Source organism: Humulus lupulus, chromosome 3 (assembly GCF_963169125.1).
Source record: "Humulus lupulus chromosome 3, drHumLupu1.1, whole genome shotgun sequence".
Classification (NCBI taxonomy): Eukaryota; Viridiplantae; Streptophyta; class Magnoliopsida; order Rosales; family Cannabaceae; genus Humulus; species Humulus lupulus.
Window position 1 is genome coordinate 25403361 of NC_084795.1, and position 72089 is coordinate 25475449.

General features: G+C 36.2%; 2 protein-coding genes and 1 pseudogene across 3 annotated transcripts; 2 read left to right on the top strand and 1 right to left on the bottom strand.

Annotated features, from left to right (window-relative positions):
* The first annotated feature begins 22877 nt into the window (after window positions 1-22877).
* On the top strand, window positions 22878-24725 carry LOC133822356 (AAA-ATPase At3g50940-like; annotated as a pseudogene).
* Window positions 24726-24901: 176 nt separating this feature from the next.
* LOC133822355 (U-box domain-containing protein 6-like) lies at window positions 24902-29879 on the bottom strand. 2 transcript variants are annotated; one of them, XM_062254653.1, is made up of 6 exons: window positions 29583-29879; window positions 28506-28600; window positions 28136-28321; window positions 27837-27944; window positions 26339-27513; window positions 24902-25909 (listed from the first exon to the last, which is right to left on the bottom strand). In XM_062254653.1, the coding sequence occupies exons 2-6, from the start codon at window positions 28554-28556 to the stop codon at window positions 25108-25110; spliced, it is 2322 nt and encodes a 773-aa protein (XP_062110637.1). In that variant the 5' UTR covers window positions 28557-28600; window positions 29583-29879; the 3' UTR covers window positions 24902-25107. The 2 variants fall into 2 exon arrangements, with proteins under 2 accessions (XP_062110637.1, XP_062110638.1); XM_062254654.1 differs by lacking the exon at window positions 29583-29879 and adding an exon at window positions 28808-29243.
* Window positions 29880-61519: 31640 nt separating this feature from the next.
* Window positions 61520-62227, top strand: LOC133823811 (uncharacterized). The gene has a single exon (XM_062256657.1). It carries the CDS (start codon window positions 61520-61522, stop codon window positions 62225-62227), a length of 708 nt encoding a protein of 235 aa, XP_062112641.1.
* Window positions 62228-72089: the final 9862 nt, after the last annotated feature.

The window sequence follows — 72089 nt, forward strand, 5'->3', positions numbered from 1 at the left end:
CTTCTCTCCCACGTTTTCTCTCTTACTTAGGATACAATAATCATAATTATCATTGACTATTTCTTTCTTTTCCCTATATTTTCCCTCTACCATCAGTTGTCAGCAGATCAGCGGATGATCATCGAGGTTGCCTACTTTTATATAATGTAATTTTCCTCCTCCATAAAATGGTGCTTTAAGGATTATCATTCTCCATGATGATATCAAATCAATGTATCATTCTTCAGGATATTGAATTTTCAGAGAGGATAGGTTGCATTAATTCGAAGCCACTTGCTTATGCATCCACAGTGAAAATGGTGGCTGCATGGAAGAGTATACAGCTCTGCTCGACATACAAAGACAAACAAATGGAACACTCCTTGTTGAAGCAACAAATTTGTCTTTCTATATTTGGAGGTATGAACCAACGGTAGATGATGCTCTGACACTATTTTGGTGATGAAGATCGCCTTTGACTCGTCGGGGATACCTGCAAGAAAGACACTCCGATGCCTAAGTCAGTATATTTTCGATCCCTTTATTCGAATAAGAATCTCATATTTATAGAGCAGAAATGTAAAATGGTTAGTTGGTTCAAGCAAACCCTTGATTGGTGGAGGAGAGATAACCGAATCTCCCTCCAAAACATGCTGATTTTAAATTATGTATTCGGAGGTCAGAGGCGCAGACAACCTCTAACCCGTGGCTTCTGCCTTTGGAGCTTCTGCATGCCAAAACGATCCATTTTGAATGTTCGGTAAATGAGGAAAGAACTTTGGGCCGAATATTTTGGGCCCAATAGATTCCCCCTGGCCCAAGCTTCGAACGGACGAGGCATGCTAAATTACTCGAATCTTCGGCCGACTCTTCAATGCCAAAAATTTCGCCCAAAGCCGTCATTCTCCACAGATCGAGGTGGTTCGTAGGTACACGATCATTCAATCCCTTGACAAGCTACATTTGAAATTTAATGCAAACATAATTACCGAGTGAAGCACTCGATTCAGAATCTTACTTCTCATTTAACTAGTTCTAATTCAAAATAATTCTCATTCAAATTTTTCAGACTATATTCTAAACTTTCCAGAAAAGAGCTCTGAGGGAAGAAACCCTAAAGATAACCATCCTTCTAATCTTACAAAGATCATCTCAATCTTCTCGATCATGTCTTCACGCTCATCTCCTGAATCTTTAGATCGCGAAGGATACAAGAATGCGTATGAACGCATACGCAAATCGTTCGATATTCCTAACAATGTCACGGTGCAGATGCTTTCGGATGTTGAACTTCGGGAATGGCGATTCAAGGATGTAGTCAAGCCCACCGAAATTGTCATGAGTCTGAGACACATTGAATGGCTCCGTTTCCCTATTCCTGATCTGTTGGTGCAAGTAATTTCGAACTCCGGAGCTCACATTTCTCAATTTCTTCCAAATGCTATTCAATCCATAGTCGGTGCTCAGATGATAAGGAGCCTTAGGAACGTCAACATTCAGTCAGATGACATTTATGCATGCTTTACCAAGTTAACGAACAAGGCGATAGAGGGAAAACCCTGGAAGACCTTCTATCTCTCTCCCAAAAAGGATCGGACGATTTTTACTGATTTTGACAGCTCCCATCGAAATTGGGATAAATAATTTTTTGCTGTTGGAGGAGCATGGTATCCTGAATTCCTACCTCAAGAAATTTTTCCTTTGGCCAGGGTGTTCATAAAAGGCGAGTTATGTTTTTATTTTGTTCCTTATTTCTTTTAGTGTGAGTTAATCATATCTGGATGATTACCTATTAATCAGACTCTAGGTATTATTGTTTTACTTCCTTGTATCAGATTTTTCTTGGCCTCAGGTTAACATGATTCCTGAACGGCAGAGCATGCTGACAGAGAAGGGGCTTCTGCATGAGTCTAAGGAGAATGCCATCAGTATCAGGGGCGTGATGAACCCCTACTATATGCAAATTATGACCCGGCTCTGCTTTATGGATCGAGTCGATCCTGGTGCCGTGCGAGTCAGATCCCATAAGGGTGACACGACCCTCGAGAAAATTACAGCTACATGTGCAAAGCAGCTGGGAGCTTTTTTGAACCCCTGCTTCTTCAACTCTATCTCTATCGAAGACCGAGTGTGAAAGAGCGTGCTCTGAGACCTTCGCCGCATGTGCCAAGCGCCTAGGGATCCCAGAAAATAAAAAGAAAGAGGGCTCTGGCTCAGCCACTACTGCAGAATCTTCTCCTGACAAGTCTGCCTTGTCACGCAGATCTTCCCGTATTCATGGGTGTCCACACCTTCTAATGTTCTCCAAATTCAGCCTCTTCAACAGGTTCCTCTGCCTAAGGATGCCTTAGGGAAGAGAAAGACGCGCGAGGAGTCCTCCGAAGATTCGGACGATGGGAAGTGTATTTCGTCCAAGCTTCAGATCCCAAAGGGATCTGTCTCTGCTGCTAAGGGTTCTCCCCTTGAAATCCCCAAGCTTACTCCAAGGAAGTTACCAATCGGCCAGGCTCTAACGTTGTGCAAGAAGCCTTGAGGGTCTGCCCCCGCTGGATCTTTACCTGGGTCGTCTTCTTCTTCACATGTAGTTGGGTCCTCCTCAAAGGCAGGTCCAGAAGAAGCGGCTCATGCTGTGGTTGTATCTCCTACACCAGCTAAACCATCAGAGATGGCGACTGGAGATGGTGTACAAGGTGGCCTACCAGTCGAGGCGAAGTCCCCTGGCGTCTGTATGAAGTTGTCAAAGGCATTACCCTCTACTTCTGCTTTGGCTGAGGGTTCTGACGCTGGCCGTAAGCATGGCTCAGAGGGGAGACACCCTTCTTCTGCCTCTCGTAAGAACCGGCTTCTAAAGGATGCTTTCGGAGGGGGTTTTGAGTCTGTGAACACTCCTCCCCAGCCAGTCGAGTCAGGCACGACCGTCATTTCTGAGACTCTCCCCGTATGTCAGGAATTGGGGGTTGTCGAAATAGCAAGTGTTCATACTCTTAATGTTGTTGTTCTGCATCACCAGCTGTGGCTTCTGAGTCCCATCCAGAAGAGGTTATCATTGTATCTCCAAAGGGTACAAGTACTTTCGAGTCTCCCAATGCTTTCCTGGAGCAACTAACGTCTTCTGACGTGCAGACGCCGGTGTACCTTCCAAGCGACTTGGGTGAAGACAATAGTTTACTTGTACACCCTTCCAAGACATATTTTTCTGGAGTGGGAACAATTGCATTGACATCTGACAATGTTATGGTGTCGACGTTAGCAGAAGGTGGGGAGTCGATTGCCCCCGTTGCTTCTACTGCTGCATTAGCAGGGGAGAAGCAAATGACAGAGCGGGGGCCGTGTCCGAATATGGTCCTTCTGCGTCTACGGAGGTGATGGAGGAGATGCTATGCATAAGCAGACCCCATCTTCCTGTAGAAGTTGTTGGATCGCTGAGTGGGCAAGGTGACTTGCTACAACAAGTGTCGGACCATATTTGGATGGTCAGTTGGTTAAGAACTAGCACCTTTTATTATTACAGGATAGAGCGAGTATCATGTGATACGTGTGTAATGTGATTTTTGATGAGTGTAATTGATGTGTGACAGAGTTATGTATGTGCTTCTGCTGCAAGGTGAGAGTATGCGGCGGCTGTACAGAATAGCTCTAAATTGGCAGAACAGGCGGTGAAGTTGGAAGAGGAGCGGGCGGGGAGAATGATGGCCTAAGTGAATCGAAATGTGCTTGTGGAAGCCATCAAGAAGTTAGAAACAGAGCTAGCAGAGGCTAAAAAGAAGGTGGCCGCCACAGAGGAGAAGCTAGTAGGCACTGTCGGACTCGAGGTGGAGCGAGACAAACTGAAAGTTGATCTGGTGGCAATGACCAATAAGTGGATGGAGAGAAACCAAGTCTGCGCTCAACACGAAGCCCGCATGGGGAAGCTCGACAGCATGATAAACGACCTTCATGAGGATATAGTGTCGTTGCAGACAGATAAAGAGATTTTGGAGAAAGAAAAGAAAGAACTGCAATGAAAGTCGGAGGTGCTGGAGATGAGCATAGTAGATGCCAGAAGCAGAAGCTGGAGGTGGAACTCCAGTTAGAGAAGAAGCTGACGGAAAAAGAAGAAGCGGTCACCAAAACCAATAAGCAGTTGAAGGAGATGGTTGAGGTATGTGTTATTTCTGTAGTCGTCAATGTATTGGCAAGATAGTGGGTCTATATGGCACGTGTGTTGATGAAATAATGGTTTTATTTTGCAGAGGGTAGAAGAGGCAGCAATGGAAGCCACGAGACAGCGCATCCGAGATCGTGAGATCACTGAACGAAAATTCGTGAGGATGGCTGAGGTGGATACTGCGAAGTACCTTGATCTGGCACTGCGCAATAAGAAGTAGACCCCAGAGGAGAAATGGGCGAAACTCGAGATGTATTGTAAAAGCATCGATGTGAAAACAGGAGAGTATAATGTTGACGAGTATCTGAATGAACTCGGGGATCTGCAGATCACCTATCCAGCGCATCATCTGGAGAAGCTGAAGTTGAAAGGCGATGCGTTGGGGTCGATTTATAATACCAACGGGGAAGCTGCAGAAGAAGGTGATGCGGCTGAGGCTTCTGATCAAAAGGTGACAGAACCTGCTCTAGTTGCAGAAGCCAGGCCAGATGGCAAAAGAGGTGTCGTAGAATGATCGACATACTATCTCTTCTGCTTAGTTTTGTTATTCTTTGTTTTGTATTGATGTCAGTATATGCATTATTTGGTCTTTTTGGCTGTTAATATGTAGACAATTGTATATGTAATGGTACAAATTATCAATACAAGTTGAGTTTTGTTTTATGTTGGTTGTCTGGTGTGTTATTGGATGTGATTTTCTCTGTTCAGTACTTAATTGAAGACATTGCATCAGGTGAGAGTCAGATGGTTTATTCGGATCAGAGGCTTCATAGACCCTTTAGGCCATTACGTGTGAGATACAGTAAAAAACCGTACAGATGGTGGGAGAGAATGTCCAATTAAGTGTTGTGTGAGCAATTCGGCTTAAGGTTGTAGTGATTGGTTGGGGCTGATGACATTGCTGTTGCAGATGAGCATCGTGAGTGGATGAAGGTGCCCTTTTTGAGGCAAATCTTCGATAACCCACAGTGGTTATACTCAACGTGGGCGCTGGATGCACTAATTAGAAGCGGCATTCCGTACTACATTTCGTGTGAGCGCTATGGGTTAGGCCATTCGAAGCTAGAGAGTGTGATGGCAGAGTACATGCGTCGTATTGAATGGGATTAAATATGACTAAGTATATAGTGGGTAAAGCAATATGCGATATGTAACGAATATTGTTATTAATGTAACATAATTTATAAATAACAGCTTCTGATTAATTGCCGATTTTGATTGTCTGTGCTCTTCTGATTGCGTGAACTGAAAATTTTTCCTCATTTTCATGCGTTGATTATTTAAAAGAGTCGATCATGAATGTATGGTCGTGCGTATCATCTGTCAAACTGGATTGTACTGAGAGTGTTGTACTCTATGAAGCCGACGTTATCGTTAAGTGTTAAACTTTCTTATGCTTGGAGAGTCGTGTTGATGCCTTATCGGAACGGGACCAGCCTCTAGGGTGTATGAAAGAGCATTGTTGATAGTCTACCATTTGCTAGAGGGTTTGGTACGGTTCAGGCCGGACGCAGGAAACAATATGCGGGGTTGGGCGTCGAGGCAGAGGCGGGGAGGTTAGGGCTATGAGGCAGAAGTCTTTCCAGTGCACCCATACCGAAGGGTATGTGTGAAGGCTTTCTTGGGTAGTCTTGTACTCCAACAGAGGTACTCGTTGTGTAGGATAGAGGTGCGACTGCGGGAAAAGCTCCTCCCAGCCTTGGATTGCCAAACCAGGTAATGTACACTGGTGTCGGACCCGAAGTGTGGCAGCTGATGGTTCTGCTGCAGTAGTCAGGGCAGAGTAAACTGCAGGGGGAGCTCCTCTTACTCAAGTAAAAGGACAGGGTAGGTAGTGTACCCTGGCTGGATGGCCAAATCGGCATAGTCAGGGCAGATTAGACTGCGAAATGGCTTGCCTTAGCTCCCCATAAGCTTAGTCAAGTCAGATTAGAATGCTTTCGGGCATAACATCGATCGAAATGGCAGAGGCAACAGAATTGTGTACACAAATTATGTGTAGTGGCCTTGCTACCTCGATCCATTGAGGTTCTGCCTTGTGCCGATGTGTGGGGCGAGATGCTGCATCTCACCATGCATTATTTTTTGTTTGTTGGGAAACATCTTCTTTGTGTTTAGGTGTGGAAAACGGTTGTATTGGGACCAAAGGCTTATGGTGTATTGTTATGGGAAATTGATAAACACAAGCGCTTAGATAGTCACTTATTTATAGTCAGAGTGGTAGGTGGTTTTAAGTGCACGTGAATAATGTTGTTTTTAATATGGGTAGATGGGGATATATTAAAGTTCATATTTGATAGCATCTTTCGAGTGAAGTGACAGTTGTCACATGTCTGACTTAGTGTGTTGTCATAGTGAGGAATCCTTATGCAAAATGATGTCAATAAAAATTTAACGTGCAAGATATATTCAAAAATGTGAAAAAGGAAAGTTGTTGTATTACTTTTGAATTGCACAGTACAATAATTAACAATAATATTGTTTCAAAGACATTGAATTCCAAGTACGAGGTACGATCATCCCACTACATACATTCTTAAGAGTATAGGACCCTCTGCCTAGTACTTCTATGATTTCAAAAGGCCCTTCCCAGTTTGGTTCTAGCTTCTTTTTGTTGTCGGTGACCTTGCGCAGAACCCAATCACATTTCTGAAATGTGCGTGAGTGGACTCTTTTGTTGTAGTAACGTTCTGTAGCCTTTTGATAATTTTCATGTCGTAATTGTGCCATCGTACGTACTTCTTCCAAAAGGTCTAGGTTGTGCACTAGTTGAATGTTGTTTGTGGTTTGATCAGAGGCGATCTCTGTTCGAAGTGTAGGCAGGCCCACTTCTATCGGGATGATAGCTTCTGTTCCATATACCATGGCATAGGGAGATTCACCCGTAGAGGACCTTTTTGTTGTCCTGTGCGCCCGTAACACCTTCGGTAGTTCTTCTGCCCATGCTCCTTTTTTATCTTCCAAGTTCTTCTTAATGTTGGCAAAAATAACTTTATTGGAAGCTTCTGCTTGACCATTGCCTTGCGGGTAAGTGACAGAGGCAAAACTCAACTTGATCTTGTATGTGTCACATAGTTCTTGTACTTTGGCATTTTGGAATGAGGTTCCGTTGTCAACGACTATCTCCCATGGTATCCCAAATTGACAGATGATGTGCTTCCATATGAAGGTCATGGTGTCTGTTTTGCTGACCGTGGCGTATGCTTCTGCCACAACCCACTTAGTGAAGTAATCAGTGGCTACCAGAGCATACCGTTTTCCTCCAACAGACTTAGGCAGTTCACCTACCACGTCCATACCCCATTTTGCGAAAGGCCAAGGTGCAACGATTGAGTGTAAAGTTTGAGCGGGTTGATGGATGGATGGTGCAAATCGTTGGCATTTGTCACATTTTTTGGCATAGTCTCGTGCTTCTGTCATCATGTACGGCCAGTAGTACCCCGATGTAAGTGCCTTGTGTGCCAGACTCCTACCCCCCGTGTGATTTCCACATACTCCTTCATGTATCTCTTCTAATAGATTTTTAGCTTCTGATGGACACAAACACCGAAGGTAGGGGCCATCGAAGGACTTGCGGTATAGCGTTCCATGGATCATGGAATAGTGTTGTGCTCGAAGGCGCAGAAGCTTTGTGTCTTTTGGATGAGGGGGTAGCTCAAAGGTGGACAAGTATCGAATGATTGGGTCCATCCAGCACTCGGGTTCTGATGAGGTTGAGTAAACTTCCAAAGCTTTGATTGATCGGCTTATAGATATGTAGGATTGGCATGTACAGTCTCCTCTAGAGGCTAATTTGGCGAGGGCATCGGCCTTCTGATTTTGCTCCCTTGGTACTTGTACGAGTTCGAACTGGTGGAAATTTTATCACAAGTCAGTAACTTCTGTAGTACGCTAGCCAGATGGGGTGCTTTAGTATCGAAATTCCTAGCCACTTGATCTATCATAAGCTGTGAATCTCCTCTGACATTCAGACGTTTAATGCCTATGTCTTGCGCTAGTTCTAAACCATAGATCAGAGCCTCATATTCCGCTTCATTATTCGTTGTGAACTATTCTAGACGAATGGCTTCCTCGATTTTGAGGCCTGAGGGAGCCTCTAACACGACGCCAATACCGGCTCCTTGGGAATTGGATGCCCCATCCATATGCATTGTCCACACCCATTCATCTTATGATTCTAACAATTCAGGCAGGGTGTCTGGGGTGAAAGATTGTATTTCGACCAAGAAGTCAGCAAGTACTTGTCCTTTTTTTGCTTTTTGTGGCGATAATTGTATATCATACGTCCCTAGCTCAATTTCCCATTTAGATAACCTTCCAAAGAGATCGGGTTTACTCAATACTTCCTTCAGTGGATAGTCCGTATATACAATGATGGTGTGACTTTCAAAATATTGGCGTAACTTCTTCTTTGCTGTGATGAGTGCGAGTGCCAATTTTTCCATCATACTGTAGCGAGTTTCAACGTCCAGAAGCATCTTGCTGAAATAAAACACTGGCCTTTGACGACTAGCCTCTTCTCGGAAGAGAACGGAACTCACAACAAAGTGTGAGACAGACAGATACAAGAATAGATCTTCATTGGCGATGGGGGAGCTCAATATAGGAGGAGAGCTCAAATAAGCTTTCAATTCTTCCAATGCTTTACTTTGTTTTGGTCCCCATGCAGTGTTGGTGGATTTCTTTATGCATTGCAAGAAGGGTTGGCAACGGTCGGACATGCGCGATATGAACCGGCTTAATGCCACAATTTTTCCTGTCAGAGCCTAGATGTCTCGGATGGTTCTGGGTTCTTTGACTTCTGAGAGGGATGCAATCTGTGTTGGGTTAGCCTCGATGCCCCTCTGGCTGACCACATATCCTAAGAACTGTCCAGAGGACATCCCAAAGGCGCACTTAGAGGGGTTCAATTTCATTTTATAAGTGTCGAGAATATCGAAGCACTCGGTCAAATCACCTACATGTGAATAGATTTGTTTAGATTTGACGACCATGTCGTCAATATAGACCTCCATGTTTCTCCCAAGAAGTGAGGAAAACAGCTTGTGCATCAACCTTTGGTACGTTGCCCCTGCATTCTTCAGTCCGAAGGGCATGACTTTGTAGCAATACAATCCACCTTCTGTTATGAAAGTTGTGTGGATCTGATCCTCTGGTTTCATTGGGATCTGATTGTATCTGGAGTAGGCATCTAGGAAGCTCATTCTTTCAAACCCTGCCGTAGCATCTATCATCTGATCGATTTTCGGTAGAGGGTATCTATCCTTTGAACATGCTTTATTTAGGTTGGTGTAGTCTATGCACACTCTCTTTTTCCCATTCTTCTTTGGGACCACGACAGGGTTGGCTATCCAACTGGGATAAAGGCATTCTTCAATTGCCCCCGTGCTTAGAAGCCATTGTACCTCCTCTTGGATGACTTGGTTTACTTCGGGAGCGAACCTTCTCTGCTTCTGTTTGACGGGCGGGAAGTTGTTGGATATATTAAGGCTGTGACTCATGATGGAGGAGTCTATTCCAGGTATGTCGTGTGGAGACCAGGCGAAAGTTCCAACTCTAGTTTTGAGAAATTGGACTAGGGTTTGTTTTTCGTTTTCAGAGAAATTGGTACTTACCATCACTATTTTAGATGGGTCAGCGTCGTCTAGACAGATTTTCTCTAGGTCATCGAGTGTGACTTGGGGTTTTTCTTGGTCTTCTTCTAGATCGATTCCTTTGAGGCATGCTAGTAGGTTGTGATGTGATTGCTATTTGTCAGGGTTGTCATCATGGGAGGAAGTGCCAAAATTGTTTATTTCTTTCAAGGTAAGGAAGCACTTTTTGGCCTGCTTCTGACATCCCTTGATGTCGATAGTGTAGCTCCTGTTAGACGAGAGGCATCACATCACCTGAAGCAAAGTTGAGACTACCCCTTGCATCCTGTGGATCCAATTTCTCCCCATGATGGCATTGTAGCTTGTGATGGAATCTATAATGAGGAAGTCGACTGGCAGGGTACGCTCCGCGGTGACCACGGTTAACCGTACGACGCCCTTCGGGACACTCTCTGGCTGTTAGATCCCAAAATGGGCGTAGTGGAGGTCCGGATCTGATTTTCCTCTAGCCCCATCTTCTGGAAGGCTTCCCAGAAGAGGATGTCAACCCCACTACCCCCGTCAACTAGAACTCTGCTCAACTGGCAATGGTCGACCTGTAGCGAAATGACGAGAGGATCGTCATGGGGTAGGTACACTCCTTACAAGTCATCATCGGTGAAGGTGATTGCAGAGGCTGGATAACTTCTATCCTCTGAAGTGACAAGATTGACCACGTGGCCTAATGATCTATAATGCTTCACCCGCTCCTCCATCCTCTTACGAATTTTGGTTGCATGCTCTTAGCTTTCAGTGAGCTCCACGATCCCATGTATCATGGGGACTTGCTTAAGAGGTTCTTGTGGGCTTGCAGAGGCTATACGCACGGGGTCTACTGCTTGTGGTGTTGGGGCAGAAGCAGGATTATGCTGCGAGGTGCCGGGTCTGCCTGCCTCCTTAATGTACTGGGTTAGCCTTCCACTTCTCATGAGGGCCTAAATCTGATTGTTCAAGTTGTGGCATTCTGCGATCGTATGACCGTCATCTTTATGGAAGAGGCTGTATCTGTTTTTATCCCTTCTTGCTGGAGGAGTGGTAATCTTATACGGCTCACGCCAAATAGGTCTGTCATTATTTTCTTCGTAAATTACCTCTTGTGGGACGGTGTATTCGAAGGAAGGGTACCGCGGTGAATCTAGGTTCTGTCTTGGCCTCTTCCTTTCCTTTGAGTGGTCTGTCTATTGCCTCTTCCTCTTATCATCTCTAGCAGGTGGTGGTGGGTTATTTGCTGGTGGAGCAGAGATAAGTGCGGATTTCTTCTGTGCACGCTCTCGAAATTCTAGGACCCTGAAGACGCCCTTGGCTCAGGTCTGGATCTCAGCCATGTCATAAGGCGGTGTCATGGTGAGATTTTTGTGCAAGAGAGATCCCACCTGCAAGCTTTTGACGAAGAGATTGGTCGCGGTAACCGGGTCGATGTCGTGGATTTGATGCACGAGGTTAATGAAACGTTGTAGATATGTCTTCGAATGTTCATTTTCTCCTTGCTCGATCCGATAGAGGTCGGCCATTGTTCTTGGTGCCTCACGGTTCGCACTGTATTGCTGGAGAAAAGTTCGTTGGAGGTCACTAAAACTATTGATGGATCCGGGCTTTAATTGTCGGAACCACAGCAGAACTGGCCCAGAGAAAGTCGTTGAAAAGACCTTGCATTGAATGGCTTCGTTGTTGGCTTCTAGTGCCATTTTCTGCTGAAATTGGAACAGGTGATTTAAGGGATCTCCCTTTCCATTAAACGCAGGCAGGGAAGGGATGACGAAGTCTCGGGGTTTAGGCTTATTCTGAATCCACTCTGAGAAGGGAGACTTCTTAGTGGTTCATGACACCAGATCCATATGCTCGGTTGCGTGAACGGACCATCCGTCTGAGAACTTCTGCATCATTTCCCTCATTATCTCTTCTTTCCAACTGTCTAAGAACCGGATCGAGGGAGCACGATCCTCAGCGGTGAGTCATGTGCGGCTCGCTGTGTGATTTTTTGGGGCCTGACTTCGGTGGTTGGCTGAGCTAACTGGGTGGGCTCTGCTCCGGTCTGCACATGTGTGTCACAGAGCGGGGCTCGTCGTTCTTTGGCCCCAAGACGAGGATGGGTTGGGGAGGGTGATGGGAGACCCTGGGATCCTTCACTACCAAGGTGCGTGGTTTGTTGAGGGGAACTGATGCGACTGATTGGAACTTCGGGTCTACCAGAGTCAAGATTGTTGTTGGCTTGGGTGCTGCGTGTGGCGTCGGCGGATTTGCGCAGCTCAGTGATCTCAGCTTCGAGCCTAGCCTGAGCTTCGGTCAAGGTTTTAATTGCTTCGTCGAATCTCTGCTGGCTGGCTTCCAGCAGGCTACACATCCTGTCGATCTGGTCGCTTACGTCCGCTGGTGGGACGACCTGGGTAACCGGACCCGACACTCCGTTGCCCTTTGGCGGCATGGCTGTAAGGTTTGAGAAGATCTTGGTCGCAAAAAAGAGAGTTCTTGATTTCTTGATTCGACAATGTGGCTAAGACCAAAACGTTCGGAGGTTCCCACAGACGGCGCCAATTTTTGAAGCAACAAATTTGTCTTTCTATATTTGGAGGTATGAACCAACGGTAGATGATGCTCTGACACTATTCCGGTGATGAAGATCACCTTTGACTCGTCGGGGATACCTGCAAGAAAGACACTCCGATGCCTAAGTCAGTGTATTTTCAATCCCTTTATTCGAATAAGAATCTCATATTTATAGAGCATAAATGTAAAATGGTTAGCTGGTTCAAGCAAACCCTTGATTGGTGGAAGAGAGATAACCGAATTTCCCTCCAAAACATGCTGATTTTAAATTATGTATTCGGAGGTCAGAGGCGCAGACCACCTCTGACCCGTGGCTTCTGCCTTCAGAGCTTCTGCAGACCAAAACGATCCGTTTTGAATGTTCGGTAAATGAAGAAAGAACTTTGGGCCAAATATTTTGGGCCCAACACTCCTAAACAAAAAAAATTCCAAGCGCAAGTAAGATTTCACGTGTACCACTTTTTCTTAGAGGTCTTGGAAACATAGAAATTTGAGTAAACATATATTGCGAGTATATATTTTTATGAGATACAAATTACTTATTTTTATATTTTATAATACAAAAGTTAAATAAGATCATCATAGAAGCATTATTGGTTGCAGCATAGTGTGTGCTGGTGTGTTGCACACACGAACGGAGGCTAAAAAAGTATTGAGAAAATTTAGTAAAAATTTTAATGTTATACTAGGGATTTTAATACTATTTTTTTTTAAAATCACAAAATAAAATTCAAAATTGAGGGAGCACAAATCAAGCAAGAAACTCCATATAAACAAGATAGTTTGTTCATTTTTTTAGCTTACAAGCAATCAAAAAATTGATGTTAATAAACATTTAATAAGTTCAAATGTTATCTATCATCCCTATTAATTCAAACATCAATACTAGTAGTAGTCATAATGGTTTCAATACTTATGGGAATGAATAAAAAATGGGATCTTTGTGGTTGTGATGATTTTAACTTAACAAGGTTTAGTTTTTTTATAAAATTGACCTTGAAACCATATTAAAGTAGAATATTTGCATGGAACATCCTTAAATATATTTATGTGCTCATTTGTATATTTAACAGAAGCAAATAAAAATAAATGGAAGGGATAACGAAACAAAATATGATAAGAATGGTACACATAGAATCTTTTGGGTTGAGTTCAAGCTCATTGATGTGGTTATTGTTGTTCGACTCTAACTCCACTCTAAGAAATTCTAGCATATTTTCATTATCATCATTCGTGAATGGACTTCCCTGGCAAAACTTGTACTTCGGAAGATTCCTAATATCATCTTCTAAGGCACTATTTTTAATTTCCATAGAATAGGTGAATGCTAAACTAGGAATACAACAACAGAGAGTTAAAAAAATGACAAATGTCATGCCGAGCAAAAGATGTCATGTCAAACTCAATAGTCAAATTCAAATTTGATTTACACAATTTAGCAAAGCAAACCAACAAAGATTACTGGTATAATCTAATTCACCCAATTTTGCTATAGGATCTTTAGTTTCTATGAGTTATTTCAACAAATACTTAGAATGCATGAGCAAAAAAGAAAAAAAGAAACAAACAATTAGGTATAATTTGATACATACAATTCATACAACAACAACAGATAAATTATTATATTCATTTATATATATGTGTATGTATATATATGATCCTAACAAACATATATACTTAAAAAAAAAAGATTGGGAAGTAGGAAAAAATTCATTTTGTCTCAAAATGAAGATAAACTCACCAAGATAATGGTGGCAGTGGCATAAATGAACAATGGTGGTGATGCCGTGGGGAGGCGCAGTGCCGATAACAGAGGTGAAGGAGTGGTGGTCCAGTGGAGCTGACGGAGGAAGATAATTTAAAGGCGGGAAGTAAATGACAAAAGCAAGGATTGAGATTTTTAAATTAAACTTCTAGTAGTGTTTTAAGGGTAATATGAGGAATGTGCTTTAAAAAGTGGGTAATAATGTTGGTTGTGTTTGGTAAAATTTTTGTTTTTGAATCTTTTAAACACAAAAATGGAAATATTATTTTTATTTTTGTTTCTTTATTTTTTAAAATTAAAAATATGTTTGGTAACTATTTTTGTTTTTTGTTAAATAATAAATGTGTTTGATAATTTTTATTTTTATTTTTTGTGGGTACTTTTAGTTATCCCTTCTATATATAAGGAAACTGGGTACATTGAGAAAATGGAAGTACAAGTTAGTTAACATAAAATTATGGGACATCCAATACAAATAAATTTTTTTATTTTGGTATATATAAATGTGGTATTTTTCTAAAGCATTTTTAGAAAGTATCATTTTTTTTTTTTAAAAATAGTCTTTTAATAGTTGTGGGCCCTAGGCTATGCATGTAGCCAGAGTCAATCTTGTGAGCATAATGACCACACTCGATAGTGGTGTTTATTGGATCACATCCAATATTTTTAGGCATATCTAACCTGATCCAATAATTCATTGGATGCTGAATTTTTACAACCGATCTAATCCAATTAACTTGTCTCAACCGATCTGATCAAATTATCCATTGGATTTGATCGCTTTATCCATTGGATGTGTCCCATTGCTTATGTATTTGATCGGATTGGATCCATCCAATATATTTAAGCAATTATTTAGCTTAATTTGTTTAAATAATTCATAATATTATAAATAGAAAGACTAATTTATTCAAAGTGATACAACACCTTACAAATACAATATAAATTATAAGCATAGTCTTAAATAAATAAATATATTTTAAAAATATATATACAATTGGATCGAGTTGGTTTTATTAGATTTTGGCATATATCATTCAGCAATCGATCTGATCCAATTTGGATCTTCAAAATCTGATCCGATCCAATTTGGATCGTCAAAATCCAATTCAATCCAATCATAATTGGATATCCAATTTTTGGCAGTCGGTTCTAATTGGACTGGATGTAATTGGATCGATCGGTTCTAATTGGATTGAATGATTTTTGTACACCTGTAACACTCGACAAGTGAAAGCTATTGTTAATATATATATATATAGTATTAGAGTCCATCAATCAATATATATGCACTACTTCACAATTGTATCTTCTAAAAAGTTATCATTGTTGCAATTACTTTGTTGTCTAAAAGAACATTATTTATAAATGGAGATGGTTTTTCATATAAATAAAACATTGAAATACATTAATATATAAAGTATTTAAAGAAAAATAAATAAACTGGAGTGGAAGCCTATAAAATCTGTGTTAGTGAATATTTGTTTGTTTGATTATTAATGTCACATTTATTACTTGGAAAAGAAAATATAGTTAACGAGCATTTATTAATATTGGTGGTGTTTTGTAAAATTTTTGTTTTTGAATTTTTTAAATTTAAAAATAGAAATATTATTTTTATTTTTGTTTCTTTCTTTTAAAAAAAATAAAATTTATTTAATAACTATTTTTGTTTTTAAAAACAAAAAATAATAAATGTGTTTGATAACTTTTATTTTTATTTTTTGTTTAACAATATAAAATGGGATAAGATGTTAAATTGAAGAAGAAAAGAAAAAAAACGAAAAAGTTGGAAACGGTTTAAAAAAAAATTTAAGTGAAAAAAATTCTATTTTCAAATTTTAATAAATTTTATTTAAAATTGTCAAATTTTTAAAAATAATAAATAAAAATAAAGTTACCAAATATTATTTTATATTTAATTGTCAAAATTTTAATTAATTAAATAAAAATCTAATTTTTTTAAGTGCCGTGAAAGAGCACCTGTGTTCTCTCCTAAACCAATTAAAAAAGCTATTCATCCAAAAGCTTTTAAACACTTTATTAAGAGTTGTGATATGTGAACAATGCATACAAGATATACACATCAACATTATACAATGTAATGTTTTGCCACATACTCTTTCGTTATTTAGTAAAAGATGTGAGACGATTTGTTCCTTTGTCAATGTATTTGACCTTAACTGTTATTAACTTCTCGAAGTGGTTGACTAGTCTATTTCCTTAGAAGCTTTTGTAGCAAGTTCATGTTAAATTACTTCTCTTTAGTACTCAAGCGTACTCTGTTAGAAATTTATTGGAGTCACAATTGTATATATAAAATGTGTGTTGGGTCATCATATAAATGAGTCGAAATTATGTGGTCTATTTTGGAATAAAGTTTATGACTTAAGGGCATGATTGTCATGATTTTAATGTGGATACCAATTAGACAATTTCTGATTTGATGAGGGGCCAAATTAGAAATAGTTAATAAATATTACTAACTGTTTTGGCAGTTGGTAATATAACAGGTAATGGTCCTCATTTTTGCATCGTATCGTATTTTTCAGATTCCTGAATCCCCATCATCAGGAAAATAAGGCTTCAAAGGTTTTTGATGCAAAATTGGAAGATCATACCCTTTTACAAACGATTCAATGGACTCCGGTACGCTTCCGCTAATCTTTGATTCTATAGTTAGATTTCTCATGAATTAATTAAGGCTGAATTCAGATTATAGTATTCTAACATTTGGTATCAGAGCATCCCTGAATTAATTCTTGAGAATATATGGTAGTATTGGTCTTCTATGAAATTAATTTTTGCAATCGTTTTTATATATATATGATCTCTGGGTCTGTTTGTAGTAATCATGATTGTTTCTTTTTTGTTTATATGAGGAATTGCTAGTTTCGAATGATATATTGATATATGAGGAATCGTTTTTCTGTAACAAAATGATATATTTGTTAGTTTCGAATACATATATATATATATATTCAAAAGGAAATTATATACAGAAAAATCATACATTGATATTGATATTCCAGAAAAACTTTTCGTCATTGATATTGATATATATAGATATATATATATAAGGTTCCATTGATATTTTCTTCAAAAGGAAATTATGTCTGGTTCCATTGATATTGCGATTGCTTATTGCGATTACTTATTTTTAGGAGAATAACCAAAACAGACATGATTGCTTAATTAATTGCTTAATTAATTTATTGTATTATATAAGTTAATATAATACATAAGAAACAGATATATGATTATTGTATTACATGATTACTTATATATGTGTGCATATAATACAGTAATTACTTATATTAACTTACCTGTATATATTTCTTATATACAGTTTATTAATTTTGGAATAATACAGTAACAATAAATTTTGATTTTGGTTTTGGAATTTATTAAGGATACCTTATATTTTAGTTAAATTAATTGAAACAAAATATCACCAAAGTGATCTCTTTTGTGTAGATTAATTTAATTAAAATATCAAGATAATAGTGTGTATATAATTCATGCATTTATTAATTAACCCAAAGGTGAGTTAATATTTGGCCGAATTTTATGCATACCTGTGGTGATAAATATGTGGCAATTGTAAGATATTTTTTTTTTTTTTTGCGAATAATATGTTAGTCCAAAGATTGCATATTGTTTGACATAATTTATTGTCAATGTTTGATCGCTACAACAAGAGTACCGCTTACAGTTAATATTACTGTCCAAAGACTTAATATTAATGATGTGTTTGGTATCTTGAGATGGGATTAACCATTATTTGATTTTATTGTTTTATATGGATTCTTATGTGAGCTTGTTTTTTGTTATTTTGTTATATATTCAGTTAATTCATCTACTCCTGCCACAATAACTGCCAACATTAACTCTATTCCCATGCTTAATGGGACAAATTTCAAGGCTTGGAAAGGAAAATTACTTGTAAACCTTGGTTGCATGGAATTAGACTATGCATTAAGGCAAGAACAACCTTCACCTCTTACTGCAGAAAGCACTCCTGATGAAAAGATGGAGTTTGAGAGATGGGATCGTTCTAATCGCATGAGTCTAATGATCATGCAACAATGCATTCCAGAAGCCTTCGGAGGCAAATAATCTGAAGAGATCACTAAGGCCAAGGATTTCCTCGATGCAATTGAAAAACGTTTCGCTAGAAATGATAAGGCTGAAATGACTTCACTTCTGGCTTCCTTGATGTCCATGAAATATAAGGGTCGAGGAAATGTTAGAGAGTACATTATGGAAATGTACCAAATTGTTTCGAAACTCAAGCCACTAAAGATCAAGCTTTCTGAGGATTTGCTTGTTCTTATGGTTTTGATATCGCTTCCTGCACATTTTAATCAGTTCAAAGTCAGTTATAACTGTCAAAGGGAGAAATGGACTCTAAACGAGCTCATTTCTCATTGTGTGCAAGAGGAAGAAAGGTTGAAGCAAGATAAAACTGAAAGTGCTCACTTGGCCAGTGCCTCTAAGGATAAGGGCAAGAAAAGAAAGCATGAAAATGAAGTTGCTAAGGGTCTAGTGCAAAAGAAACAACATAAGGAACCAACAGGTTGTTTCTTTTGTGGCAAGCCTGGACATGTGAAGAAGGAATGTACAAAATATCACGCATGGCGTGCAAAGAAAGGTATGTTTCTTACCTTGGTCTGTTCTGAGGTTAATTTATCTTTAGTACCTAGAAACACTTGGTGGATAGATTTTGGTGCTACTACTCACATAAGTGTTTCTATGCAGGGTTGCCTGAGCTACCGAAAGCCAAGTGATGGTGAAAGACACATCTTTGTGGGCGATGGACAATCGGTAGAAGTTGAAGCTATTGGGCATTTTAGGTTGTTATTAGGAACTGGTTTTTATTTGGATTTAAAAGACACTTTTATTGTACCGTCTTTTAGACGGAATTTAGTTTCTGTTTCATTATTGGACAAATTTGGATATTGTTGTTCTTTTGGAAACAATCAATTTAGTTTGTCTTTAAATTCAAATGTTGTTGGAACTAGTTACTTGAATGCTTATGACAACCTTTATTTGCTAGAAACAATTGCATCCTATAATGAAACCTTGCATGTGGAATCACGTGGTACTAAACGCAAATTAAATAAGGAAAATTCGGCCTCATTATGGCATAAGCGCTTAGGTCATATCTCAAAAGGTAGAGTTGAGCGTCTTGTAGCTGATGGCATTTTAGAGTCTCTTGACTTCACAAACTTTGATGTTTGTGTCAATTGTATTAAGGGAAAACAGACCAAAACTAAGAGATTAGGTGCCAACAGATCTACAGATGTCTTAGAATTGATTCATACAGATATTTGTGGGCCATTCCCTACAGCATCATGGAATGGTCAACAATATTTCATATCATTCATAGACGATTACTCACGTTATGGGTACCTATATCTTATTCATGAAAAGTCACAGTCTCTGGATGTGTTCAAAGCTTATAAAGCTGAAGTTGAGAATCAACTCAACAAAAGGATTAAAAACGTCAGATCCGATCGTGGTGGTGAGTACTACGGTAGATATGATGGCTCAGGCGAACAACGTCCAGGACCGTTTGCTAAATTCCTAGAGGAATGCGGTATTGTCCCACAGTACACCATGCCAGGATCACCTAGCATGAATGGTGTAGTTGAAAGACGGAATAGGACTCTTAAGGATATGGTAAGGAGCATGATTGTTCATTCTACCTTACCTGAGTCTCTCTGGGGAGAAGCATTAAAGACAGCAGCTTACATTTTGAACAGAGTACCAACTAAAGCAGTTGCAAAAACACCTTATGAGCTTTGGACAAGCCGAAAGCCTAGTTTAAAGCACTTTCACATTTGGGGATGTCCAGCTGAGGCAAGGCCTTATAGGCCACATGAAAAGAAATTGGACTCCAAAACAGTGAGCAGCTACTTTATTGGTTATTCTGAGCGATCTAGGGGCTATAAGTTTTATGATCCCACACTTAAAAATATTTTTGAGACGGGTACTGCAACATTTTTCGAGGATGTTGAGTTTGGGGGGAGAAATAAGGTTAGAGATATTTCTTTTGAAGAGGAATTGGATTCAAACCCAATTTCTGCTATCACTTTTGACAATATTCAGGTTCCTACACCTATCATTGATCAGAAAGTGAATATGGAACCTCAACAAACCCCAATTGAAGATGAGGTAATTGCTCCAGAAGAACAAACTCAACAATTTCAAGAACCAGTGTCTTTAAGGAGATCCACGAGAGAAAGGAGAAGTGCTATTTCGGATGATTATATTATATTTCTCCAAGAACATGAGGATGACAATGGAATGATGGAAGATGACCCAATCAACTTTCATCAGGCCGTGAAAAGTTCTAACTCTCAAAAGTGGATTGAAGCAATGAATGAAGAGTATAAGTCTATGCAAGATAATAAAGTTTGGGAGCTTGTCCCATTACCAGAAGGAAAGAAACCGATTGGTTGCAAATGGATTTTTAAGACAAAACGGGATTCAAAAGGTAATGTGGAAAGGTATAAAGCTCGTCTTGTAGCAAAAGGATATACTCAAAAGGAAGGGGTTGACTTTAAGGAGACCTTTTCTCCAGTTTCATCAAAGGACTCTTTTAGGACAATCATGGCACTTGTTGCACATTATAATTTAGAGCTTCATCAAATGGATGTGAAAACATCATTTCTCAATGGAAACATTGATGAAACAATATATATGATGCAGCCTGAAAACTTTGTGTCGGGAAACCCAAAGACGATGGTTTGCAAATTGACCAAATCCATTTATGGGCTCAAACAAGCTTCCCGTCAATGGTACCACAAATTTCATCAAGTGATTCTCTCGTTTGGTTTTGAGATGAATGTTGTTGATGATTGTGTGTATCACAAGTTCAGTGGGAGTAAACATGTTTTCCTGGTTTTGTATGTTGATGACATACTGCTTGCCACAAACGATATAGGCATGTTGCACGAAACCAAGAGATTTCTGTCAAGAAATTTTGAGATGAAAGATCTTGGTGACGCCTTTTTTGTTTTAGGAATTCAAATACATCGAGATCATTCTCGGGGTATTCTTGGATTATCACAAAAGAGTTATATCGATAAAGTACTAAAAAGGCTTGGCATGCAAGATTGTAGACCAGGTGATACCCCTGTCGTTAAAGGAGACAAATTTAGTCTTAAGTAATGCCCTAAAGCAAGCCTTGAAATTCAAGAAATGCAAAAGATTCCCTACGCTTCAGCTGTTGGGAGTCTAATGTATGCTCAAGTTTGTACGTGTCCGGATATAGCGTACATTGTTGGAGTGTTAGGCAGATACTTAAGCAATCCAGGAATTGATCACTGGAAAGCAGCCAAAAAGGTTATGAGATATTTGAAGAGAACAAGAGATTACATGCTCACATATAGGAGGTCAGATCACTTTGAGATCATTGGATATTCTGACTCCGACTTTGCGGGATGCCAAGATAGTAGGAGATCCACTTCGGGCTACATATATCTGTTAGGTGGTGGAGCTATATCATGGAGGAGTGCAAAACAAACACTCATAGCTTCATCCACCATGGCAGCAGAGTTTGTTGCATGTTATGAGGCATCCAACCAAGGTATATGGCTGAGAAACTTTGTCCCCGGGCTGCGCATTGTGGATGGAATTGAAAGACCACTTAAGTTGTATTGTGACAATAAGTCAGCTGTATTGTATTCCAACAACAACAGGAGCTCGACAAAGTCAAAACATATTGACATCAAGTTCCTTGTTGTAAAAGAAAGGGTACAGAGTGGACAGATTTGTATAGAACACTTAGGTACAAACTCCATGATTGCAGACCCCCTTACTAAGGGTTTGTCGCCCAAGGTCTTTCATGAGCACACTGCTCGTATGGGTGTTTTAGAGTATGAGGATATCTAGATTCAGTGGGAGTTTGTCTTTATTATCCTTTGTGTTTTTTATGTGTTTCATGAAACTTGTATAATTGGATATTTTTCTGATCAGAAATTATGTTATTCAGTTTATTTCACTTTGTACATTAAGCTAAAGTTTTGATCTCTATAAAGTAAAGTAGGACCAATTGAAAATTGACATGAATAGATCACCATGCATGTAATTTTCATACCACATTATCATGATTGATCTATGTCATTTAACTGTGTCGGTATATGTGACCATTGATGGGTTTAGTTGTGATTGATACAACGAAAATCGCTTTGATCCTATGTTGATATAGTTAATGGACGAGATTGCATATGCCTATGGTTATGATGACAAAGTTATGAGCTCAATAAGGTTAACACATTTATATATATACATATGTGGCCCAGTGGGAGATTGTTAGAAATTTATTGGGGTCACAATTGTATATATAAAATGTGTGTTGGGTCATCATATAAATGAGTCGAAATTATGTGGTCTATTTTGAAATAAAGTTTATGACTTAAGGGCATGATTGTCATTATTTTAATATGTGGATACCAATTAGACAATTTCTGATTTGATGAGGGGCCAAATTAGAAATAGTTAATAAATATTACTAACTGTTTTGGCAGTTGGTAATATAACAGGTAATGGTCCTCATTTTTGCATCGTATCGTATTTTTCAGATTCCTGAATCCCCATCATCAGGAAAATAAGGCTTCAAAGGTTTTTGATGCAAAAGTGGAAGATCATACCCTTTTACAAACGATTCAATGGACCCCGGTACGCTTCCGCTAATCTTTGATTCTATAGTTAGATTTCTCATGAATTAATTAGGGCTAAATTCAGATTATAGTATTCTAACATACTCAAGAATCCATCTTAATCAATCAAGACATGTATATATATAGACAAGACCTCAAGAATTATAACATCAATACAAAACTCCCAAATTATTTGTCTTCATCATCTTCTAAATCTAAGAATGTATTCTTCAGCTCCATCAATTTTATCAACATACACAACTTTTGCCGCGTCAGCAATGATAGCTCGAACAGTAGTCAACGAGCTACAAACACTGTCCAATCAGCTCATGCCACGTCAGTTCCAGGAGAAACTCTTCGCTAAACTCGGTGGCCTACTCTGCTGGAACCTCTCGTCCCAGATAACTCTCACCATCGACGAGTACAACGGCTTAAGTGTCAACGAAATCTACAAAGCCGCCGACAGTTACTTGGGTACGAGAATCTCATCCTCCAACGACAACCTTAAGGCCTCGAAAACCCCATGTGAGGATCAAATCTCTGTCACCATTAACAAAGGTGAGAGAATCATTGACCAGTTTGAAGAGATCCAGTTGGTCTGGGAATTCGTTTGTGTCGAGACTCAAAAACCGTCTTTCGATTTCGAAACTTGCAAACAGACCACAGAAACGTCCGAGCGAAAATCGTTTAAGTTAAAGTTTCACAAGAGTCACAATGAGAAAGTGGTCAAAGCTTATCTGCCGTACGTAATGGAGAGAGCCAAAGCCATTGACGTAGAGAAGAAGAAGGTGAAGCTTTTTTCTCTGCAGGGTTCATGGAGCTCGATCGATTTTCGCCACCCTTCGACTTTTGAGACTCTGGCTATGGACGCGAAGCTTAAGAAGGAATTGGTTGATGATTTGGATAGGTTTGTGAAGAGAAAGTAGTTTTACAAGAGAGTTGGTAAGGCTTGGAAACGTGGGTATTTGCTGTTTGGTCCTCCTGCTACTGGGAAGTCGAGCTTGATTGCTGCCATGATCAATTACCTCAAGTTTGATATCTATGATTTGGAGCTAACCCATTTGAATAGTAACTCTGATCTTAGGAGTCTGTTGGTTATGACTGAGAATAAATCAATACTCGTGATTGAAGATATTGATTGCAGTATTCAGTTGGAAAACAGGGGGTGTGGTCAAGGTAGTTATGGTCAAAATGACAGCCAGGTGAGATATCAATATTCTTGTCTTTTTCCCATTCCACGTTAGAAAAGCAAAAAAAGTTTTTAAAATGATAAGTCTAGGCAAGTATTACATAGTCTTCGAGTACAAGTTTCCATTAGGCACTACATGAACATTTGGTTATGATTTTATTAATTAATTCATTTCTCTAATTTGACAGTTGACTCTATCTGGGCTGCTTAATTTCATAGATGGGTTATGGTCAAGCTGTGGAGATGAGAGAATAATAGTGTTTACAACTAATAACAAGGACAAACTAGACCCTGCATTGTTAAGACCAGGCATATCAACATGTCTTACTGCACACCGTGTGGGTTTAAGACACTTGCTTTTAACTATCTCCAAATCAAAAATCACCCTATATTTGGGGTAGTTGAGGAGTTGATAAAGGAGGTTCAGGTGACCCCTGCTGATGTTGCGGAGGAGCTTATGAGAAGCAATGATGCAGATATAGTTCTGCCTAGACTCATTGAAACTCTCCAGAGGAAGAAGAAGATGAAGTTTGATGAACAAGTCAAAGAAAAAGCAGAAGAAAAAGATAGTGATTGTAAAGGACAGAGCATGGACGTTCTCAAGGGCAAAAATAAGAGAGTTGGGAGAAATCAAACAAAGAGAGTAGCAAGAGGAAGAAAAGGCCGGCTTGGAGATGTCTATTAGAATTAGGAATAGAAATTATATGTTTCAGATTACACGTCCCCCATACAATATTTGATAAATTATTATATATGTATGAAGATTTTTAATGAAATAAATATGTAAGAGACTAAACGACGCAATTTAGATACGAGTACGAGGGTGTAATAAATAATTTGAAGGCCACTTAGTTTAAACAGCTTTTACTTATGGATGTCTATTACTTAAATGTATCCATTTTTCGAATAATTTGGTATCCAGAGAGTAATGCAAGTGTTAAACAGATTTTACAATCTAAGTAATGAAAATCAAAATACACATGTAATCTAAAGCTTTGATTGTGATATTCATAATAATACATGTATTCCTAGCTGAAAAGAAAATGACATAAAGAAACAAAAACTCATAAATTACAGGGGCCTGTACATTCTTCTCTTTGAAAAGCAAAAAATAGTAATGCCCTTAAGAAGAGGACAAAAGAAAGAAGTTGATACAACTAAAATTTACAACACCGTGAGGTTTAACACTGGGAGACAGAGTAGCTCTTGGTCTTCCACAGAAAGCTGAAAGCTTTGCCCATCTTTCTTCTTGAAATGGATTTACAATAAGGCTTGGATTCGGGAGCTGGCGGCATAGACATCTCACTACTTTCAGAAGGCATTTGCTCTTCCTCCTCGTCTGGAGATGATTGGACTTGGTCTCGCTGTCGTTGTTCACGAAACAACATGAGAAGTTTCTGTGCCTTATCTTTTCCTCTCGTGGTCCCATTAACTGAAATCGAAACTAGTCCTGGTATTACACCTTCTTGTAAGACCATTTGACAGCATTTATCATTCCCATTACATAAAAGTAACAGACAGCATACAGCTTGTTCTTGCTCACTGGGTTCACCAGCATCCAACATCGTTGCAAGTACACCAATAATGCCTGGCGTTGACACCATCTCATCTTGTCCTGATTGACTCGAAGCCAAATTTAAAAATACTGCTAAGCACTTTTCTGTCCATGTGCTGTCACCAGAGGCTGCAAGGGATTCAAGGTTACTGATAATGCCAGATGAAAGTAGATTTGGGATATTGGCGGGCACACTAGACAGGTTGTACAGGGCATGGAGGGCATCAAGCTTGCACTGAACATCAGTATTAGTTTGAAGGAGCTGGGTTAAGAAAGGAACAGCCTGAGATGACCCAATGATAGGTTTGGCTTCTTCAAGGCAGGAAAGATTCAAATATAGTGCTGTGGCAAAACCATGAGAATTGGTAGAGGAGATCATTTCCTCCAGTAATGAAATTATACCACCCCCCAGCATCATTTCCTTGTTTCTGCCATGAGAAGAAAAATAAAAATTAGTAGTGATTGAAATGAATACCTCCATAGTTTATAGCAAAATAATAAACTATACAAGCAGTGAAAGATGTATATGTGTCTCTTAGTCATTTTTTCACAAGAGGATTTAGAAATAAAATAAAAAAGTTAAAATTTAAGTGTAAACGGATATACGAGCAAGGTATTTTGAAACTCAAAGGCACCTATTTAATTAAATACGAATTGTAACACATATAGATTCAATTTCAAATATTATTGGCTAGGGCATGAACTAGAAAGATGTTAGCAAACCTAGTACTTCTTGTTTTAAGGTTGGTATGGGTATAAAATAACTAAGAGATCATTCATCAGTCCTGTAGTACAATCTTTCATTACTTAGTCAATTTGGAGCTTTTAGATCCTGGAGACATTAGAAAATAGCTCACCTGTTATTGTTGACAGCAAGGTTGAAAAGAGCCATTGCTCCACTTTCCTGAGCAACATCATTTCCTATCCGCACAGCTAAGTTGAGAAACTGCATAAGTGCTTCAACAAACCCATTAGCTCCCATATATATCCTAGCTTCTTCATCATCCTTCAGCAAGAGCCTTAATTTCTCCACCACTTTGCACTTTATCCTCATGTCTTCTCCTTCATTCAAGACAGTCAAAAAATCCTGATAACTTTCAGGCACATTGAGCTCAGACTCTCCCTCTAGTGGACAAACATTTTCAGTTTCATTTCCATCAGCCTCACCTAAAGTACCACTTTCTTCCAAAGGAACCACCTTAACCCCCTTAAACTTGCAAGAGTTAACACTACCCATAGATTTTGAATTTGTGGTCTCAGACTCGGATAGAGCTAACCTCCAATAGTTAAGATCAAGAGACTCTGGAGGACCATCGGGAACACAAACTCCATTCTGATCACACCAACTAGCAACAAGACCCTTGACACAGTAATTGGGAGTCAAAGAAAGATGAGAAAGCTTTTGTTGAGTTTTTGGGCAGGTATTATGCCCATCACTGAACCATTTTTCAATGCAAATCCTTTCATATGTTTGACCAGAAGCAATGATGACTGGATCATACATAAGCCGCAGAGATATTGGACACCTCAATTCTTCTGGTGGAAGAGGCATCTGTCCTGATCTCCTATTGTTTGGCTTGAAGTTGAAAGAACTAAGTTTTGATAACTGTCGATCAAAGGCGTGACCATTTCCCCCAGGCTCCACAATATCAATAGAACCCTGGACAGTGGGAGAACATGGCGCAGAACCCTGAGAATCATTGTCATCTGAGAATTCGCTTCTAAACAACTTGGAGTATTTTCTCATAAGATGTAAAAGATAAGCCACAATAGACTCTTTCCGTTTATCCTCCTCAGCACGAGCTCTTTCTATTAGTTTTTTCAAAGCTCTTCTCTCTGTAAGAGCTGCCCTGGAAGAGGTAATTCCAAGCTTAGTAGCAGCCTGATGAAATGATTCCAACTCATTACTGTCACTACAGTTGTCAAATTTTCTCCCCTGCTGAAGCAGTGCAATTATATCATCACCTACTTGTTTCTCCAAGGGATCAAGCGAGAATGAAGTACCCTCAAGTTCACCAACAATCTCTTGAATCTGAAACAAAATTGTATCAATGGTGTCAATGAGAGTCAAAGCCTCGATTATACAGGTAACAGGAATGTCAGGTAGGAAAATAAAATTGAAAAGACTCCATCAAGGGTTGGTTTATAAAATAATAGAGACAGAGAGAAGAAAATGGAATTTTTAACAGAAGATTTAGGGTATCCAAAGTACACCTCTACATTAGTATTCTCAAATACCTTCAAGCTATGTTTCATAATTTACTCAATAACAATGCATAATGTTTACTATAACACCTCATGCAGAAAATCAACCACTCATATGACATTCACGGATTCACCTAAATAAAAACTGACCTGACAACCAATAGATTGTGGAACAATGTCTTCAACACGCCTAAGACTATCTTCAAGAGCACATCTTGCCTTCTCCAATTTTGTAAGCACAGAATCTCCTGTTATAGCCTGCATGGTAAGAGTAATTCAGCTGTTGCATTCTAGAGTAAAAAATAGAAACATTATCAGCAACTAGTTCAAATCTGACAATAATCCAGGGATTGTTACTGATCTGTTCTCTGATATAAAGGTAAACATTAACCATCCAAACGGTACAAGCATAATAAGACCATGAATAGAATACAGAAAAGGAAGCCTACCAAGTAAAGTTTACTACACTCAGAGCAATGTTGAAGAACATTCTTGGCCTTCTCAAGTGCTACATGCAATGAACATAAAGCTTGAATCCCAGATTTGCTTCTAGGCCGAGCTGCTTCCAACGAAGGGAAAATTGGCAGTATTTTGCAATAAATTGAGGAAAGGGTCCTGCACATTTCTCCATGTAACTACAAGCAGCATAAAAATAAATTAACACATCTTCTCACACACACAACACAATCAATAATCAACAAGCCAATTACAAGAAATACTGTTGTGCCAATAGTTCAAATTGAACAGGCGGATTTAATTATGTGCAAACGCATAAATCCCGATAATACTTCTGATTTTCATCCCATGTGTCTTTCATACCTTTGCATCACTAGCAGCAAACAGATTTTCTTCGACATCATTAATATCCATTTTTTGAGCCCGGAGTGAAAAAGTGTCGTATAAGTTTATAACGCCTGCATTAAAAGACAAAACGAAATTATATTGACAGGAGACAAAAGGAGCCGCATAATTTCCTTAAAGTCAAAAGTTCTACAGGTTACATAAATTTTAAGTCGCATAAACCAGATGGGCATTCAACCTGATCAATCCAACGTTCATATATTTACAAAAATAAGGTCTTGTTAATAATATAAAGAACTGAAAGAAGAGAAGGGACATACCCTCTAACTAGTTACTAATAGGAACCCAATGAGTTGATACCCATTTTCAAATTGCAATGATTGCAGTTAAGTAGGGATCAAAAATTAAAAGGGAGTTTTTACTGTATCAACAAGTTTTGTCATTCTCAATTCACTGGCGGAACAACTTTGTTAAAATTAAATTTTGCTGAAAAACTTAAACCATTTTTCTTAACATTTTCCCAGCAACCAAACGAAAAGCAGGAATATTTACGAAAATAATTATTTTTATACGAACAAAAAGTTGAAAGAGAACACTGCACAGTTGATCCAGATTCCAGACGATAAAAATCCTCAAGAAATTGAAACTAAATGTTTAAGAAGACGAAGAAAAATAATAATAATAATCAGACTAAGCATTTATTGAAACTGGTAAAGGGGAGAAAAGAAACCAGAAGCTGATTTGGGCGTTTCAAAAATTTCCTAAAACGCCATCTCACAAACAACTATCACCTCCAGAAGTTCAAAACTCCAAATATTAAAACAGAAAAACGAATACAATGACCCCAAAAATGGCAACTTCAACAAAAAAAACGCGCCAAATTCTTCACCTACGCGATTCGGACACGGTACCAAATCGAACTAAACCGGGAAACAAATTTCGAAAAAGAAACCGAAAACAAAACAAATATTCTTCCCATAAAAACAATACTCAGCTCACACACACTCCAGCTGCATAGATACATCTGAACAAACAATCATAGACGAAGAAGAAGAAATGGAAGAACGAAACTAGGGTTTGGAACGAAAAACGTACCAGAATAAACGAAGAAAGCCAAGGCGGCTTCATAAAACCAACATTTAGAAAAGATCTCAAGAACCCAACGGAAACCTTGGGCTTCTATAATGATCTGTACATTCCAATTTCATTACATTTACTAAGCTTCAAAGCTCAAATGGAATGAGCCAATTTCTCGGAACGGAGAGAGAGAGAGAGAGAAAGAAGAAGATGAAGGAGGCGATTTTTTTTTCGTTGGGTTTCACTCTTTCTCTGAGATAGTAAATGGTTAAAGAGAGATAGAGGATAGTTGAAAAAATCGAGATTATTTGAGGGACGAAAAAGGAAATTTAAAATTAAAATATTAACTGTCTGTCTGAGAGAGTTGGGTTGTAATGTAATGTATATAAAATAAATTATTTATTTAATTATTTAAAAATAGTATTATTACTATTATTTATTTTTATAATTTTATATAAAAAAAAAAGTTTTTCGTAATCAGAGGATTGGAATTTTCGCCGCTATTGTCTCCCCGGTTCACCGGCCGACAGTTGCCGACCCAAAGGTTGTCGGTTAGCAGATCTGTCATTAATGGATCGGAAATTACCAAATTGCCCTTATTCAAGTATGAACAAACTTTTTTTATTATAATTATTTTAAAATTTTATGGCTGCTCTGCTCTTCTTCTTGAACTTCCCACTAGTCCAATACTTTTCCTACAATAATATAAAAAATAAAACAAATATAAACTTAGAATGTATTTGATCATAATTTTAAACACTAAAAAAAATTTAACTAGCTATCATCTTGAAAAACTTATATTCCGTTTCATTATAAAAATTCGAAACATAATTTTTATTATTTTCTCTTCTTTCTTTTTAATTTATCCAAAAAAAAAATAACATACAATTTTAAAATATATATATATTGGTTTGATCGTAATGTTATGCTATTCAAAAGAGTTGCGTTTTGATGTGATGCCAACAAGATATGCCAACAACTAGAAGTTGATTTTTTCTTATATAAAAACTACTTAGAAGCTTGTTCTAATCCATGTAGGTGTGTGACTCATTAAGCATAAACGCTAATGTGTTATCCACTATGCAAATAAATATTTAAGGAAATATCTCATTGGCTTTAAATTCTTTTACAACAGTTCTAACAAGATCTTCAACGATAACATTAGCCATTTTAAATTATTAAAATTGGAATAAAATATGAATGAGTTTCATCTCATACATTCTTTAACCAACGATTTTAATACAATTAGCCACTTTAAACAATTAACAATTGGCCACTAACACTAAGCAATTGTTGAATTAAGAATTGGGTTTTGTTGTGTGGAGACCCTAGTCTTCTTTTTTTAAAATAAATAAATACACCCTTTAACTAACAAATAATTCTTTTTTTTTAATGAGTAACCCACTTGAATTGACATCAATATTGGTACGTACATATAATTTTAATTATACACAGTATAATAAAAGTAGGTAAGCTTGCTTTTCAATATAAAGAAAAATATTTTCTTTTACTCACAAAGTGACACGTGATATATCAGTCTATATATTAGGATCAAAAAGAGAGAATTTGACCTAAATAAAAATATCATAAACAAAATTGGTAAGCCTTTTCTGATCATAAATATATCAAAATTAATTGTATGCCATATTTGAGTTTGAACACAATAGCAGTCTTTCTATTTTTGTGAGACCAGCCCAATTGGTAAAGTTAAAATGAATTTTGTTACAGCTTTTTTATTTTTATGAATTTTTTGTTATAAATATAAAAATAGTATTTAATTGTATTTTTTTTTATTAGCTATCACTTTAAAGGTAAGTAAGGTAAGATGTGTATATAAGCTATCACATCATGCTTTTAGATTTTCATTGATGAAGTTTACTTTAGTTGTGTTGGGTCGTTGGCTTCTTACTTTACTTCTGTTTTGTTTTTTTCCTTGGCCGACTAGATACAAACGGATCTATAATGCTTCTTTCTTTCTTTCTTTCTTTCTTTTATTTTTTAAAAATTAGAAAGAAAAAAATTGTTAATATAGATTGGATTCTCTTTATGTCTTTTTTAAGTTTGAAAATTGATAGTTTGACTTTTTTTTACTTCTAATTGTGATGGATCATTTTTCAAAAGTCAAATATTAGTGTACACGTTCTTCAATACTGTCACATTAACAAGTAACTCTTTAGGACTGACCAATAATTCATAGCGTTTGATAAAAAGTAAAAAATTAAATATTCAAAAGCTTTTCTTTAAAATCAAACCTAAATACCATAATATAAATTAAATCGGATAGATTGTACAAGCTACTTAATCAAAATTCAAATTGTTATTTCATAACTTGCCATTTGTCAAAGTAAAAGATGTTTGTTTTAATTTTTGAAAAATAGTAATAAATTAGATGAGTTATGTTTTTTATTTAATAATATAAATGTTGAAAGAAGTTTTAAATTTTTGTTTGTAGAATTGGATTGGGACAAGTTGGACAAATTGAATAATTAATTTGTCCATAATTTTAATAGTCAAGTTGAAAATATAATATGGGTTATATTTTTCTCCTCAGACATTCTTTAAACATTTAAATATACATGAAGCATAATTGTTTTTATATTTGTGATGACTTGAAAATATCTATAAATAAAATTTATGACATAAATGAGAAGAAAAGAATATGAAAAAGAGATCATGAAAAGTCAAAGGCCAAGTCTTATTGTCATTTTATTATTTTTTTTAATTTTGGATTGGATATAGTGTAGAAGCAACCTGATAGTCTTTATTATCAGATGCATGTGTTGTTACAACAGCGAGAGAGAATTATTTTTATTTTTTTCCTAAAAAATAAAATAAATAATAGAGAATTGATGGGGGCAAATTTGTCAGTTAAAAATAAGGATGATTTTATTGGCAGTGGATGTCTGAGGAGGAGTATGAAACGAGGAACCAGCCGAATATTAAGAAAAATAAATAAAAAATTGTCAAAAAATTAAACAAATAAAAATGGGGGGATCAGTAGAAGGCCACGTGGGCATGTTTTTAACCACCAATTTTAACAGACCCAAAGGCTCTTACTATTAAAAACTCCAAGCTGGCCCCACTTGGATCCGTAATTCACGGATTCATCTCTAGTTTTCCCCAATCACACATGGCATCAAAATATCTCATCTCACCTCCCTCTCTCGCACGCGCATTTCAACCTTTCTTTTTTTCCTTTTTTTTTAATTTAATTTTTAAAAAAACATTTTTTTAGTGAAAAATAAATCGTGTGTGTTCAAACTTGTTTGATTAATATGAAATTTAAATAAGACAATATAATTATTGGGAATCATACAAAAATAATGTTAGGTTACTTATGAAATTTTGATTTGAATTTATGTGAATGTTAGATAAAAGTATTTTGATTGTATGTGAAAATGCTATATTTTTTTTTTATTATTTAATTATATGTGAATGTCATAAGAGAACCGAAAACTCATATATTTATAAGGATTTAAGATTACACCATTAGATTTTTCAAAAAAAAAATGATTACATCATGTGAGATGATAAAGTTTGAGTTTTAAAATGAAAATGTAACAAATAAGGTAATGTTTTTAGATTTTTTTTTTTTTAATATATTCGCATACCATTTGTCTCATTAGTTAGTATTTTTTGAATTAGTAGGAATTTAAATAAGGGTTTATATTTTTTTTTACCTTGTAATTTGTCAAATTACCTGTTTAAACTCTGTGTTTTGATAAATAATTTTTTGAATCTTGTATTTTGTAAAATGGTTCAAATAGAACCCTAAACTCAATTTTAGTCAAAATTTTTTAAGTTAAAATTACAAATAATTCACCAAACTAACGATTTAAACCAAAAATAAAATCATTTTGTCTAACAAATGTATTGTTATATTCAATTTTTTCTTCATCAATATTAGGTTTAAGGGTATGTTTGAACCATTTTATAAACACACATGATCCAAAAAAAAAATCAAAATACAAGATCCAAACAGATAATAAGACAAATCAAATGATCCAAAAAAGTATAAACATTTTAAACAAAGGTGCTCACCAATTTCCTTCGTGGGCAACTCATAGCAATGTTTTTCGTATTTTGAATTTTTGGAAGGTGATCCGTGATATTACCACTCTACTTTTCAGTTTCTAGTTTTATGAAGTTAATTTTTAGATTAAAAAAATGAAAATAAAGAAAAAACTATCTCATCAATTAGTAAGATAAGAAGTACTCTTAAAAGAGTATCTCTTCTATATAAAAAATAATGTAAAGATAACAAATTGTTTTTTGTTTTAAATGTTTATTTTGATAACTTTGACAGAATATTCTAAATATTTAATAGAATATATTTTTAAAATCAATTAAAAATAAATATTTATTAATTATATTAATATAAATTTAAATATCATTAAATATTTATTAATTATATTAATATAAGTTAAAATATATAAAATATCAATATCATAAATTCAAATGCTATAAAATATTATAATAATAATAATAATATATAACATATAATATTTAATCCTAACTTTTATAAAATTTTGCTAGAATAAATATTTAGTAATTATATTAATATAAATTCAAATATTTTGTACTTTAAATAAGATAGTTTGTAATCTAAAAAATTATCATATTATTTTTTTAAAAATGATAAATAATGTTTTGGTTTAATTTTTTTTAATACGTTTATGTCATTCTTTTATATATATATATATAATATTATTTATTTATTTAGAATTTATAAGACTATCACAAAAACTTAATAAAAATAATTTATAAATTTTATAAACAAAACTAAATAAACATACATTATACGTTACTTGCACCTAGTATAACATTAAATACATGACCAAGAAATAAAAATAATTTAACACAATTCCAAATTTAGAAAATCTAATCAATTTATCTTTAAGGAGCTTAATCACCAAACTAAAATCATAGGCAATAATCATATGAAAAATTATCTTTTTCATTTGATGATAACAATTTTCACGTGCTTTTTCCTCATATATAATTATAAAAAAAATAATAACTCACAATTTTTTTACACATAAGAAATACACATTAATACTGTTTTAAACAATATAAATTTATTAAAGTGAGATCACACTATCTTCACAAATGATTTAAACAGAAGGGTGTATATGTTTGTTAAACAATCATTCTTGGTACTTAAGTTATTAATTTTAGACATCCATTTAAAAAATAATTTACCAAAGTATTTTTCTCAAATTGATATTCCATTTGACTTCTACAACATTTTATCCATCCTTTTTAATATATTAACAAATTAGCATGTAATGAAATTAAAAAAAAAAACATTACACTTGTTTTATGAAAACAGACAAAAATTATCTTCCAAAAACGTTTTAAAAAGAATAAAAATTATTATTCACATATCTTTGTTATGTCTAACAATAATGCACTAAAATACCTATAACATTAGGCATATTTCCATAAAAGTTATCCTCATTTATGTCTTTAACAACATCTCTTTTATTAATTTAAACAATAGCATACCAAAATATTTTCTTAAATGGATGTTCCATTTGGCCTAAACAACATTTTGATTTCTCAAATGATAAAAGATTAAGGCAATAACCGAAAAGATAGGCATTACATTAATTTTATGAAAATCAGTTCACTTATCTTCCAAAATGTTTCTAAAGATGTAAAAATTATTGACCATTAGTTTTTATCCCCTATGTATAGTCACTTTGAACTAATATGCATTTAATATCATTTCTTTAAATATATAATATATTAATGGACTAATTAAAATGCCATTAATATTAAAAGGTACATACCAATTATTTGAAAGAAATGAAAAGTTATCTCTCATTCATCTATTATTATTAATTTTAAGATATCAATAAATATGTTGTCTCCTCTTTTTTTTTTTCTTCCATTTAATATGGAATTTTCAAGATGACTAATGATATTGATTGAGGTATGATATTGAAGTGAATTTTGCTTATAATGATATTTTTATATGCTAATTGATATATTTGTTAAATATGAATAATGGGATTATTAATGATGAATTGAATTGTGTTATGAGATACATAAATAATTTTCCATTATGATAGTTAATTTATATGTCGAATGAATCCTTGAAGAAAATGTCCAAAAAAAAAGAATTTATGGGGCGTTTTCACCAGAATAATCGAATTTTATTGTTAAGAAATATGCTCGTTTTTCAAATATTGTAATAATAATAAAAAAACAGTAGTTTATGTTTTCAAACATCCAATTTAGTATATTCGCTATATTATTAATTCATATACTATTGTAAAACAATCAAATATAAATATCCCTGAGTAATATTAATAAATATAATAATGAAGTATTAAAAATAAACATTTATTACTATTTATTTTATTTGTAGTTTTTATAGCTTATTACATTTATGAAGCAAAACAATTACTTTTCATCTCAACCTCTATTTACTTATTAAGACTTGTAACTGCGTAAGATAAACGCGCTAACTTCTCGCGTGGAAACATATTTCCGTAGTTAATCGATTTAAATTATTTTTAAGCCTCAGTTACATAAAAATAAAAATATTAGATCAAACCGGTACACGTCAACCTCTTATGTATGAATTGCACGTGGGGGCGCTCTTAGCTTGACATTCCACAATGTTTAATTAAGAGCTACTGTCGGGAATAAGAAGAAGAGTTTACTCAAAATTATTATAACAACAAAATTTAAATATCAATTCCTTTATAGAATCATATAATTTATTTAATTATTATTTTTAACTTAATAAATTTCCTTTTTAAATGAGTCCAAAAGATTTCAATTCATGGCCGGTGTCCAATTCTTAAGCAACTGTCCAAGCCAACCAAGCTTCCTAGAGATCTTTCAATTTATATTATTAACAATATTAATAATTCCAAAATTTTCCTAGAATTACTTAAATAAATATATATATTTTTTACTCTTGAAGTAACCAATTTAAGATTCGATTTTTAAAAAAAAAAAAAATACATATAGATACAATGTATCAATTGAGGACAAGTTTTGTTTCAAGCCAACTCGATTGACCGAGTGGGACCCAAAAAAGACTTGGGTAAATTGTTGGGTCCCAAGTGGTGTTGAGCTTAATGATGATATTCTTTAACTTTATATTTTGAAAGGTAGGCATGAATAAGGTTATTTTATTGTCATTTTTCAAGGCTGAACATCTTATTTATTTTTAGTAGGTATTTTTGTCTTGCTGAGTTAACTCACCACATTTCAATCAAACAAACAACATAAATAAGTAGCATTTTTCAAGGCTTATCATCTTATTTATTTGTTATTTCTTTAGGGAATTATTTATCTGTTATTTCATTTAATGCTTTCGAAATATTTTATTTATATTCATCCAAATTGTATGTAACAAGAATGGTGATTAGAATATTTAGTTAGGAAAGAAAAGTGTTTGACAAATTAGTCCTTGTTTGTTGAACTCATCAAACAGTTGCAACTAAAAATAGATATTGCTTGAGCAGTACTTGAGGTACCATTGCTTTGCGACTATAAGCAGAGTGGATGGGAAACACATGAAGCGATATTAGGAGATCATGTGCAGTCCCATCATGACATTGAAGGAGCTAAGGTGTTCATCAAGGTAGGAGGTCTCATCGTACTTGTCTAGTACGAGCAACTTGAAACTAAATGGGAGTAGTGGGCGTTAAGAATCTTCTCCGAAAATAGGTTTCCCTACACATTTGTAGATTCCAGTAGGGAAGGCAAAAAAATATGGTGGATTGGGCGGGTCGGAGCCCCGACCTGACAGGGCGACCCTTGATCCAGATATAAGCAGGGCAAAAACGGAGCGAGTCGAAATCCAACCCGACCCAGTTGTTGTTTTATAATAATAAAGAATTTTTAAAAAAAATTAATTACTACCACTATTTAAGGCGATTCACGATCCAAATATATATATATATATAAATAAGAAAGTATATTTTAGAAAATTGATGTTTTGCTTTGAAGTATATTAAATTTTATTTTAGTATGCAAGACCATTTATAAAAAAATTTAAGCAGCTCATTTCTGTCTAATATAACAGATTTGTTTGTCATCTATTTTTATATTGTAACATTTTTTTACAAAAAATTAGTCTTTATTTTATTAAAGAAAAAGAAAAAAAATTATCGGGTCGGGTCTGACCTGACCCACATCAATAGCCTTAACCGGGCGGGTCGGGTCGGGGTAGGAGCTTAGCGGGTCGATGTAACGTCCTAAATTTTCTAATAAGGCTTAGGGCTTTGATTAGGGGGTCAGGATGACAAATTATGGAATTATATGATTATGTGATATTTATGTGTATCATTATGTGATTATGTGAGTTATATTATAATATGACTAGATATGTTTATGTGTATTAAATATGCATGCGGGCCCATTTCTGTTTAATTGAACAATTTTCATAATTTGGCCCGTTTCGGGTATATTTGGCGTATAAGTGGTATATGTGTGATGCTTTATTATTATTTGGTTATGCTTGGGTTACTCAGCACGAGACGTTCCTAGGGAGCAAGCTAGTAGGAAAGTCAAAACGGGATTTATACTTGACTTGGAATGAGTTAATGGGCATTTAGCACATTACCGGGATATTGGGTAATGAGAATAAATATTTGATGATAAATTGGGAGTTAGTGAGATCAGGGGGAAATTCTGGGAATTTTGACTATTTTACCCCGGGGGCGTTTTCGGGACCCCGAGCATTAGGATTTGCTTGATGTTACTTAAGTTTGAAGTAACCTGCCAGAATAATAAAAGAACGTTCATAACATTCTCTCTCTTCCTCTTGTTCCCTTTTCAACATCTGATCACATTTTCGAAGGAAACTTGAGTTTTAGGACTCAGATTCAAGCAAGGACCGAGGCATAGCGATTCTAGGGAAGATTAGAAGCTTTTTAACCAGAGGATTTAGTTGGAAAACAACTCAATCGGAGGTAATTTAAGTTTTAAGTTCTATGTTTTTAAAGTTTTTAAGCTTGGATTGGATTTTATGTTTTGATGATTTTTTGGATGAATTGAAGCTTGGGTTTTATTGGTTTTGGATAATTGGGATATTTGGGAACTTTGATTTTGGGATTTGGATATGTTTGGGTAGGTTTTCGGAAGATTTTAAGTGGGAAAAATCGTAGGAAATGGCTGATTTTGTGGTCAAGTCGTGACCTTGTTCTAGCAAGTCGCGACTTGGATGAAGCTAGAAGTCAGGAGGAGGAAGCCTGGGGGCGCGCCGCGACCCAAGAGGGGTCAAGTCACGGCCCGCCCTAATGCCCAGGCAAGGGGCTCTCTGACTTGGGGCAAGTCGCAACTCACTAGGCCAAGTCGCGACCGGCTTGGACATTTTTGCCTAGATTTGGTTTTTAATCATGGGAATTTAACTCTAAGGGCCTGAGATCGATTCTACTACCCAGTTGAGTAGGATTCGACGTCCCGGAGGCTTGGGTTGGGTTTGGAAGTATTTATTTACTCATTTTTTATGAGGTTTTATATTATGGTTGTGATTAGGTTATCGTTAAGGACTTGGAAACAGGATCGTGCTTGTGGCTCATTTATTGGTAACCTGTGATTGGACCAAAGGTAAGAAAACTCCATCCGGTATGTGATGCATGAGATGCATATGATACATATGGTTATGGCATGGCATGGCATGAATGTTGAATATGCAATTCATCAGAGCTTGAGTCTCTATAATTGTGCATGATTATGATTATGCTTGTGATTATCGATTAAGCATACTAAATGCCTTATATCTGGATGTTTGAATGTGCATGGTTATAATTATGCTGGTAATTGTTGATGAGGCATGTTGAGTGCTCTATATATGGACATTGATTGCATAGTAAATGCATAGCAGCTTTGCTTATCTGTGTATGGTACTGACTTATTAGTCAGCAACGGCAATGGTGTCAGTATTGATTGTGAAGCTATGACTTATTAGTCAAGTTCAGCAGTGGTACTGGGCACTGATATTATGGTATTGGCTTATGAGTCAAGAACGGTATTAGCATGTTTAATGCAAGCCGAAAATATTAGATCTAATCGACATAAGCATTATCAACATAAGTATGAAATACTTGACCGACTTTGAGTTCGATGGAAACAAAAGCACTTGTCTAGTCTAAAGGCTAGTTACATAGAGTCAGTACTATAAGCTTAGGTGACTGATATGTCACATGGCTAGAAGGGCGTAGGACCTCAAAGATGGACTTATCAGTCATCTACACAGAGATAGACTTATCGGTCATCTATATAGAGATGAACTTATTAGTCATCTACACAAAGATAAACTTATCAGTCATCTACACAGAGATAGACTTATCAGTCATCTATACAGAGATAGACTTATCAGCCATCTACAAAGAGATAGACTTATCAGTCATCTATACAGAGATATAGACTTATCATACATATACACAGGAATAGACTTATTAGTCATCTATACAGAGTATGACTTATTAGTCGTCTATTCAGAGAGAGACTTATTAGTCATCTACCTCAGAACGAGAGACCTATTAGTCATCTACTTAGAGTGCATGACTCCACAAACATTTATTTGTACCTGCTTGCATGCATGAGTATGGTTATTACTCCTAGGCATACATATTGTGATTTGGCGACATGTTATTACTTGTTCATGAGCATATTGAGCTTTCTTGCTGAGTTTCGGCTCACGGGTGCTATGTGGTGCAGGTAAAGGCAAAAGAAAGTTGGACCATCCTTGATTTGGAGAGCTTAGGTGACGATGTGTACATATGCGGCTGCTCAACCACCACGGCTGAGGGTTTAAAAAGGAACTAGGGTTAAACCCTATTTTGCCGCTTAGGTCGGCTGGTTGTAAATCTTTTATTGTAATTAACCTTTAAAATATATTTTTAGGATCCCAATGTATACAGTAAATGTTTTAGTGAAACGTTGTATCTTTGACCAAAAATTTTAACCCTAAACTGTTAATCACACATAGTTACACGATTATGACCAAATGGCTCGGTTAGCGAGTTTAGCACTGTTTAAAATGCACACCATAACGGTCCCTGGGTAGTAGGGCCTTACAGTCGGGGTGGATCTATAGCGGGGCGGGGCCGACCCGCCCCATTTACATCCCTAGACTCCAGGCTTTTCCTTTGCCATTTGGCTTTTAGTTCTTTCAATTCGTGGTCCATCAAACCAACCTCATTCATTTGGTTGAGTTCATGCCTGTCTCTGTGTCTCTCCGTTGCTAGCTAGCGTCGCTTCTACGTTCTCAGTTGTGGTTGAGGTGGTCCTGGAGGTCCTGCCCTATTCTCTCGAGTCGGGCTCCCGAGATGGTAACTACATGCATTTGAAGACCAAGATTAAGCTTATCATATATCATAAAAAAAAAAAAGATTAATTGGTTGCAAAACTCCTTATCTTTACATTTTGTTAGACTTAACCCTTCATTCTTTAGTTTTGGTGAGAAAATCTCTCAAACCACAGTTCTGTCAACAAATCCACAATCCCCGTTAATTTTTGTTGTTATTTCCCACCATGGACCGTCCATATCACAAAATGTGATCCACGTCATTAATAAAAAAAAATTAATTAGTTTTAAAAAGAAAAATAATAAAAACATATTTTAATTAATAAAAATAATATAAAATAAAAATAAAAAAAATCAAGAACACCAACAATAAAAACCCATATTTCTTCTAAAAACTCAAAAGAATTTCAAAAGTCCAAACTAATATTGAAACAAAAAACTTTAACTTGTATATCATTACCAATAATCAACTTTACCTATTTGTAGTTCAATCTAACATATACATTTATAAATTTACCATTCTCTTTTTACTGATTTTGAATACCCAAAAATCAGATTTTGAATTAGATTTACCCACAAAATCTTCAAAATCAATTCACATAAACAAAAACTCACACACAAATCTGGTCTAAAAGAAAAACTCATGCTCAACCCAAATCATACACATTCATCAATAAACAAAAAACAAGATTCAAACTCAAAACTTGAACCTCAAAACAAGATCAAAATATAAAAACTATACCCATGTCCAAAAATAAAATCAAAACCATGCTTAGAGAGAGAGAGGGTCAGATCTTGGTAAGGTGCAAGGGAAGTGACGCTGGCGTTAGAGGAGTTGGGTTCGTGACTAACACAGAGGGGTTGGAGGGGCTGGGTTCGTGACTAATGCCAAGGGGCTGGTTGCAACTGGGATGGATCTCCGGCAAGTTTGTTGACTGATTTGTAGAAAAAAGAAGAAAAAGAAGAGGGGAGGAAGAAGGAAGAAGAGTGGAAGAAGTCAAAGCAAAAAAAAGAAGAAGAAGAAGTGAGGTTTCCGGGAGAAAGAGGAGAGAGAGTGAAATTTGATTTGATTTTTTCTTTTATAACTTTTTTAGTTTTTAATGTATATTTAAATAACTTTTTATTTTAATAAATGAATTTTTTATTTTAAATTAATTGATAAATTACGACGTGGATGAATAAGGGATGGTCACGTTTGTCCAAGTATGTCCATGTTGGCAGATAATGACATGTAACAAACAAAGAATGTGAATTAGTTAACAGAACTATGGTTTTGGAGGTTTTCCCACCAAAACTAATGAATTAGGGGTTTACAAAATGAAAAAAATAGGAGTTTTGTCGCCAATTACTAAAAAAAATGGTATCTTAACTAGTATATTGGTGTCAACCATCGAGATGACCCTTGAGGAGGTGGAGCACCTGTTATGAAAGGAGAAATCAAGTGAACTATTTTGTAATGTCAAAGTTACAAGAGGCAGTACCTGATCGGGATGCAATAGTTAATTTTGTTCTTAATTTAATATTTTTTTAGTTTTAATTTTTGTATTTTAATAAGACACGAGATAAATGGTTGTTGTTTAAAGACAATTTCAATTGTTTATTTTAGGTTAGGTAACCATTTGGTACCCTATATTTTTGTAAAGTATCGTTTTGGTACCATGTGTTTACAATAATGCTCATTTGGTACCCTATATTTTGAAATCATACATATTCGGTACCCTTTATTTTGAAATCATATATATTTGGTACCCTAAACTTTACCAATGTAATCCATATGCTTTTCAATTATGTGAGTTCCAAATTCAAATTTAATTACTTAATTACATATAACTTATGATAATTTGGTCATATTGATAAATTTTATTTATCAAATATGAGTCTACGGTACCAAATATGTATGATTTTAAAATACAAGGTATCATATGAGCATCATTGAAAAAAGAGGGTACCAAAATAATACTTTGCAAAAATACAGGGTACCAAATGAATAAATTCCCTTTATTTTATGATTCAACATGTTTTACTTATCAAAGTTTGCGTTAACAAGCATAACTGTAACGCCCTGGCTACCCCAGAACAGTTACGGTGAACGGTGGACCGGAAATTTGACTCACTACCTGAGTCCTTTGGTCAAAAACGTGCTCTAAGCGTAATTAACAGGTTAAGGCATAAAACCAATAAAAAGGACATGGAGATTTTCATTACAAACTGCTCTGCAGAGCTAAACAAAACATTTACAAGTGGTTCTCAGTTCAAAATGGTCATTACAGTTTTAAATTTACAATCCTGCCGACCTAAGCGGCAAAAATAGGGTAACCCCCTAGTTCCTCTGAGAACTCCTTGGCCGTGGTGGTCAAGCGGCCGCATAAGTACACATCACCACATCAGTTCTCCACTCAAGGCTAGGTGAGCTTTTCTTTCCTTTTACCTGCACCACATAGCACCCATGAGCCAAAGCCCAGCAAGAAAACATAACACTTTTCATAAACATTATCAAATGATTATCATTATAATCACACTGAACATAACGTTTTCAAACCAATGAGTGAGCATCGCATGATCTTAGCGGGGGAGAGTGGCTGCTAGGTAAGCCACTAGCCTCCAAGCTCTTATTTCGTTCATCGACCCTCAGGGTCGATCTGGCATTATTGCTCTTTGAGCCATTCAATGCTAATAGTCGATTAGATCTAATCTATGTTGGCTTGCGTGATCCACGCTAAGGCCGTTCTGACTAATAAATCAGCGCTATGTGACCAGTGTCCAGTATCACTGCCGAACTTGACTAGTAAGTCACAGCTACACAGCTGATACTAACACCTTTGCCAATTCTGACTGTCAATTCAGTGCAACGTGACCAGTGCCCAGTACCACTGCCGAACTTGACTAATAAGTCACAGCTTCACAGTTGATACTAGCACCTTTGCCAAACCTGACTAATAAGTCAGTGCTATGCACAGGTGAGCAACATATGCCCAACATTCTATATTCAATCCATGTCCATATTACACAACCAACATGCCTCACGAGTATCCATGCATGTCACACTCGGGGTGCAGTTTTCTTACCTCCGGTTCGAGCTAGAATGAATTAAAGAACGACCCTGAGAACGATCAACCTTTAAACTCCTTAGCGGTTACCTAATCATAGCCAATTAGAAATCATTAATAAAACAAATCAATGAATGGTTTACAAACTAAACCACACTCCCGGGACCAATCCCCCACTCTCGGGACTCTCAAACTACTAAAAAGGGAGCAAAGGAACCAACCCCCCGAGCCTTAAAAACCATCCCGAACCCTAAAATCAACACTTCCTGAAACTGGCCTAGCGCCTAGGCGCCACCCACCAGCGCTGGGGCGCTGTCCCAGAAACAGAGAGGGCTGCTCTCTGCCCTGAGTAGCGCTGGGGCGCTGGGGCGCCAGCTTCAGACCAGCAGCTGCATTGAAACTCCATTCTTGCGATTCCTCTTGAAACCAACCTTCCAAACACATCCCAAACCTCACCAAAACATCTAATTCAACCCCTAAACCTCACCTACATCACCTCCTCACCAAAACCCAATCACACACACACCAAAAACTCCCCTTGATTTCAACTTTCCACATCAAATTCTAGAGCTGAAAACTATAAGAAAAACAGAGTACACCTGAAATTCAAAGACAATTCCTTACCTCCAACTGGTTTTGAATCCTCTTAAGATGATGAACTAAGTCCACAACCTCCAAGCTTTGATTCCCTAACTTGCTTCCTCAACTTGGGACCAAAAACCTCAAAGAAAGATAAAGAGAAATGGATGTACGGGAAGGTGAAGAAGCTGCTCTGTTTTTGTTCTACAACTTTCTACAGCCACTTGAAACATATATAACCCAAGCAAAATGACCTTAATACCCCTAGGTCATCAAAAGCTTCTAATGTCTCCCCAAGGGTAAAATCGTCATCTTTCACCTATTTCGTTAGTCATAATTAACGCTCTCCAATTCCCGCTATTCTCAAAATTCCCAAACACCAACAATTCATATCCCGTTACCCTTTTTACTCCCGGCAACGTTCTAATCATTAAAACATCCCGAGACTCACCCTGAGCCTCGAACTTAATCCCGTTATGACTAAACCGCTACTTTAATACTTAAAGATCGTCTCATGCCGAATAGCTCGAACAAATCCACATTATAACGTGGCCTTAACAATACATCACCAACATGCATCCAAATAAACAGTTTACCCTCAACGGGCCAAATTACCATCACACCCCTGTAATTAAAAATATGGACTCACATGCATGCATTTCACATTATATCATAATATAATCAACATATACATGCATTTTATCAATTAATAACACAATTAAGCAAGTATGGCCCTCCCGGCCTACTATTCCCGCCGTTAAACACATCGGAGAATTCGAGGCATTACAATAACCAATTCAAGTACCCAAGAGTATGTTCCAAAAATTGAACATTCGAGAATGTGTTTGAGAACAAGCCCATCAATGCCTGAAATGACGTTCCAAAAGTTGAGCACCCAATGGTTGTAGTGGACAAAATTTTTCTACGTGATAAAAAGTCCAACAAGTCAGCTAGACTAGCCTGCCAGGCCCAATAAGCTAGCCCGACTAGCCAGTAATGTCTGAACCAATGTAAATGGGCTCACATATATTGAATGAACCATCCAAATGGCCAATCCATACCCGGACCCGAATTCGGATACACTTAGTCAGCCAAATACCTTGAAACAGTCAATATTTGTTAGGAAAACTTATATAGGATCTTTATTTATTTTCATGTATATTTAATATTAAACACATTAATACGAGATATCCTAAAACATGTTTGTAAAATTGAATTCAAAGAGAAACAAAGAATAGAATACTTACAGTATACGCAGCAGAATGAAACAGTCCTTCCTTTAGTTTCTCTAACTCTTGTATCCTCTCTGTTGCAGAGTATTATCAAGAAACTGAACCGATCTTCTATTTTATTCACAATCTTCCAATGTATCCTTAGAACCACCTAGGCTAGTGTGGGCAATTCTCAACACATGAGATAGATATAAAGAGAAGAAGAGAAAATAACAACGAGGCTTAGAAAAGGACTTGTGTTTAGAGAGAATCTAAAACTATCAAAAAATCAGTGATTAAACTTATGTTTTGACTTCTCTCTAAGCACTCCTTTTATAGACTCAATTAGGCCATTTAATTTAATTAAAAAATCAATAAAATAATAGCCATTTTAAAGCCCTAGGTCGAATTTATCATGGGCTTTAAGCCTGTGAAATTTCTCATTTGATTATAAACTCATTGGACTTAAAATCAAGGTCTGTATTATTTTCTATTGATTTAATTAATTAAATAATTATTTAAATCATTTATCAAATTAATTATTTATAATTTGAACATTGATTTAAACTTATTTATTAATTTAGATACCACTTTATCTTAATTAATAAATTTGCCATAATTTATCTTTTCTTCTCAAAATTACACAACTCTATGAAACTATCCAAAATTGACCTGGTCAACTTTGATAATTCTAATTGATAATTAAATCAATTAATTGAGCCTATCTAGATGATTTTATCCAATGTACAATGGGGACCATGGGCCTGTGAAATCAAACTCCAATAAGTTATCATAAATCTAACAAATAAATTTACTAACTTATTAATTCCTCGTGACTCCACTATAGACTCGGAATTACACTCTTGAATTCATAGAACGCTCTATAGCAAATATAGATACGCTATTAATTATCCATTGTTACAACCATAATTGTCACTCAATCCTCTATAGACGGTCTACAATGAGATAGGACTAAAATATCGTTTTACCCCTCATTGTATTTTATCCTTAAAACACTTAGTTCCTTGTAAATGATATTTCAGTAAACTAATTTAATTACTGAAATGAGATCTCTAACACCTTGAACCAAACTAAAAGGAAACCATCGTTTCACTTCTTCATCAGAAGCTATAGATGTTCATATCTATGATTAACACTCCCACTCAATTATACTACCGAGTTCCCAAGATGTAAGTATGGGCTAGTCTGTAGGGTAAGCTGGTAACGAATAAGTCAAAGAACTCAAATAATACAATCAGTTAGAATACTAACCACTCAGAATTAAGATTGAATTGACCTATGGTCAACTATATGATATGACTAGAATAGATAATAACGGTATGTTTACTTATCTTATCAACTGTCAATATCGGTCCAATCCGATGTAACAAATACATCCGATCTTATCTACTTTGTTAATGTTCTGGAAAGAACATAACACTGTAATGTGTAAGTAGATCATATCGTAGATTGGCAAGTCAATGTAAATCATGTGCACTGACTAATCTTAGGACTAACTTATTTTGAACATATAATCATATTTATATTCCACTGTGATTACATCACTATAAATAAGATTAGTTATATGCTCGGGATTTAATAGAATTTTATATTAAACAAATAATCATGAAAATAAAACATGTGAGCAAAGTGATTGACCAAGTCAAAAAATTATTTCTATTATTTTATTGATAATAAAATGAGATTACAAAGAATTTGAGTTTTAATTAGGGCATAAAACCTCAATAATATTTTCCATGAATTTCGAATGGTAACCACTTGGAGCGAGTCAAATGGATCAGGAAGGCAGAGGGGCAACGGTAAGGAGGACGACTATAAGGAAGACCCTAACGGGAGAGGGCAAGGTATCTGATAACCATTACTCTAAATACTCTTTTTGACTTGCAAGATTCCCTCGAGTCAATCTAGTCGAGCGAATCAAACCACTCAGAATGACTTGACCAGACTGTCAAGCTTTGCCGTTTCCTGACCACGAACCAGTCAGACTGACCAGACCTGACTGCCGAGCTCCGCCATCTCTTGGCCACAAACCAGTCAGACTGACCTAACCAGACTGTCAAGCTCTGCTGTCTCCTAGCCACGAATCAGTCAGATTGACCTGACCAGACTATCGAGCTCCGCCGTCATCTGACGACGAACTAGTCAGACTGTCAAGCTCCGCCGTCACCCTGATCATCATTCTACTTACTTATTCACCATTCCTTACGTTATTATTTTACTTTTTCGGTTATCTTTAATGACAATCTGACTAATTTGAGTGTCAGAGTCTATTAGAAAAAGAAGTCTTGTCTTATCATTCAGTCAAAACAGATGAAAAAGTGTCTGTACAAGAGGACCAACTCAGAGTAAATAAAGGCTGAGTAGGGTCAAAATCGAAAAAGTAACCAAACGAACTAACTAAAACATAATTGGTTAAAAAGAAAGCTAACATAATCCAAGCCTAACTAACCAACCATAATCTTAATTCTAATAGACCCCCTCAAGATGAAATGTACACGTTTTTAACTTTCATCTTGGAGATTAAGTCCTTAAATTGAGCTGGAAATAAAGGTTTGGTGAGCAAGTCAACAATATTGTGCTTTGTAGGGACATGAATGAGTTTAATGTTGCCCTCTTGTATTTTGTCGCGGACAATGTGACAGTCTATGTCAAAGTGTTTTGTTCTCTCATGAAAAACAGGATTTTCTGATATATGAATTGCAGCTGTACTGTCACAATATAAGATAGCTGGATTGCTGTGAATGATGTGGAAGTCTTTGAGTAAGGCAATCAACCACATTACTTCACAAGTAGCATTAGCCATAGCACGGTATTCAGCTTCAGCAGAAGAGCGAGACACAGTGCTTTGCTTCTTGGACTTCCATGAAATGAGAGATTGGCCAAGGAATATGCAGTAGCTCGAGACCGAGCGCCTGGTATCAAGACAAGATCCCCAATCGGCATCTGAAAAAATTTTAAGACTAAAATCTGAACTATAATTAGATTGAGCATGAGCACTTAAGTGGGGTGTAGAAGAAGAGTGAAAGAAAAGGCCTTGGCCCGAGGTACTCTTTAAGTCTTGAAGGATGCGTTGGACAGCTTGCATATGAGGCATTCTAGGAGAAGTTAAAGACTGAATTAAATGATTCACAACAAAGGAGATGTCAGGACGAGTTATAGTTAAGTAAATTAATTTACCAATAAGACGTCTATAAGCTGTAGGATCAGATAAGAGAGGACCTTCATCCTTACTGAGTTTTGTATTTGGATCCATAGGAGTGGAGGAAACTTTGGTGCCCAAACAACCTGTGTCATTTAAGAGTTGTAAAGTAAAAGGGCGCTGAGTTGAACGCTCAATTTCCAGCCCCAAAAAGAATCGTAAAGGATCAAGGTCCTTTAACTGAAAAACTGAGTTTAGTTGTTGTTTAAACAAGGAAACAACAGAGTCATTGCTAGAAGCAATAACTATATCATCAACATAAATTAAGATAGCAATAAAGGTGCTATAAGTAATCTTGATGAACAAAGAGTTATCAGAATATGATTGTTTAAAACCATTTGAAGTAAAATATGTGCTAGGTTTTGTGTACCATTGTCTTGAGGCTTGTTTTAAGCCATATAGACTCTTGGTTAATTTACAAACAACATTTTGGGGTAAAGGTATTTTGGGTTGATAACCCTTTGGTAGTTTCATATAGACATTTTCATTTAAGTCTCCATGAAGGAAGGCATTGTTAATGTCTAATTGAGATAAAGACCAGTTTTTTATTGCAGCAAGAGCAAGTAATACTTTGAGGGTATTAAACTTTGCAACAGGAGCAAAGGTGTCTAGGTAATCAATACCTTGTTTTTTGGTGTAGCATTTAGCCACTAATCTAGCTTTATACCTGTCAATGGAGCCATTGACTTGATATTTTACTTTGTATATCCACTTGCTGCCTATGGTGTCATGTCCAGGAGGTAAAGATACTATTTTCCATGTGTTGTTATCTTCTAAAACCTTGATTTCAACAGCCATCGCTTGTGGCCATTCAGGTATGACAGATGCAAGTTTGTAGCTAGTGGGCTCCATAATAGTGTTGGCAGCAAGTATGGCAACCCGAAATGATTCATTAAGCCTGTCATAAGACAAAAAATCATGTAAGAGATGCGCAGTAGAGGTAGTTAGATTACAAACATAATCATCAAGATATTTTGGGCGTGATATGACACGTCTAGAAGTAGACGAATAAGGGATAGTTGGTGAAGTATGTGAAGCATGATGTTGAATTGAAGCTTCAAATTGGGGAGATATAGGCTGTAAAGAATGATTATGTAACGCCCTGGCTACCCCATAACAGTTACGGTGAACGGTGGACCGGAAATTTGACTCGTTACCTGAGTCCTTTGGTCAAAAACGTGCTCTAAGTGTAATTAACGGGTTAAGGTATAAAACCAATAAAAAGGAAATGAAAATTTTATTACAAACTGCTCTGCAGAGCTAATCAAACCATTTACAAGTGGTTCTCAGTACAAAATGGTCATTGCTGTTTTAAATTTACAATCCCGCCGACCTAAGCGGCAAAAATAGGGTAAACCCCCTAGTTCCTCTGAGAACTCCTTGGCCATGGTGGTCAAGCGGCCGCATATGTACACAACACCACATTAGCTCTCCACTCAAGGCTAGGTGAGCTTTTCTTTCCCTTTACCTGCACCACATAGCACCCATGAGCCATAGCCCAGCAAGAAAACATAATACTTTTCATAAACATTATAAAATGATTATCATTATAATCACACTGAATCATAAAGCTTTCAAACAAGAAAATGAACAACACATGATTTTAGCGGGAGAGTGGCTGTTAGGTAAGCCACTAGCCTCCAAGCTCTCTTTTCTAGCGGGAGAGTGGCTGCTAGGTAAGCCACTAGCCTTCAAGCTCTCTTTTCTAGCGGGAGAGTGGCTGCTAGGTAAGCCACTAGCCTCCAAGCTCCGTTTTTCATTCATCGACCCTCAGGGTCGGTCAGGCATTAATGCTCCTTGAGTCATTCAATGCTAGTAGTCGATTAGATCTAATCTCTGTTGGCTTGCGTGATTCACGCTAAGGCCGTTCTAACAAATAAGTCAGCGCTACCTGACCTGTGTCCAGTATCGCTGCCGAACCTGAGTAATGAGTCACAGCTTCACAGTTGATACTAACACTTTTGTCGATTTTGTATTCAATCCATGTCCATATTTATACAATCAACATGCCTCACAAATATCCATGCATGTCACACTTTGGGTGCAGTTTTCTTACCTTCGATTCGAACTAGAATGAACAAAAGAACGATCCTTGAGAACGGTTTAGCTTTTAGTCCTTTAGCGGTTAGCTAATCACAACACATATGGGATACCATCAATAATCAAGGGTTCTCAAACCATTACCTAGCCTCCAAGATATCAATGCAAACTAATCCAAGTAGTAAGGACATTCCCAAGGCCTAAAACTAGGTTCCCGGGGTCAAAACGAGCAAACGGGGCGAAAACAGGGCAAGGGCTGCGGCCCTAGCACCTTGGGCCGCGGCCCCCAGGGTTCTCTGAGGCTAGGGCTGCGGACTGGGCCGCAGCGCCTAGCAAGGCCAATTTCCTGACACCTGCTTCTTTGAACTAGGGCCGCGGCGCTCAAGAACAGGGCCGCGGCCCCCAACCCTGGGCTATTCCCAAATGCGTTTCTAACACTCCAAAGCTTCCAAAAACATACCTAAACATTCCCCAATCATCAAAACAAAGTTCCCAAGCTTCCCCATGCATCAAAACCCTCAAAACCCAAGGTTTAAACGGATCGAAAACTCAACAATTCGCAAAATCAATTCAAAGCTTAGAAACTCGGAAAAACTCAAAACTTAAACTTCGATTTCCTTCAATTGGGTTGTTTTCCATCGAATCCTTTGGTTAAGAAGCTTCTAATCTTTCCTAGAATCGCTATGCCTCGATCCTCACTCGATTCCGACTCTTAGAACTCAAGATTTCGTCAAATATGCTCCGGGTGGCGAAAACGGACTAACAAAGGGAAACGAGAGGTTTTCTATCGTATGTTCTATCTGATAAGCTACTTCAACCTTAAGTAACCTCAAATAAAACCTAATGCTCGGGGTCCCGAAAACACCCCCGGGGACACTATAGTCAAAACCTCCAGAATTCCACCCTGATCTCAAATATTCCCAATTTATCACCAAATGAACATTTCTATTACCCCAAAATTGACCCCGTTATGGTAAAACCGCTAATCCACTAAAAATAACCGTCTCATGTTGCTTAGCTCGAATATATCTCCATAATAATAGAATCTCATTCACAAATCATAGCATGCACCCAAATACACAAATTACCCTCAACGGGCCAAATTATCATCACACCCCTGTAATTGTAAATATGGACTCATATGCATGCATTTCACATCATATCATAATATAATCAACATATACATGCATTTAATCAATTAATAACATAATTGAGCAAGTATGGCCCTCCCGGCCTACTTATTCATGCCGTTAAACACATCGGAGAATTCGGGGCATTACAGATTAGTTCCTGCATTTGGCAACATGGATTGTGATAACAAATAATCAATATTATGATGAGATAGATTATTTTTAAATGGAAAAATATTATCATAAAAAACTACATCCCGATAATGGAATATTTGATGGCTTTCTATGTCAAGAAGAGTATATGATTTCATTCTGGGAGGGTAACCAATGAAGATGCAAGCTTTGGACCTTGGAAAAAATTTATGTCGTTTACTATCTAAAGTAAAGGCAAATGCAAGGCAGCCAAACACACGAAGATGATCATAACATGGAAGTTTATTATGAAGTAATTCAAATGAGGTTTTCTTTTTTAGAATCATGGAAGGGGTTCTATTGATAAGATAAATTGTTGTATTGACAATATAGGACCAATAAGGAAGAGATAACTGAGATTGATATAAAAGGGCTTGGGCAACATTTAAAATGTGTTGATGTTTCCTTTCAACAACAAAGTTTTGTTGTGGTCTTTCGACACATGAGTGATAATGAAGAATGCCTTTAGATGCATAAAATGTAGTAAGATTAAACTCTTTTGCAATATCAGTCCAAATACCTTTAATATAAGTCGAATATTGAGTGGCAATAAGGTTAAAAGATTGAGGTATAATGGTTTGAACTTCAGATTTAGTCTTAAGCATGTCAACCCAAGTATATCTTGTGTGGTCATCAACAATAGTAAGAAAATATTTTTACCCTTCTAAACTCATGATATGGAATGCACCCCAAATGTCTAAGTGAATTAAATCAAAAGGTGAAGTAGCCATATTATGTTGAGGGTGGAAAGGTAGTCTTTTTTGTTTTGCTAGATGACAAATAGAACACACATTATCTTGAGACGTTTCTGAAAATTGTAAAGTTTTATTGATAGCTTTTGAAACTTGTACAAAAGGATGACCAAGGTGAAAATGCCATTGGTTCAAATCATTACATTTTGAGTTCAAAGTATTATTACGATTAGAGGGATGTACATCAGTAGATATATGCGAAAAAAAGGAATTGGTAGAACCCGAATATAAGAAAGAAGGATCTTGCTGAATGAAGAATAGGTTGCCCACTTTCTTAGCAATCCCAATCTTTGAAGTCAGCTGAGGACCCTGAAGAAAATAGTGAGAATGGTAAAAGAAAATAATGTTAGGACTGTTGTGAAGATAGGCAGGTATGGAAAAAAGATTGAACCGAAATTCAGGGATATATAGAACATTAGTCAATAAAAGGTCTTTGTTCACACGCACAGTACCAGATTTATGAATGAAAATTTTATGGCCATTAGGTAAAGTAACATATTTATCAAGAATATGATTGTTAAAAGAGATAAAGAACTTGGTAGAGCGGCAAACATGATGTGTGGCTCCATTATCTACTATCCAAAAAAAAGAGGGAGAAGATACAAATTTACTAGTGATATTGGATACTTGAGGGTGATTATCACTTGAGGAAGGGGTATGATGCAGCTGTTGACTCAACAAAGCAATAAGTTGTTGGCTGAGTTCCAATTGAGATGGCTGAAGGATCGGTGCACTTGGTGAAGAAGTAAAAGCAGAAACTTGATTAGTCTTGACAGATTCAGATTTGCGTCTATCACCATAACCCGGGGGAAATCCATGAAGGAAAAAGCATTTCTCCTCGAGGTGCCCTGGTTTGAGACAATGGGTACAAGTGGGGCGCATCTTCTTAGTGCGAGATGTAGAAGGTGGAATGGATGGAGGGACAACAGCAATGAAAGTTGTGTGTTGTGATGGCTGAAGTTTCCTTTGATTTTCTTCTTGAATGATCATGGAAAAAACTTTTCAAAGAGATGGGAATGGATCTATCAACAATATTTGAGCTCTTACAGCATGAAATGACTCATTCAAACCCGTGAGAAATTGAAGAACATGTTCTTGATTAAGAAAATCAAGAGAGTCAGCGGAAGCAGCACAAGTACAAGGAAGTCTAGGGCGCAAATTATTAATTTCATCCCATATAGCTTTGAGTTTATTGAAATAGAAACTTATAGAGTCATCAACTTGATGAAGGCTAATGAGAGATGTTCTAAGATAAAAAATCTTAGGTCTGTTGCCTTGATCAAACCTACTATTGAGTTCATTCCACATAGCAGCAGCAGTGTCCAAGAACATAATACTGCTTTGATGTCAGGGGAAACAGAGTGAAGAATCCAAGACATTACCATGTGATTGCATCGAAGCCATTGATTGAGAAGAGGATCATCATCAGCTGGTTGAGGGAGAGATCTGTTGATGAGGGGGCGTTTGTTCTTTGCCCGAATGGAGATCTTGAAATCCCTTCTCCATTGTTAAAAAATATTGTCTGTGAGGGAAGGAGATGCAAGAACAAGGCCTAGGTGATCTCTTGTGTCCAAGAAGTAGGGACTACTACCATCTTCATGAGCAGGTCGATCAAGAACATGTAAAGAAGAGAATCGATTGGAGACATGGATGGGAGAACTCGAAACCCTAGAAATTGGGGGTTCTTAAGAAGGAGCATCAGGATTTGGAAGGGATGAATCAGTAGCTGTCGTTGAAGGCTCCTGAAGAGGAGGAACGATGCTTGTATTTTGAAGACCTGTAGCTCTAGTACGTGCCATGGAGTCAAAGGAGAAAAAGAAAGGTCAGATAGTCACTGATACCATATTAGAAAAAGAAGTCTTGTCTTATCATTCAGTCAAAACAGATGAAAAAGTGTCTGTACAAGAGGACCAACTCAGAGTAAATAAAGGCCGAGAAGGGTCAAAACTGTAAAAGTAACCAACTGAACTAACTAAAACAGAATTGGTTAAAAAGACAACTAACATAATCCAAGCCTAACTAACCAACCATAATCTTAATTCTAATAGAGTTCCTTTGGCTAACACCCCACCGGTGCTCCTAATTGAACTGCTGCCTCCTTCTTTGTTCTTGATAGATTGTTGGTGCCTGTTTAATCAATTGTAGGAATCAGCCTCTACAATGGCGAAGAAAGAAACACCATGTCAACTCCTTTTTATTATGGGTTTATACAGTTTTAGACCATGTGTTTTGTCTCATTACCTGTTTAGATCCTGTGTTTTGACAAATTACTTTTTGAACCTTGTGTTTTCTAAAATAGTTCAAATAGACCCCTAAATCTGATTTTGATCAAAGTTTTTTGAACTAAAATCACAAATAATTCATCAAACTAACAACTCAGAACAAAAATATAGTCATTCTGCCTAAAAACTGTGTTGTTATACTCAATTTTTTGTTCATCAAAATCAGGTCTAGGTGCATATTTGAACAATTTTACAAAGCACAGGGTCAAAAAAATAATTTGTCAAAACACATGGTCCAAACAGGTAATAAGACAAAACACAGGGTCTAAAAAAATATAAACCCTTTCATTATTTTAGTTGAGGAAATTATTACTTTTTTTATTTATAATAATTTCTGTCCAATACAATTTTATTTAATTTTTTTTATCGAGAATTATCTATGGGATGGTTGAACCATTGACGTGTACAAAATAGTACAATTTCGCTATTTTATTATTTGATGGGGCCGGCATAGCAAAGTTTGTTACATTATTATAATTACTATTGAGAGAAAGGGTAATTAAGTTAAGTGATAAAGAAAATTCAATAATGGAATAGGATAGCTAGCTATACACATAAATGTTTATGTAGAGTGAGTGAGTTGGAAATGAGTAAGATATGTAAGGCATGTCATTTGGAATATGTGGGGGCCAAACTCGTTAAGAGCTATAGGTGAAACCATGGTCTTTGTTTTAGGGAGCACTAGTATCTAAACGAGTCGCACTCACATCTTGGGGTCACGAATGACATCCTATTTGGATTTTATATTACATCTTGCAAACGCTGGCACCCAATCATATACACAAAAGTATCTAATATAACTATGAATACCTTTAAAATAAAAAACTATAAATGTATACTTTATTATTTCTATTATTTGGTAAAAATAGGCAATTTTTGTAATATTATTTTTTAAATAATTTTTTTGTAAAATGAATTGCAAATAGAATGTTGAGTGTGTCTAAAAGATCTGTCTTACTTAAAATTATCAAAACAAAATTATTATGTAAAATGATTATTTTTATATAGAAAAATATATATTTTTCAAAGGAGTTATTTCAGCGTGGACCTTATTTTGTAATCTCAATTTTTTTATTTGGTGATATACTATATTGTAGTTATAAATGACTTTTTTATAAATTTTTAAAATATTATGAATAATTTAAGATACTGAAATTAAAATTCAAATAATTTGTTGTACATGTGTTTATTTTATTTTTTATGTGCACATGAAAAAAATTATTTAAATTTTGATTTGGACATACTAAATTATTTCGAACTTCTAAAAATTTATGAATTTTTTTTTATAACTATAATATAAAAAGAAATAAGGCTACAATTTATGAATGTACTTAAAATATAAAAAATCCATTGCTATCGGTAAAAGCTTTTTCAGGTTCTGTCTTAAAAGCTCAATTCTCCAAATAATACATCATTCTTATCATTATTATTTCACTCTCAATTAAAGACAAATTCCCTTGTTCTTAAGAGCATAAATAGTAACAACTGCTATTCTTCATTTTCACCGCGTTTTTTCCTCATATTTATTTCATTTTAGTAATTATTGTAGACACTTTCAAATGTTAATAGTGTTATATATTGTGAAAAATTCCCTATCTTATTTTCACTTTCAAAAAACAAATAGTAATAGTGACAAAACATTTTTTTTTAAAATACCTTTCTTATTTTGTTTTGAAAATAATTTAATACGAAAATATCTTACATCAAAAAGTATATAATCCGCCTAAAGGCAATTTTAAGTGACATATAGAATACTTTTTTTAATTTCTATTACATTTTTTATAGTAAAATATATATTCTTACAATTTTTTATTTAGTATATATTTGATATTAGATCCAAATATTTTTTAACAAATATAAAATAAAATTTTATAAGATCATAAAAATGATAGAAGAAGAAGAAGTTAAAAATGAATTATTTTGATTAAAATAGTGGAATTGTTTTTTAAATATGTTGGAGGGAACTTGGAAAACATGTAGTTAACATACATGTTTGAACCTGTCATAATTATAATTATTTCGTTAGCCTGGTTGGTGTTTTCAAGGTGAATATTCCAATCATTTAATTAGTTGATATCCACAATTCAAAACACAAAAAATTAAAAAAAAAGTTTAAAATTAATGAGCATGAATATAGTTTTGTGTACGTGGCGTGTCAATGAACAGCATCGAATTCGAAAACCTATGCATGTCGGTGAACTAGGAGTATTCTACAACAAACAACTGTACATATATAACTAAACAAAACTCATCTTTCTAATCTTAAACTAAAAATACATTTAATACAAACCTCGTAGCAAGGATTATGGAAAATTTAAAATATATAATAATAATAAAAAAAGATTTAATTATGAGGAACACTAATGATCATCAGGTACAGGTACAGCCATGAAGTTTTAAAGTACACCATCATTGAAGTGTGGCCACTGGCTTTGGCTGGTGGTCCTCATAAAATGCCACCACACCACACACACATAATAAGATTTTGGCTTTGTGTTGACTGTATATCTTTTCACTTTATTTTAAAACAATAACATTAATCACACCTTCCAAGTGAGCAGTGAATATTCAAGAGTTGGACTTTTATGTAGTAGTACATTAATTATTACTGCCCTAATAAAGCTGTTGGGTTGTCTCATATCTATTCTGTTTTGTATATAAATATATAGTATATATTATATTGACGATTGGAAAGTGGATGTAAAACATGTTAACATTGATTAAAAGTGTGATAAAAATGGGTTAATTGTGTTGGAAATAAAAAAATAAAAATGATATAGGTAGGAGAGGAATAATATTGTATAGAAAAACTATCATTTTACTTTTGGTATCAATTAGGGTTGGGTTTAGTATCATTGTTTGGCCTCGAGAATAACGTGATTTTTGCAAGTGAAATAACTTTTTGAATGATGGGTTTGGAATGAATGAATGATACATTTTTAGAGTATTATTTTGACTGAATTTATACAATATATCAGAATATTTAATGTGATTTTAACACATGGTGATGACTTTAAATGAAGAGCCCTACAATTTGTGAAGACTATGGTATAATGATTGAATAAAACAAAATAAAAAAATTGAATGCACATTTGTGTCAAAAGAAAATATATAGTGCTAGTTTGCAAACCACAAATTTTGTTATTTATAGTGTAACAAATTAACTCCTTCCTTTCCTTTTAATGCTAACATAATAAGTAACCAGTAGTTATGCTAGGTACATACAAAATTTACAGACAATAATATGATGTGTAATTATATTTAATTGCATGGTTTTATTTGAAAATGCCAGTAATTATATATTATTGAGTGGTATATTTGTGTGTAGCTTTTCAATATACAACCAAGCACATGCATATTTAACTATGACTTAACTAAAACATGAATTTATTTTAATGGTAAAATTAACCCAATTTTGAGGCTCTTTAATTTTTATTTATTTTTAAAATGTAACAAAACAATCAACATTACGTTGATGTTTATTGAAAAAGATTATATTTTGGCAATAATGAAAATGAGACTATGTCTATGATAAGGATCTCTAAAAAGTTATACATGTATATATATATAGTATGGATTATACTGTGAAAGGGTGGTTTATAATTTAATGCCCCAAATTGCAAAGACCTAGTTGTATAAATGGGTTGCATATAGGTGGGTCATGATTTGCATGTGACATCGTGACTGTCCACATTCTTTGTATGAGAACTACTTGGAGAATTAAAGGGTGGTACTGCTCCCTCTACAATCCCAAAATCTCATTGCTCCATCAAAATAGAACTTACCAGTTTATTTATTTCCTCTTATTAATCATTGATTTCCAACCACCTACCCGGGCTTGGACCACCCATTCTTATCTATTCCTATTTTGGCCCAGTCTCACAAACATGTATATCTTTGCAAATTGGCCCAATTTCGGCTTTCGGTTTTATAGTTGTTCGTTGGAAACAATTATAGCACAATATACAAATCCAAAACAAGATATATTATTATCATGTCCAATACAAAAGTTTTGATTTAGTAGTATCTAAGGGCAAATATTAGTAAAAAAATCTGTTACTTATCAGTGTAGGTGCTACTTTTAGTTTCTAATTATTTATTTATGCTATTTTTAGCTGATTTGTATTGTTGTTTTCATTTAAAATTGTTTATTATTATTTTTTGTGGCAATGAAAAAAAATTAGTTAGTGAATTGTATTATGTGAGGGAAGGAACTTTTCCTAAGGGTCTCGTTGGCTTATTAGTGATGGCCGCCAAACGTCCATATAAACTTGTTTGAGGAGTCTGGCGCTTATTTGGTTCGAACTCGAAGTGGCTATTGGGTGGCTCTTCAACTTTGGGATCTTCGCCTTAGTAGAAATATCTATGGTCACTCAATATTAAAAAAAAAATAAAGCACTTTACGTGGAAGATGTCTCTCAGTTGGCTATTTTTTTCTAGGTATCTCGCTCTTTCCCTTATAGTCCATGAATATGTATGAGCTGCTTCTTTAAATATCATTATGAGTACTTTTTCTAAGTTTAAATAGGAAGAGATGGCCATTATTTTATGGAGAATTTGGCAGAGGAGGATACGTTGGAAAAATTATATTTTATATATAATAAATAGCCAATTTAGGTTAATGTGTGAATGGAAAATTGATGCTTTAAATGTGGTCCATTAATAGCTGCTCATAAATGCAGATTTGATCAATGATGTACTCACCGTAATAATGGTGAATATTCTGATTGATATCAGAAATTATGGTAAAGATTGTGATTGATCAATATCACTAATTTTGTGGGATTTTTGGCATTAATTCACTTGTGTCCACACTTGGTATTCCACCCCATATGAAGCCTATAAAAGGAGGCTTTACCTTTCATTCTAGAGACACCAACAAATAGAGTCACTCACTAAAAAGCTCTCTTGTCTTCTTCTTCTTTGTTTTTCGTAAGTCTTAAGGTGATAGAGTGAAGGTATTAATCTGAGTTCGCTGGAGTAGTGAAAGTGGTGTATTCCTCTACTCGTTAGTCGTTGTATCCTGGGAAGTGGTTGCTCACGTATCCTCTAACACCAATCAGGTAGAGGGGGAAAATCTGCTTTAAGGAAAGCGTGTTTTACGTGCCTCGACTTTCTTTTCAATTACCAGTTTTATAATTTATTATTTTGTATTTATTTTTTCTTGTTCTTCAATTAATAATATATTAGTATGTTTGTTAATTTTCTCCATACTCTTTATTTAAATTCTAACAATCTTAAAGAAGATTTCCACTTTGGAGAAGATCAACAGGTAGAAGGACATATTTCTTTCGTTATAAATAAATTTTGGTGTAATTTTTTTGTTTTGTTTCATTTATATGTATATATACTGTGAACTATTGATCTCGGTTTCATTACAGTGTTTTCAACCACTTCATATCATATATATTTATATATAAAGTTTGTATGCATGATTACGTTTTCTGTGACTTCTATATATATATTATGTTTGATTATTTAACATATTATTTGTCATATTCTTTTGTTTCAATTTATGTTTGATTTATAGTATTTATATACTTTCTTTCTACATATCTGTTTTTCCTTTAGGATATCTTTTATAATATGCTATAAATATGTGTAATTTATGATACGTTGTAATTAGTTTCTTTTTTTAAAAAAAAATTGGTCTATCATCCTTTCTCTTATTTTATAATGATATATATTGATTTGATTCTTACCTTTTACATTATTTACATAGGATCAATATAACTTTTTTATTTTAATTGTCTTCACGTCCTTAAAATCCATATAATTTTATATATGTTATTTTTGTATTTTGATATGCTCTTAATGCCTCATGTTTAATATTTTTTTTCCCATGTCTGATTGTATAAATGCTTTTATTATCTCATTCAGATCTCCCTAATTCAATTAGTTTATGCGAATTTTTTTTTAAGTTTTGGTACTGTTTTAGGCAGTGAATACATATTTATAAATTATCATATACCATTGTTTGAAACGTAAAATAACTAAATTTTGTCTAACACCAATCAGATATGGCTGAAAATATGGATGTCATTGCTATTGAAAGCATTGAAGGATCTCCCCGAACTCCAACTTCAACCACCAAGGACCAATCTAAGGGTTAGGCTGTGCAAGTTTCGGTACCATTGGTACCCACGGTCTCAACGGTTCCTGTGAACCATAATGAGAAACCGGATAAGTTCACTGGGGTGAACTTCAAAACGTGGCAGCAGAAAATGCTTTTCTATCTGACAACATTGAATCTTGCGAGATTCTTAAAAGAGGATCCTCCCTTTATTGGAGAGGATGAGATAGATGTGCAAACTCAGCAAGCAATTGACGCTTGGAAGCACGCTGAATTCCTGTGTAGGAATTATCTTCTGAATGGCTTATCTGACACTCTGTATGGTGTGTACAGTGTGAAGAAAACAGCCAAAGAATTGTGGAACTCTTTGGACCACAAATATAAGGCTGAAGATGCTGGCGCCAAGAAATTCTTGGTTGGTCAATTCTTGAACTTCAAGATGGTAGACTCCAAGAATGTGATAAGCCAAGTGCAAGAGCTTCAATTGATCATCCACGGGATCCATGCTGAAGGAATGGTTTTGAGTGAATCATTCCAAGTAGGTGCAATTATTGAGAAGCTACCCCCTGCATGGAAAGACTTCAAGAATTATTTGAAGCACAAGCGAAAGGAAATGAGTGTTGAAGATCTCATTCTCAGACTTCGCGTTGAAGAGGATAACCAAGGTAATGAGAAGCGAACCTTGAATCCTAATGCTGCCAAGGCAAACTTGATGGAGCATGATAGAGGCTCAAAGGGGAAGAATCCTAAGCACAAGCAAGGGCCCAAGTTGGGACCGAAAGGTGGAATTGCAAAGAAGCCAAAGTTCCAAGGGAAGTGCTTTAACTGTGGCAAGATGGGACATAAATCATCTGAGTGAAAATTGCGCAAGAAGAAAGGCAATGAGACCTATATGGTGGACGCGATATCCCAAGAGGTCGCTGAATTAGACTTATGTGTCGTGGTCTCTGAAGTCAACCTGGTGGATGCGAATCCAAAGGAATGGTGGCTCGACACTGGAGCTACTCGTCATATATGTGCAAACAAGTCAGCATTCTCTGATCTGACTACACTAGAAAATGGAGAGAAGCTCTACATGGGCAACTCGGCAACCTCTGAGATAAAAAGGGAAGGAACTGTGTTCTTGAAAATGACGTCTGGAAATAATGTCAAGCTGCAAAATGTACTGTATGTGCCTGACATTCGTAGGAATATGATATCTGGAACTCTGCTGAGTGTACATGGGTTCAAAATGGTGTTTGAATCTCATAAAATTGTACTCACTAAAGCGGGTGTTCCTATTGGGAAGGGTTATGTAAAAGAGGGCATGTGGAAGATGAATGTAATGGCTGTTAAGCCAAATGCTGTTATTGATAATAATAAAGCTAGTACTTCCTCTGTTTACCTTCTTGAGTCTTCAAATTTATGGCATGGTAGACTAAGTCATGTTAATTATAATTCTTTGCGTAGATTAATTAACTTGAATCACATACCCACGTTCAATATTGATTCAAAACATAAGTGCGAAACTTATGTAGAAGCGAAATTAACCAGGTCATCATTCAAAACAGTTGAAAGAGACACTGAACCCCTTGATTTAATTCACAGTGATATTTGTGATTTAAAATTTGTTCAAACAAGAGGTGGTAACAAATACTTTATTACTTTTATTGATGATAGTACAAAGTATTGTTATGTGTACTTGCTAAAAAGCAAAGGTGAGGCTATAGAGAAATTTACTCTCTATAAGCAAGAGGTTGAAAATCAACTTAATAAGAAAATTAAGATGATAAGAAGTGATCGTGGTGGTGAATATGTAAAACCATTTAGTGAACTTTGTGCACAAAATGGAATCATTCACGAGGTAACACCACCTTATTCTCCTGAATCCAATGGAGTGGCAGAACGGAAAAATCGCACTTTAAAAGAGATGATGAATGCCATGTTATTAAGTTCTGGATTACTGCAGAACATGTGGGATGAAGCTATTTTGTCAGCTAATTATCTTTTAAATAAGATTCCCTGAAAGAAATATCAAAAGACACCATATGAATTATGGAAAGGTAGACAACCTTCATACAAATACTTAAAAGTGTGGGGATGTCCGGCTAAGGTGATTGCACCATTGCCAAAAAGAATGAAAATAGGTCCAAAAACAGTAGATTGTATTTTCATTGGTTATGCACAAAATAGCAATGCATATCGATTTCTTGTACATGAGTCTAAAAACCCGGACATTCACAAGAATACGATAATGGAATCAAAGAATGCATCATTCTTTGAACATGTATTTCCTTGCAAAGGTAATGGACCAAGTTCTTCTAAGCGAACATCTGAAATGATGGATGATCGAGAACAAGAAGAGGAAACTGATGAAGTCCAAGTAGAGCCAAGGCGAAGCAAAAGGGCAAGGATAGAAAATTCTTTTGGATCAGATTTTCTAATTTATATGATAGAGGCAGAACCTCGAACATATAAAGAAGCTGTGAGCTCTATTGAAGGTCCTTTTTGGAAGGAAGCCATAAGGAGTGAAATTGATTCCATCCTGCAAAATCATACTTGGGAACTAGTTGACCTTCCTCCTGGATGTAAACCTTTAGGTTCCAAGTGGATTTTCAAAAGAAAAATGAAAACAGATGGAACAATTGATAAGTACAAGGCCTGATTGGTAATAAAAGGTTACAAACAACAAGAAGGCTATGACTACTTTGATACTTATTCTCCGGTGACGAGAATAAATTCTATCAGGATGATTTTGGCAATTGCTGCATTGCGAAATCTAGAAGTCCATCAAATGGATGTAAAAACTGCCTTTCTAAATGGAGATCTTGATGAAGAAATATACATGGAACAACCCAAGGGTTTTGTAGTTCCAGGGAAAGAAAGGAAAGTTTGCAAACTTGTTAAGTCACTGTATGGACTTAAGCAAGCACCAAAGCAATGGCACGAAAAATTTGATAGTGTCATGATGACAAATGGATTTAAAATCAATGAGTGTGGCAAATGTGTGTATATCAAAACCACAAACGAGGGATACATCATTCTATGTTTGTATGTAGATGACATACTCATTGTTGGAAGCAACCAACGAATGGTTAAATCCACCAAAACAATGTTAAACTCAAGGTTTAACATGAAGGATATGGGACTGGCTGATGTAATTTTAGGGATAAAAATTATAAGGACACCAGATGGACTCAGTTTGAGTCAGTCACACTATGTGGACAAGATACTTGACAAATTCGGTAAAGATGATTCTGGAATTTCCAGAACACCAATCGATACAAGTCAGCATCTATCCAAGAATAATGGTGAAAGTGTGTCCCAAGTAGAATATGCTAGAGTAATAGGAAGTCTAATGTACTTGATGAGTTGTACTAGACCAGACATTGCCTATACTATAAGTACTTTGAGTCGATTCACGAGTAATCCAGGTGTTGAACACTGGAAAGCAATTGCAAGGGTACTTAGGTACTTAAGGTATACTCGTGACTATGGGCTAAACTACACCAGAGATCCAGCTGTGCTTGAAGGATACACTGATGCAAGTTGGATATCTGATATTCATAACTCAAAAGGTACTAGTAGATATGTCTTCACTCTAGGTGGTGCAGCGGTTTCATGGAAATCTTCGAAACAAACTGTAATCACTAGATCTACAATGGAATCTGAGTTTGTTGCTCTGGATAAATGTAGTGAAGAGGCAGAATGGCTACGTAATTTCCTAGAGGATATTCCAGATTGGCCTAAACCTGTGCCTGCAATATGTATATATTGTGATAATCAAGCAACAATTGGCAGAGCAAAGAATGTTCTATATAACGGTAAGTCAAGACATATACGTCGACGACATAATACCATTAGACAATTGATCTCAACTGGAGTTATCTCAATTGACTATGTGAAGTCAAAAGATAATATTGCGGATCCACTAACCAAAGGGTTAAATAGAGATCAAGTTGGAAAGACATCAGAAGGAATGGAACTTAAGCCCAGAAGAAATAAGGTAGATTTAAAGGAAAACCCAACCTAGTTGACTGGAGATCCCAAGATCTAGGTTCAATGGGACAACCTAATTATATAAACCTTGTAAGATCACTGTGGGGACTAACCCTACCCATTCTGTTGATGAAACAATGATTCCCGTTGTGGAAAAAGGATAAGCATTAAGCTTTTAATGACCCTTATGCGTCGGAAGTCCGAACAGGGCAATGCAGGATTGTTCTTAATTAAGAGGTCACCTATGTGAAAGAGAAGTGGGGCCGCTTCAAAGGAGAATTGTGGGGGGCTAAATTCTCTAAAACCTCTCGCAGAACCAGGCGGATGTTCATGGCCAAAATGAACATAATCATGAGAACCGATATGATGCCAGGAAGATATCTGTGTGAGATATATCATCATTTACATCAACAGCAGACAGTTCAAAGACATCGCGTCCACTGATCAGCTAGTAAGGTAAATATATTTTCACAAGGGAAGGTTCAAAGGTTAACACCCACCTATCCTATGCAGGTATCTACTGTAGAATTCTATCACCGTGTTGAGTCGAGTCGAGTCTTGTCAATTCATTGTGAGTCTTTTCTCTGTGTATTCCTTATCGTTGATCAATTTCATTCATGTGGGGGATTGTTAGAAAAATTATATTTTATATATAATAAATAGCCAATTTAGGCTAATGTGTGAATGGAAAATTGATGCCTTAAATGTGGTTCATTGATAGCTGCTAATAAATGCAGATTTGGTCAATAATGTAATCACCGTAATAATGGTGAATATTCTGATTGATATCAGAAATTATGGTAAAGATTGTGATTGATCAATATCACTAATTTTGTGGGATTTTTGGCATTAATTCTCTTGTGTCCACACTTGGTATTCCACCCCATATGAAGCCTATAAAAAGAGGCTTCACCTTTTATTCTAGAGACACCAACAAATAGAGTCACTCACTAAAAAGCTCTATTGTCTTCTTCTTCTTTGTTTTTCGTAAGTCTTAAGGTGATAGAGTGAAGGTATTAATTCGAGTTCGCTGGAATAGTGAAAATGGTGTATTCCTCTACTCGTTAGTCGTTGTATCCTGGGAAGTGGTTGCTCACGTATCCTCTAACACCAATCAGGTAGAGGGGGAAAATCTGCTTTAAGGAAAGCGTGTTTTACGTGCCTCGGCTTTTTTTCAATTACCAGTTTTATAATTTATTATTTTCTATTTATTTTTTCCTGTTCTTCAATTAATAATATATTATTATGTTTGTTAATTTTTTCCATACTCTTTATTTAAATTCTAACAGGTTATACGTGGGATGTCAAGATAGCTAGAGGTGAATGCAGCAGTAGAGAAAGCTCAGTGTATTAGGATTAGAGTCAGTTAGATTTCAGTTACGACTAAGGGGTCGCTTATGTTTAAGGGTATTCTTGTTCTGTATTATATTGCCTATATAAGGCATCCCTTGTATTCTATTCATTTTAGATCAGATTATACAAAAAATTCCTTCTAATATTACAGTGTAAAGTGGGGCTTGCAGTGGTGCTTCGAAATGATATGCCGTTCCAGTGGTTGCATCGTCTTCAACCCCAGTAATCATAAGCGGACATACATTATGCCTAGGGTGGGCAGTTGCCAACCTGGTTTTTTATTTTGAAAAAAAGTTTAATATATTATTTACAATTTAGCTAGTTTTAGATATATTTTGACATTTATATTCATTAAATTTTACAATTTAATCTTTTATATATATATATTGGTATTTATATCTTTCAATAATTTAATATTTTTTATATGTTTATTTTTATATTTATGTTCATCTTAATTTTTTTTTTAAATTCTAGCCCGAATGAACATAATTTCTGGGTCTGCCACTGCTAGTAACAATGTACGTGCTCTGATGTTGGTGTGGTGGAGGTGGTAGAGGTATTGGAGGGGCTTATGCTCAGTCACCGTTTGGGAGTGGGGTGTCTATCTTGCTTGAAATTGATTGTTTAAGAGTTTATCGGGCATTTCAATCAACTTGAGACTTCCTCTCCTTTGGGCTATATCTTTCGTGAGATTTTTGAAATTTCTGCTAAGTTTAATTTTGTAACAATTATATATCCACTGTCCTATGGTAGCTAATGGCACTGCACATGCTTTAGCAAAACTTGTAATCTCATTGGAGGGCACCAATGTTTGGTGGCCTGGTAGTCATCATAGTATTATTCCCATTGTAATGTTTTTCTCATTTTCTTAAATTAATAATAATAATAATAATAATTAATTGGAGAAAATCATAATGATACATGAAGGAAAAATGAAGATTTTTTTAATTAAACGAGTTCAATGTTATAAATTTATAGGAACGATATTTGTAAAAATGACATACAAATTTTAAAATAAAGGTTATTAATTACATCAACGACCCAAAAGTAGCTCATTCAACTAAATGTTTTTTTTTCTTCTAAAATCCTAAACTGAATGAAAAAAAAATATTACTATCATTTTGCTTGTTCCAATTTCAATTTACATTACTTCAAAAAAAAAATCAATTTACATTTCTCTTGTTTAGTTAACACCACTATATATTTGATGAATCATTATAAAAATATTTATTGAACATAAGTGTTAATCCGTGAAATTGGCCAACGATCGTATATGCAGTATACGACACATTTTGAATGAAATAAATAAAATAAATGACAGAGTACAATATCTTAAATAAACACACAAGAATTTTATAATGGTTCAGCCCTGTTCTGATGAACAGTAATAACTTAATCTACTTAGTTTTTAGTATTGAATCACTCGACAATTACCCTGTTGAACCAAAATATCCACTCGTTCTCACTTGCCCATAATTTCTCCCCAAATATTCTTTAGATCTCCAAAATTCCAAAAAAAGTGATCTAGTCCAGAGTCCAAAAGACCCCTAAATGAAGTCCTGGGTCCTTTATTTATAGTACCCGAGGGCTGTTACATGATCAGTAGTACTGGGATTGTGGTTTTGTACATGATTATCATGTAATGGAGAGACGTGTCCACCTTCCCATGATCATGAGATCGTGGGTCTTCTCATTGTTTCTTTAGATCGTGGTAGATGTAATGCCCTGAAATCCCTAATGCGGTTTAATGGCTAGTTTAGTAAGCCGGGAGGGTCATAACTGTTTAATTATGCCATTAAATGATAATATGCATGTTTATGTGAATTATATTATAACATGATGATATATGCATGCATGTGGGTCCACATTCGATAATTATGATATTTTGGTAATTTGGCCCGTTGAGGGCATATTTGTGAGTTTGGGTGCATATTGTGATTTGTGAATGAGATCCCATTATTATGGAGATATATTCGAGCTATTCGGCATGAGACGATCTTATATTATAAATTAGCGGTTTTATCATAATGGGGGTCTTTTATTGGGATATTGAATTATAAGAATGTTATTTGATGATTAATTGAGAGTTATTGAGATCAGGAGGAAATTCTAGGAGTTTTGACTATAATGTCCCCGGGGGTGTTTTTGGGACCCTGAGCACTAGGTTTTATTTGAGGTTACTTAAGCTTGAAGTAGCTTATCAGATAGAACGTACGTTAGAAAAACTTCTCGTTCACTTTTCGTTTGTTCGTTTTACCGTTCGAAGCGTTTTCGAAGAAATCTCGAGTTCTAGGAGTCGGAATCAAGCGAGGATCGAGGCATATCGATCCTAGGAAAGATTAGAAGCTTCTTGACTGAAGGATTTGACGAGAAACAACCTAATCAAAGGTAATTTAAGTTTTAAGTTTTGAGTTTTTAGAGTTTCTAAGCTTAGAATTGGCTTTTGTGAATCGTTGAGTTTTTAGTTCGTTTGAGCCTTGGGATTTGATGGTTTTGGATCATTGGGAAGCTTGGGAACTTTGATTTGATGATTTGGAAGTGTTTAGGTATGTTTTTGGAGGGTTTTGGATGAAGGGGAACGTGTTTGGGGATGGCTTTGGGTTGGGGGCCGCGACCCTGTTCTTGGGTGCCGCGGCCCTAGCTCGAAAAAGCAGGTGGAGCGATTTTACCTTTGCTGGGCGTCGCAGCCCTAGGTGTAGGGCGCTGCGGCCCTTGCTCCTGGAGTGGCTGGGGGCCGTGGCCCAAGGTGTTAGGGCCGCAACCCTTGGACAGGTTTGAGCCCGTTTGAGTGTTTTGGCCCCGGGAACTTGGTTTTAGGCCTCAGGATCGTTCCTACTACCCAGATTAGTGGGGATTGGTATCTTGGAGGCTAGATCTTGGTTTGGGAACATTTGTTAATCATTTTATTGATGATGTCCCATATTTTGTTACGACTAGGTGACCGCTAAAGGACTAAAAGTTAGATCATTCTCAAGGATCATTCTTGTTCTATTTCTCGCTCGAATCAGAGGTAAGAAAACTGCACCCCATATGTGACATGCATTGTTATTCTTGAGGCATGTTGATTGTGTAAATGTGGACATGGATTGATTATTGAAAGCTTAGCAAATCTTGCTCACTTGTGCATGGTACTGACTAATTAGTCAGAATTGGCAAAGGTGTCAGTATCAACTGTGAAGCTGGGACTTATTAGTCAAGTTCAGCAGTGGTACTGGGCACTGGTCACACAGTGCTGACTCATAAGTCAGGACGGCCTTAGCATATTCAACGCAAGCCAATAAAGATTAGATCTAATCGACATCTGCATTAAATGACTCAGAAGAGCGTTAATGCCGGACCGACCTCAAGTTCGATGAAAACTAAAAGCGCTTGTGTGACTTACCCAGCAGTCACTCATTTGTTAAGTTAGAGACTTACCAATCAGTCTCTCATCTGTTTAAGCTAGTGACTTACCCAGCAGTCACTCATATGTTTAAGCTAGTGACTTACCCAGCAGTCACTCATCTGTTTAAATTAGTGACTTGCTTGTCAGTCACTCATTATGGTTTACCAGAACCTCAAGTGATATTCACTCATCTGTTTAGGAGCTATAAGCTCTGTGTGATTATAATAATAATCATTTGATTAAGTTTATATGCTATACTGTGTTTTCTTGCTGGGCCTTGGCTTATGGGTGCTATGTGGTGCAGGTAAAGGGAAAGAAAAGCTCACCCAACCTTGAGTGGAGAGCTTAGGTGGTGATGTGTACATATGCGGCCGCTTGACCACCACAGCCAAGGAGTTCTCAGAGGAACTAGGGGGTTTTACCCTATTTTTGCCGCTTAGGTCAGCGGGATTGTAAATTTGAAACAGTAATGACCTTTTTGAGTTGTAAACAAATTGTAAATGTTTTTATGGGCCCATGAACAGTTTTATGTATTTAATAAAATATATAATTTCCTTTTTATTGGTTTTTCACCTTAGCCTGTTAATAACACTTAGATGCACGTTTTTAACCAAAGGACTCGGGTAGTGGGTCAAATTTTCGGTTCACCGTAACTGTTCTAGGGTAACCAGGGCGTTACAACTTGGTATCAGAGTATGCCAAGGTTAAGGTTCCTGTAGACTGGTTGGGCATGTACACACATCACTGAAGTCAAGCTCAACTCATGGTTTGGTAACTATTTATGTAGTTATAAGTATAACTGCTTAAATATAGTATATATGCTTTACCTGTATGCATAAGACACCATGTTAAACCTGTGCCCTAAAATACTATATCCTCAACAAATGTGTGCTAATTAGTACTGAGATTGCTAGAACATACTTATCAGTATGGTTGTTTGTGAACTACTATGTGATACATGTTGAGTGCTAAATGCTATAAACATGTATCTGCTTGTATAGTTGTATGACTGTGGAATATGATAACTGTCTGCTTGTTCTTGGACCGTAAGGCGGCAAGAGGTTTAGTTATTACTACCTGACTGGTCGTGTTGATCATTATTTCAGCAAGGTATTGGAAATAAGAATGAATCCAGGGCAGACAGATACTTCAGCTGGCCAGAGTGATCAGGGCCAGAATAATAATAGTCAGGGTCAGGAGAATGACCAGTCACAGATTCCACAGCTAGCTCCTGTAAACTGGCAGCAGATAATTAGTGATTTGCAGGCAACAGTGTTGAGATAGGGAGAAGAGCTTCGTCTCCTGAGACAACAGCAAGCGCCTGCAGTGGCCAATGTATCAGAGGCACCTCCTGTGTCGGTGCCAGCGGCAGAACAGCTGCCTGAGGTTGGAAATAAATGGGAACCTCTTTAAGAAAGGTTCAGGAAGCAACAACCACCATTTTTTGAGGGCAGTGCAGATCCTGCCAAGGCGGAGCAGTGGATGGGTATGATTACCACTATCCTTGATTTCATGAGGGTATCTGGTAATGAGAGGGTGGCCTGTGCCACTTATATGTTTCGGGAGGATGCCCGAATCTGGTGGGAGGTGATTACCCAGACCAGAAATGTTAATGCCTTGAGTTGGGAGGAGTTTCAAACTTTGTTTAATGAGAAATATTATAATGATGCTATCAGGGCGGCGAAAGCTGAGGAACTCATTAGGCTACTTCAGGAAAGTTTGTCAGTCACTGAGTACGCCTTAAAGTTTGATCGTTTGACAAAGTTTGCCATGGAGCTGGTGCCCACTGATGGGACCAGAAGAGAGAGATTTCTGCAGGGGCTACAGCCCAGATTAGCCCATGATGTACGTATCACCACTGTGGCTGGGGTTACTACCTATGCTCAGGGATAGGATCACGTTTGGGCCGAGCACCTCTATGGAACCCAATCATGGGCCGAGTACCTCTTGGACTCTCCTTGTGTGATTTCTAGGCCTAGGAACAAGTTTGGGCCGAGCAACTCCA

What these genes read in the sequence shown, in the direction of transcription:
- LOC133822355 (XM_062254653.1), bottom strand. Translation starts at nt 28,556, where the DNA reads ATGGATATTAATGATGTCGAAGAAAATCTGTTTGCTGCTAGTGATGCA. An exon ending in TTGCTGCTAGTGATGCAAAG is followed by an intron (nt 28,322 to 28,505) that starts GTATGAAAGACA and finishes TGCTGCTTGTAG; the next exon opens with TTACATGGAGAAATGTGCAG. An exon ending in CTTGCTGTCAACAATAACAG is followed by an intron (nt 25,910 to 26,338) that starts GTGAGCTATTTT and finishes TTCTCATGGCAG; the next exon opens with AAACAAGGAAATGATGCTGG.
- LOC133823811 (XM_062256657.1), top strand. Translation starts at nt 61,520, where the DNA reads ATGCTTTTCTATCTGACAACATTGAATCTTGCGAGATTCTTAAAAGAG.